Here is a 72,089-nt window from a genome sequence, read left to right as displayed (position 1 = left end):
ATGTGGCCAGGCTGTGTAAAAGTCTCACACATGTGGTATCGCTATACTCGGGAGGAGTAGCAGAATGTATTTTGGGGTGTCATTTTTGGTATGTACATGCTATGTGTTAGAAATATTGTATAAATTGACAACTTTGTGTAAAAAAAAAAAAAAAAAAGTGTTTTTTATTTTCTTTCGACATTTTCCAAAAAATTGGGAAAACAAATAACATGTTCAAAAGACTCATTATGCCTCATAGAATATATGCTGTGGTGTTTACTTTCCAAAATGGTGTCATTATTCGGTGTTTCCATTGTCCTGGTGCTCCAAGGCCTTCAAAAGTGTAAGAGGTAGTCAAGAAATTTAAATGTGTTTTTAATGTCCCTAGAACGCCTGACGGTGCTCCCTGCATGTTGGGACTCTGTATGTGGCTAGGCTGTGTAAAAGTCTCACATATGTGGTATCGCCATACTCAGAAGTAGCAGAATGTATTTTGGGGTGACATTTTTGGTATGCATATGCTGTGTGTGAGAAATACCTGTTAACCACTTGCTGACCGCTTAACGTAGATATACGTCGGCAGAATGGCACGGGCAGGCAGAATCACGTACCTGTACGTGATCTGCCTCCCGCGGGCGGGGGGTCCGATCGGACCCCCCCCCGGTGCCAGCGGCGGTCAGCATTTGACTGGGAACGTTGGGAGGCGAGGGGGAGACCATCCGATCGTGGCCCCCCCCCCTCGCGATCGCTCCCAGCCAATCGGAATCCTCCCCTGCCTGTATGTAGTTTCACACAGGCAGAGGATGTGATGTCATCTCTCCTCGGCTTGGCAGTTTCCGTTCCAGCGCCGAGGAGAGAAGACATGTAAGTGCACAAAACACTACACACACACAGTAGAACATGCCAGGCACATAAAACACCCCGATCCCCCCCCCGATCGCCCCCTGATCCCCCCCCAACCCCCCCCTGTCACAAACTGACACCAAGCAGTATTTTTATTTATTTATTTATTTTTTTTCTGATTACTGCATGGTGTCAGTTTCTGACAGTTACAGTGTTAGGGCAGTGAGTGGTAGCCCCCTTTAGGTCTAGGGTACCCCCCTAACCCCCCCAATAAAGTTTTAACCCCTTGATCACCCCCTGTCACCAGTGTCACTAAGCGATAATTTTTCTGATCGCTGTATTAGTGTCGCTGGTGACGCTAGTTAGGGAGGTAAAAATTTAGGTTCGCCGTCAGCGTTTTATAGCATCAGGGACCCCCATATACTATCTAATAAATGTTTTAACCCCTTGATTGCCCCCTAGTTAACCCTTTCACCACTGATCACCGTATAAGTGTTACGGGTGACGCTGGTTAGTTCGTTTATTTTTTATAGTGTCAGGGCAACCGCCGTTTATTACCGAATAAAGGTTTAGCCCCCTGATCGCCCGGTGGTGATATGCGTCGCCCAAGGCAGCGTCAGATTAGCGCCAGTACCGCTAACACCCACGCACGCAGCATACGCCTCCCTTAGTGGTATAGTATCTGTACGGATCAATATCTGATCCGATCAGATCTATACTAGTGTCCCCAGCAGTTTAGGGTTCCCAAAAACGCAGTGTTAGCGGGATCAGCCCAGATACCCGCTAGCACCTGCGTTTTTCCCCTCCGCCCGGCCCAGCCCAGCCCACCCAAGTGCAGTATCGATCGATCACTGTCACTTACAAAACACTAAACAAATAACTGCAGCGTTCGCAGAGTCAGGCCTGATCCCTGCGATCGCTAACAGTTTTCTTGGTAGCGTTTTGGTGAACTGGCAAGCACCAGCCCCAGGCAGCGTCAGGTTAGCGCCAGTACCGCTAACACCCACGCACCGTACACCTCCCTTAGTGGTATAGTATCTGAACGGATCGATATCTGATCCGATCAGATCTATACTAGCGTCCCCAGCAGTTTAGGGTTCCCACAAACGCAGTGTTAGCGGGATCAGCCCAGATACCTGCTAGCACCTGCGTTTTGCCCCTCCGCCTGGCCCAGCCCAGCCCACCCAAGTGCAGTATCGATCGATCACTGACACTTACAAAACACTAAACGCATAACTGCAGCGTTCGCAGAGTCAGGCCTGATCCCTGCGATCGCTAACAGTTTTTTTTGTAGCGTTTTGGTGAACTGGCAAGCACCAGCGGCCTAGTACACCCCGGTTGTAGTCAAACCCGCACTGCAGTAACACTTGGTGACGTGGCGAGTCCCATAAGTGCAGTTCAAGCTGGTGAGGTGGCAAGCACAAGTAGTGTCCCGCTGCCACCAAAAAGACAAACACGGGCCCGTCGTGCCCATAATGCCCTTCCTGCTGCATTCGCCAATCCTAATTGGGAACCCACCACTTCTGCAGCGCCCGTACTTCCCCCATTCACATCCCCAACCAAATGCAGTCGGCTGCATGAGAGGCATTTTTATGTCCTCCCGAGTACCCCTACCCAACGAACCCCCCCAAAAAAGATGTCGTGTCTGCAGCAAGCGCGGATATAGGCGTGACACCCGCTATTATTGTCTCTCCTGTCCTGACAATCCTGGTCTTTGCATTGGTGAATGTTTTGAACGCTACCATTCACTAGTTGAGTATTAGTGTAGGGTACAGCATTGCACAGACTAGGCACACTTTCACAGGGTCTCCCAAGATGCCATTGCATTTTGAGAGACCCGAACCTGGAACCGGTTACAGTTATAAAAGTTAGTTACAAAAAAAAGTGTAAAAAAAAAAAAAAAAAACACAAACAAAAATATAAAATAAAAAATAATAGTTGTCGTTTTATTGTTCTTTCTCTCTCTATTCTCTCTCTATTGTGCTGCTCTTTTTTACTGTATTCTATTCTGCAATGTTTTATTGTTATTATGTTTTATCATGTTTGCTTTTCAGGTATGCAATTTTTTATACTTTACCGTTTACTGTGCTTTATTGTTAACCATTTTTTTGTCTTCAGGTACGCCATTCACGACTTTGAGTGGTTATACCAGAATGATGCCTGCAGGTTTAGGTATCATCTTGGTATCATTCTTTTCAGCCAGCGGTCGGCTTTCATGTAAAAGCAATCCTAGCGGCTAATTAGCCTCTAGACTGCTTTTACAAGCAGTGGGAGGGAATGCCCCCCCCCCCTACGTCTTCCGTGTTTTTCTCTGGCTCTCCTGTCTCAACAGGGAACCTGAGAATGCAGCCGGTGATTCAGCCAGCTGACCATAGAGCTGATCAGAGACCAGAGTGGCTCCAATCATCTCTATGGCCTAAGAAACCGGAAGCTACGAGCATTTTATGACTTAGATTTCGCCGGATGTAAACAGCGCCATTGGGAAATTGGGAAAGCATTTTATCACACCGATCTTGGTGTGGTCAGATGCTTTGAGGGCAGAGGAGAAATCTAGGGTCTAATAGACCCCAATTTTTTCAAAAAAGAGTACCTGTCACTACCTATTGCTATGATAGGGGATATTTACATTCCCTGAGATAACAATAAAAATGATTTAAAAAAAAAAATGAAAGGAACAGTTTTAAAATAAGATAAAAAAAATAATAATAATAAAGAAAAAGAAAAAAAAAAAAAAAAGCACCCCTGTCCCCCCTGCTCTCGCGCTAAGGCGAACGCACGCGTCGGTCTGGCGTCAAATGTAAACAGCAATTGCACCATGCATGTGAGGTATCACCGCGAACGTCAGATCGAGGGCAGTAATTTTAGCAGTAGACCTCCTCTATAAATCTAAAGTGGTAACCTGTAAAGGCTTTTAAAGGCTTTTAAAAATGTATTTAGTTTGTCGCCACTGCACGTTTGTGCGCAATTTTAAAGCATGTCATGTTTGGTATCCATGTACTCGGCCTAAGATCATCTTTTTTATTTCATCAAACATTTGGGCAATATAGTGTGTTTTAGTGCATTAAAATTTAAAAAAGTGTGTTTTTTCCCCAAAAAATGCGTTTGAAAAATCGCTGCGCAAATACTGTGTGAAAAAAAAAAATGAAACACCCACCATTTTAATCTGTAGGGCATTTGCTTTAAAAAAATATATAATGTTTGGGGGTTCAAAGTAATTTTCTTGCAAAAAAAAATTACATAAAAAAATAATCAAAAAGTGTCAGAAAGGGCTTTGTCTTCAAGTGGTTAGAAGAGTGGGTGATGTGTGACATAAGCTTCTAAATGTTGTGCATAAAATGCCAGGATAGTTCAAAACCCCCCCAAATGACCCCATTTTGGAAAATAGACACCCCTAGCTATTTGCTGAGAGGCATGTCGAGTCCATGGAATATTTTATATTGTGACACAAGTTGCGGGAAAGAGACAATTTTTTATTTTTTTTATTTTTTTTTGCGCAAAGTTGTCACTAAATGATATATTGCTCAAACATGCCATGGGAATATGTGAAATTACACCCCAAAATGCATTCTGTTGCTTCTCCTGAGTACGGGGATACCACATGTGTGAGACTTTTTGGGAGCCTAGCCGCGTACGGGACCCCAAAAACCAAGCACCGCCTTCAGGCTTTCTAAGGCCGTAAATTTTTGATTTCACTCTTCACTGCCTATCACAGTTTCGGAGGCCATGGAATGCCCAGGTGGCAAAACCCCCCCCCAAATGACCCCATTTTGGAAAGTAGACACCCCAAGCTATTTGATGAGAGGTATAGTGAGTATTTTGCAGACCTCACTTTTTGTCACAAAGTTTTGAAAATTGAAAAAAGAAAAAAAAAAATGTTTTTTCTCGTCTTTCTTTATTTTCAAAAACAAATGAGAGCTGCAAAATACTCACCATGCCTCTCAGCAAATAGCTTGGGGTGTCTACTTTCCAAAATGGGGTCATTTGGGGGGGGTTTGTGCCACCTGGGCATTCCATGGCCTCCGAAACTGTGATAGGCAGTGAAGAGTGAAATCAAAAATTTACACCCTTAGAAATCCTGAAGGCGGTGATTGGTTTTCGGGGCCCCGTACGCGGCTAGGCTCCCAAAAAGTCCCACACATGTGGTATCCCCGTACTCAGGAGAAGTAGCTAAATGTATTTTGGGGTGCAATTCCACATATGCCCATGGCCTGTGTGAGCAATATATCATTTAGTGACAACTTTGTGCAAAAAAAAAAAAAAAAATTTATCACTTTCCCGCAACTTGTGTCAAAATATAAAACATTCCATGGACTCAACATGCCTCAAAGCAAATAGCTTGGGGTGTCTACTTTCCAAAATGGGGTCATTTGGGGGGGTTTTATGCCATCTGGGCATTTTATGGCCTTCAAAACTGTGATAGGTAGTGAGGAGTAAAATCAAAAATGTACGCCCTTAGAAATCCTGAAGGCAGTGATTGGTTTTCGGGGCCCCGTACGCGGCTAGGCTCCCAAAAAGTCCCACACCTGTGGTATCCCTATACTCAGGAGAAGCAGCTAAATGTATTTTGGGGTGCAATTCCACATATGCCCATGGCCTGTGTGAGCAATATATCATTTAGTGACAACTTTTTGTAATTTTTTTTTTTTTTGTCATTATTCAATCACTTGGGACAAAAAAAAAAAAATGAATATTCAATGGGCTCAACATGCCTCTCAGCAATTTCCTTGGGGTGTCTACTTTCCAAAATGGGGTCATTTGTGGGGGTTTTGTACTGCCCTGCCATTTTAGCACCTCAAGAAACGACATAGGCAGTCATAAATTAAAGGCTGTGTAAATTCCAGAAAATGTACCCTAGTTTGTAGGCGCTATAACTTTTGCGCAAACCAATAAATATACACTTATTGACATTTTTTTTACCAAAGACATGTGGCCGAATACATTTTGGCCTAAATGTATGACTAAAATTGAGTTTATTGGATTTTTTTTAGAACAAAAAGTAGAAAATATCATTTTTTTTCGTGTATAGCGCAAAAAATAAAAATGGCAGAGGTGATCAAATACCATCAAAAGAAAGCTCTATTTGTGGGAAGAAAAGGACGCAAATTTCGTTTGGGTACAGCATTGCATGACCGCGCAATTAGCAGTTAAAGCGACGCAGTGCCGAATTGTAAAAAGTGCTCTGGTCAGGAAGGGGGTAAAACCTTCCGGGGCTGAAGTGGTTAATATGACAATTTTGTGAAAAAAAATCTCAATTTTGCAAAGAATTGTGGGAATAAATTACAACTTCAAAAAACTCACCATGCCTCTTCCTAAATACCTTGTAATGTCTACTTTCCAAAAAGGGGTCATTTGGGTGGTATTTGTACTCTCCTGGCTTGTTTTTGTCTTAAGAAATGAGATAGGCCATCAGTACATCAAGTGTGATCAATTTTCAGTGATTGGCACCATAGCTTGTAGACTATATAACTTTCACAAAGACCAAAAAAAAATACACTGATTTGGGTGACTTTTTACCAAAGGTATGTAGCAGTATACATTTTGGCCAAAATGTTTGAAGAAAAATTACTAATTTGACAAATTTTATAACAGTAACAAAGAAAAATGCGTTTTTATTTTTACAAAATGTTTGGTCTTTTTTCATTTATAGCGGAAAAAAAAGTGATGATTAAATACCACCAAAAGAATGCTCTATTTGTGTGAAAAAGGACAACAATTTCATATGGGTAAGGTGTTGCATGGCTGGGTAATTGTGATTCAAATTGTGAGAGCACTGAAAGCTAAAAATTGGTCTGGTTAGGAAGGGTGTTTAAGTGTCCAGTGGGCAAGTGGTTGGGGGAAAATACATATTTAGGTTTAGTAACACTTTAAGCATGGTACTCTACAGAATTTCCCATGACCAGAAGAAAGCAGAGGACTCTCCCTGTGCATCATGTGGCTGAAGAGAAGCTGGAAAAGATATTTTAATAAATGTGGGAGAGGGGCCAAAGTGTGTGAAAGGTTGTGAGAACTGAGCAGTGAGCTTTGAACTAAACATAAAGTACAATTAAAAGTATATATTTTTTTTTCATTTTGGATTTAGAGAACGTGGATAAAAACACCTGTTAGTTCATAATGCTGTGTGTGTCCCTGTTAACCACTTAACCACTTCAATACCAGGCACTTAGACACCTTCCCGCCCAGGCCAGTTTTCAGCTTTCAGCGCTGTCGCAATTTGAATGACAATTAGGCGGTCATGCTGCACTGTACTCAAACAATTTTTTTATAATTTTGTTCCCACAAATAGAGCTTTATTTTGGTGGTATTTGATCACCTCTGCGGTTTTTATTTTTTGCGCATCAAATAAAAAAAGACCGAAAATTTTGAAAAGCAACAAGTTTTTCTTTGTTTCTGTTAAAAAATTTTGTAAATAAGTACGTTTTCTTCTTCAATGACAGGCACTGATATGGCTGCACCGACGAGCACTGATCGAACTCATGTTCGACTCGAACATTGGCTGTTCGCAAGTTCGCCGAACAGCGAACAATTTGGGGTGTTCGCGGCAAATTCGAATGCCGCGGAACACCCTTTAAAAGTCTATGGGAGAAATCAAAAGTGCTAAATTTAAAGGCTAATGTGCAAGTTATTGTCATAAAAAGTGTTTGGGGACCCAGGTCCTGCCCCAGGGGACATGGATCAATGCAAAAAAAAGTTTTAAAAACGGCCGTTTTTACAGGAGCAGTGATTTTAATAATGCTTAAAGTCAAACAATAAAAGTATAATATCCCTTTAAATTTCGTACCTGGGGGGTGTCTATAGTATGCCTGTAAAGGGGCGCATGTTTCCTGTGTTTAGAACAGTCTGACAGCAAAATGACATTTTGAAGGAAAAAACTCATTTAAAACTACCCGCGGCTATTGCATTGCCGACAATACACATAGAAGTTCATTGATAAAAATGGCATGGGAATTCCCCAAAGGGGAACCCCGAACCAAAAAAAAAAAAAAAAAAATGACGTGGGAGTCCCCCTAAATTCCATACCAGACCCTTCAGGTCTGGTATGGATTTTAAGGGGAACCCCGCGCCAAAAAAAAAAAAAAAAGGGCGTGGGGTCCCCCCAAAAATCCATACCAGACCCTTATCCGAGCACGCAACCTGGCAGGCTGCAGGAAAAGAGGGGGGGACGAGAGTGCGGCCCCCCCCCCTCCTGAACCGTACCAGGCCACATGCCCTCAACATTGGGAGGGTGCTTTGGGGTAGCCCCCCAAAACACCTTGTCCCCATGTTGATGAGGACAAGGGCCTCATCCCCACAACCCTGGCTGGTGGTTGTGGGGGTCTGCGGGCGGGGGGCTTATCGGAATCTGGAAGCCCCCTTTAACAAGGGGACCCCCAGATCCCGGCCCCCCCCCTGTGTGAAATGGTAAGGGGGTACAAAAGTACCCCTACCATTTCACTAAAAAACTGTCAAAAATGTAAAAAATGACAAGAGACAGTTTTTGACAATTCCTTTATTTAAATACTTCTTCTTTCTTCTATCTTCCTTCATCTTCTGGTTCTTCTGGCTCTTCTGGTTCTTCCTCCGGCGTTCTCGTCCAGCATCTCCTCCGCGGCGTCTTCTATCTTCTTCTCCTCGGGCCGCTCCGCACCCATGGCATGGGGGGAGGCTCCCGCTCTTCTTCTTCATCTTCTTCTCTTCTTCTTTTCTTCTCTTCTTCATTTTCTTCTCCGGGCCGCTCCTCACACCTGCTAGCATGGCGGGAGGCTCCCGCTGTGTGACGGCGCTCCTCGTCTGACAGTTCTTAAATAACGGGGGGCGGGGCCACCTGGTGACCCCGCCCCCCTCTGACGCACGGTGACTTGACGGGACTTCCCTGTGACGTCACGGGGAATGCCACAGGGAAGTCCCGTCATGTCCCGTGCGTCAGAGGGGGGCGGGGTCACCGGGTGGCCCCGCCCCCCGTTATTTAAGAACTGTCAGACGAGGAGCGCCGTCACACAGCGGGAGCCTCCCTTCATGCCAGCATGGATGCTGAGCGGCCCGGAGAAGAAAATGAAGAAGAGAAGAAGATGAAGAAGAAGAAGAGAAGAGCGGGAGCCTCCCCCCCACTCCATGGGTGCGGAGCGGCCCAAGGACAAGAGGATAGAAGACGCCGCGGAGGAGATGCTGGACGAGAACGCCGGAGGAAGAACCAGAAGAGCCAGAAGAACCAGAAGAACCAGAAGATGAAGGAAGATAGAAGAAAGAAGAAGTATTTAAATAAAGGAATTGTCAAAAACTGTCTCTTGTCATTTTTAACATTTTTGACAGTTTTTTTAGTGAAATGGTAGGGGTACATACCCCCTTACCATTTCACACGGGGGGGGGGCGGGATCTGGGGGTCCCCTTGTTAAAGGGGGCTTCCAGATTCCGATAAGCCCCCCGCCCGCAGACCCCCACAACCACCGGCCAGGGTTGTGGGGATGAGGCCCTTGTCCTCATCAACATGGGGACAAGGTGTTTTGGGGGGCTACCCCAAAGCACCCTCTCAATGTTGAGGGCATGTGGCCTGGTACGGTTCAGGAGGGGGGGGGCGCACTCTCGTCCCCCCCTCTTTTCCTGCGGCCTGCCAGGTTGCGTGCTCGGATAAGGGTCTGGTATGGATTTTTGGGGGGACCCCACGCCGTTTTTTTTTTTTGGCGCGGGGTTCCCCTTGAAATCCATACCAGACCTGAAGGGTCTGGTATGGAATTTAGGGGGAACCCCACGTCATTTTTTTTTTTTTTAAATTTTGGCTGGGGTTCCCCTTAATATCCATACCAGACCTGAAGGGCCTGGTATGGAATTTAGGGGGACTCCCACGTCATTTTTTTTTTTTTTATTTTGGTTCGGGGTTCCCCTTTGGGGAATTCCCATGCCGTTTTTATCAATGAACTTCTATGTGTATTGTCGGCAATGCAATAGCCGCGGGTAGTTTTAAATGAGTTTTTTCCTTCAAAATGTCATTTTGCTGTCAGACTGTTCTAAACACAGGAAACATGCGCCCCTTTACAGGCATACTATAGACACCCCCCAGGTACGAAATTTAAAGGGATATTACACTTTTATTGTTTGACTTTAAGCATTATTAAAATCACTGCTCCTGAAAAAACGTCCGTTTTTAAAACTTTTTTTTGCATTGATCCATGTCCCCTGGGGCAGGACCCAGGTCCCCAAACACTTTTTATGACAATAACTTGCATATTAGCCTTTAAAATTAGCACTTTTGATTATTCATGTTCGTGTCCCATAGACTTTAACGGTGTTCGTGTGTTCGAACAAACTTTTTTCCTGTTCGCTTGTTCTGGTGCGAACCGAACAGGGGGGTGTTCGGCTCATCCCTAGTGGCACTGATGGGCACTCATAGGCGGCACTGATGGGCACTCATAGGCGGCACTGATGGGTACTTATGGGTGGCACTGATGGGTACCTATGGGTGGCACTGATAGGTTGCACGGATGGGCACTGATGGGTACTGATAGGTGGGCACTGATGGGCACTGACAGGTGGCACAGATGGACACTGATGGGTGGCACTGATGCCCCTAAGGGTGGCATTGCTGGGCATCACTGCAATATAATGGTGACAATCAGTGCCCATTTGTGGGCACTGATTGGCACAGATTGGGCACTGACTGGGCACATGTGGATGGCCATGGGGTACATACCTGGCCATTCACATGTTGCCCCCTTCCCTGGTGGTCCTAGTGGTGATCCCTGGTGGTCCAGTGTGGTCATCTGAGGGGGGGCTGCGCTGATAAACAATCAGCGCAGACCCCTCCTGTCAGGAGAGCCGCCGATCGGCTCTCCTCTACTCGCGTCTCTCAGACGCGAGTGAGGAAAAGCCGATCAACGGCTCTTCCTACTGACATTGTGATCAGCCGTGATTGGACACGGCTGATCACGTGGTAAACAGCCTCCGCCGGAGGCTCTTTACCAAGATCGGTGGAACGGTGTGTCAGACTGACACACCGCTCTATCGATCGCTGCGATGCACGCCCCCGCGGGCGCGCGGTGGCATGTTATCCTGCTGGACGTTATATGACGCCCAGTCAGGATAACTGAACTATATAGCAGATTGACGGCTGGGTGGGAAGTGGTTAAGGACCAAGCCTCTTTCTGAGATTTGTTGTTTACAAGTTAAAAACATTTTTTTTTGCTAGAAAATTACTTAGAACCCCCAAACATTATACATTTCTTTCTAACACCCTAGAAAATAAAATGGCAGTCGTTGCAATACTTTCTGTCACACTGTATTTGCGCAGCGGTCTTATAAGCTCACTTTTTTTGGAAAAATACACTTTTTTGAATTAAAAAATAAGACAACAGTAAAGTTAGCCCAATTTTTTTATATTGTGAAAGATAATGGTACGCTGAGTAAATTGATACCCAACATGTCACGCTTCAAAATTGCGCCTGCTCGTGGAATGGCGACAAACTTTTACCTTTAAAAATCTCCATAGGTGACGTTTAAAAAATTTTACAGGTTGCATGTTTTAAGTTACAGAGGAGGTCTAGGGCTAGAATTATTGCTCTTGCTCTACCGATTGCGGCGATACCTCACATGTGTGGTTTGAAGACTGTTTTCATATGCGGGCACTACTCACGTATGCGTTTATATGCGCATTTATTTATTTTACCTTTTATTTTTACACTGTTTTTGAAAAAAAGAAAAACATTGTCACTTTTATTCCTATTACAAGGAATGTAAACATCCCTTGTAATAGAAAAAAGCATGACATGACATTTTAAATTTGAGATCTGGGGTCAAAAAGACCTCAGATCTCATATTTAGACTAAAATGCAATTAAACAAAAAAAATTTTAAAAAATGGCGCTTTCAGAGCTGTGGGCGGAAGTGATGTTTTGACGTCGATTCTGCCCAGCAATTGTATGGAGATGGGCTATCTTCCCCTCACTCGTCTCCATACCCAGCTAGTGACAGGAAGGGATCGCCTCCGCCGCTGCCGACGGCTCCATTAAGCGGCGGAGGGCACCGGATTGCAGTGGGAGGGGGGCCCCTCTCCCGCTGCCGATAAAAGTGATCTTGCAGCGAATCTGCCACAGAGACCACTTTTATCTTGTAGCAGACCGCCCGCTGAAGAAGGGGATACCGGGGTTATGGCAGCTAGCTGCTGCCATAACAATGATATCCTCCTTCAAACAGCCGACGTAAAACTGCAAAGGTCGGTCCGTAAGTGATTAATAAGGTTCAACCTCTCTATTTGTTCTGTTTACCATTATCAATGAAAGTGAAAGTAAAAAAAAAATCACAAATTTTAGAGAGGGGAAATCTTGGGAACACTAGTTCTGGTGACCTGGGAGTCCCTAATTTTCAGGAATTTCCTCTCACTTCCTGTTTGGCAATGGGACAGGAAGTGGAGGTAAATGTCCCCAATGGGACAAAGATGGCAAAAATAAACCTTACAGGGGTTATAACCCTTCTCTATCCAAAATGAAAAACATATGTTTTGCCTATAGTTCTACTTTAAAGTTTGGTTTTAATATTTCCCTATAAACATATGTTTTTTAGAATGTTTAACACATTTTTTTTTAATCTGTAGTATATCAATGTTTTTCATTTTGTTTTACTGATTTCCCACCCTTATGCTGGCCATACACTATACAGAAAATCGGCCGAACCCATTTTCGAAAAACGAACGTTCGACCGTGACCGCAAACGATCGTGCCATCATATAATGACCGATAAATTGTTCAGTGGACATGAATAAATAATTTTTTGTTCGTTTTTTTACATATACCTAGTGCAGACAGTTCGGACGGGAAACACATTAACCTTGCAATTTATCGTACGTTCGGCAGAAATTTTCCAAACTTCCCGTTCGTTTTTTTCCCACAAAAACGTCACAAACGATTATCGATTTGTGCCCATTAACTTGCCGAAAAACGAACGAAGTGTCTATACGAACGATTTTTCGGCCGATTTTTCGTATAGTGTATGGCCAGCATTACTCTGTGCTGTCCATACTTACAAATGTTTCAGCTGTATAAAAGTGGAGTCGTGGTTGGTAAATATACATAGAAAGGATCCATCAGTGAGAAAATGGTAGATATAGAACCATACTGGATGTCTTATCTTTTCTTGTTGGTTATATGCAGCCCTACGATAACATAATTAACAGTGATTTACTCCTTTAATATGCCACACATGTTCCTCAGCATACTTTTCGAGTGTCTGTCTCTCAGTAGTAATCATGTGTTTAGACAATCAATACAATTGCTCCCAAGTCTGATTAACATAGAAGAGTCTCGCTGTTTTAAGAAACATGAGTTAATCTTTCTTTTTGTCCAAGATGACCAAGAACTAAATTATAAAACAGACTTAACAGTGCTTATTCAAAATTGCCTAGAGCAATTAAAATGTTCTTTTTTTTTTTATAAAAGGCAATAATTATCTTAAGCTATGCGACTGTCAACTATCATTGAAGAATGGTGTTGCAAATTGCATGAATTATTTGATGCTGGGGTTTCTGCTTGTGTGAATGTATTGCTCCAGTAAATAATTCATTTTTTAATATTGTGTAGTGTGGTGATCCTGCACTATAAATTAATTCATACCCACTCCACACATTACAAATTTCCAGTATTACAGAGAACTATTATAAGCCAACCAATGAAATGTGAATTAGGTAGTCCCACTAGGCCTAAAGGATTGTCGGAAAGCGGCACTGTTCATTCCTGAGTCGGACAGTGATTAATATGAGCACCAAGGCATAGTGAACTAAATTCCTTGTAACTGCCTCAGATTATAGAGCTTTCATCGTGAAAATAAATCCTCAGAATATTTCTCTGATATGAAAGTGCAGGTCCAAAAAATTGAACTAAGAATATACAGAAAAGTGTTTTGTTCTATACTATTCATTTATATATGTTATCCTAAATAGAAAGTGTATAAATGTATAGTCGTTTTGTGTTATACTGTATATATATATATATTTTTTATTACTATATATGTGTTTGTGTATATGTGTATATAAATATATACAGTTGTGCTCATAAGTTTACATACCCTGGCCTGGCAGAATTTATGATTTCTTGGCCATTTTTCAGATAATATGAATAACACAACAACTTTTCTTTCACTCATGGTTAGTGTTTGGTTGAAGCCATTTATTATCAATCAACTGTGTTTACTCTTTTTAAATCATAATGGCAACAGAAACTACCCATCAAAAGTTTACATACCCTGGTGATTTTGGCCTGATAACATGCACACAAGTTGACACAAAGGGGTTTTAATGGCTATTAAACGCCTGACATCCGGCCGTAGCCGAATGACGGCTACAGCTCGGATGACAATTCCCGGGAGGCCGTCATATGATGGCCTCCCCTTTCCTCGCTCCCTGTGCGCGCTCACGAGCGCACAACGGGGAAATTCTGTGTTGGCCGTGTCCCTTGGACAAAGCCAATCACAGATCGCTGTAAATGGCCAATCACAGTGGCCATTTACAGCACGATCGCCATGGCCAATGAGCGATGATCTCAAATATAAGATCATCTCTCATCGCCGGCTCTCTCTCCTCACACAGAGACAGCGTGTGAGGAGAGAGAGAAACTGTCAGCTATCTGTGAGTTTTTACTGTGCCCACAGTGCCCATCAGTATAGTGCCCCATCAGTACAGTGCCCACCTGTGCCAATCGGTGCCCACCTGTCTGCCCAGCGGTGATCAGTGTCCATCTGCACAATCAGTGCCCACCTGTGCCACCTCATCAGTGCCCACCTGTGCCAATCAGTGCCCATCTGTGCTGCCTCAGTGCACATCTGTGCCACCTCATCAGTGCCCATCTGTGCCACTCCATCTGTGCCGCCCCATCTGTGCTGCCCCATCTGTGCGGCTCCATCTGTGCCACCACATCTGTGCGGTCCCATCAGTGCCCAGCTGTGCCACCTCATCAGTGCACAACTGTGCTACCTCATCAGTGCACATCTGTGCCATCTCAGTGCACATCTGTTCCACCTCATCAGTGCCCACCTGTGCCGCCTCATCAGTGCCCACCTGTGCCGCCTCATCAGTGCACATCTGCACATCTGTTCCACCTCATCAGTGCACATCTGTTCCACCTCATCAGTGCCCCTCTGTGCCACCTCAGTGCCGCCTCATCAGTGCCCATCAGTGTAGGCTTAGCAACTATGTCCAAAAGAAGCTTTTCCGCCGAGGAGGCGTACCAAATACTGTCCCAGGCCAACGAGAGCAACGGGGAGCTCTCTTTTTCGGATTCCCTTTCCGACTCCCATTCTGAGTCGGACATAAATTATGAGCCAGTCCTCAGTAGTGGAACACTGAGTGACTCAGAGGAGGAAGATATTCGGCCCGCCAAACGAAGTCGTTCTGGTGAGGAGGCAGTGGCATCTACCAGCACCGCAGTGCCATCCACCAACACGGCAGTCCCATCTACCAGCACCGCAGTGCCATCCACCAGCACGGCAGTCCCATCCACCAGCACTGCAGTGCCATCCACCAGCACCACAGTGCCTCGGCAAGAAAGGCCAAGGACCCATGCCAGCTTTCCCTATGCCCTGCAGAACCCTTTGTGGCTTCCTCCTAATTCAGGAGAAGCCAACATTCCCCCTTTCACTGCCCAGCCAGGAGTCCAGGTGAACACAGAGAATTTTTCCCCAATAGATTTTTTAAATTTAATTTTTACAGAGGACATGCTCTCAAATATTGTGGCCCAGTGCAACCTTTATGCCAGCAATTTATTTTGAATAATCCAACGTCCTACTATGCCCGTCCCTATGAGTTGAGAGACCTAACGGTGGAGGAGTTGAAGGTTTTTTTAGGGTTCACATTTAATATGGGACTCACAAAAAAAAAAAACACTTTGATGTCCTATTGGTCAACCTACCCCCTCCACCACATGCCAGTTTTCTCCAAGGTAATGTCCAAAAACAGATACCTCATGATATTGAGGTTTCTTCATTTCAATGACAATACCCAGTGCCCTCCCCGAAATGACCCAAACTATGACAGACTTTTCAAAATTCGGCCACTTTTAAATTATTTTTCTGCACTATTCCCCCTGCTGTTTACCCCGGACCAAAATATATGTGTGGATGAGTCCCTTGTTAAGTTTAGTGGCAGGCTTAAAATAAAACAATATATTCACAGTAAAAGGGCCCGCTATGGGGTGAAGGCAAATTATGTGACCGAGTCACAGGTTACATGTATGCCTTCAAAGTGTACAAAGGGAAGGACACCCAGCTGCAACCCCCTAATTGCCCAGACTACTTGGGATCAAGCGGGAAAATTGTTTGGGACCTCACATACCCTCTGCTGGACAAAGGCTACCACCTAGATGTAGACAACTTCTACACATCTCTGCCCCCGTTCCACAACCTTCATCGGAAGAAGACGCCTGCATGTGGTACCGTAAAAAAGAACCGGAAGGGCTTTCCTCAAAGTCTGGTCAATAAGAAATTGAGAAAAGGAGAAAGGGCAAGTCTACGAAACAACGAGATTTTGGCAGTGAAGTGGAGAGACAAAAGAGATGTGTACATGTTGTCTTCAATCCACGATGATACCTTCATGGAAATCCCCAGAAGAAATGGCCCCATACAGAAACCTAAATGCATCTATGATTACAATTTGTTTATGGGGGGAGTCGACTTGAATGACCAGATGCTGGAACCATACCTTGCTACAAGACGGACATACCATTGGTATAAGAAAGTCGCAATTTATTTTTTTCATTTGGCCATCTACAATTCATATGTCATTTATTGTAACTCCACCCAAAACCCCAAACGCTTCCTTGGCTACCAGGAGGAAGTTTTCACTGCCCTTATATTCCCGAACGGCCCCCCAGAAAATATCCGATCAGATGTTCTAAGTCGACTCTCCGAACGCCACTTTCCAGATAAAATCCCTCCCAAACCAACAGGCCAACGACGGCAAAAAAAATGTAAGGTGTGTACCAGAGCAGGATTCAGAAGAGACACATCTTTTTATTGTGCACAATGTCCTTCTGAACCAGGCCTCTGCGTAGGTGAATGTTTTCGCCGTTACCATACTTCACTAAATTACTAGTGACGTATGGTAAACGTGAGCCTCGGTTCCTGTAATTTACCCTCACACCCCCTATGCCACTGCCTCCTCTGTAACTGACCCTGGCTTGTTATTTGACCACGCTTCTGCCTAACGATTCTGCACATACCTCTGCCTGATCTGGAACTGACCCTGGACTGTTGCTCGAACATGCTTCTGCCTAACGATTCTGTACATACATCTGCCTGATCTGGAACTGACCTTGGACTGTTTGACCATGATATTTGCCTGCCTCTTGGAATGATCTTGTACCCTGATACTGGACTAGCGGGATTCAACACAGGGGTCTCACATATGTGAGGGGCTCCAGAATTGTTTTTCTGGATGAAGAAAACTATTTTTTTTGTTTTCTCAATCCTAGATTAGGGTCTGGAGACTCGGAGGCTTCAAAGAGATTTGGGTGGGAGAAGCCTCTACCCCTGTCCCTATTCTGTCCTGAACGAGGCCCTACTTCTGCCTGTAGGACTTACTGCCCTCATGCCTCTGCCTGTCGCACTGACCACACCACATGGACCTGCCTACTACCAGGACCAATATTTTTGGCACTGCGGACAATATCTCTGCCTGCACTGACCCTGGACTTTATATGGACAGTAACCCTGCCTGCTGCCTGGACAATTGTGTTCGCCGCTGCTGACCAAGTCCCTGCCTGCTGCCTGGACCAGTGCTATCCTCCTGTGTACAACTGCGCTACTACAACCACAGGTAATCTTTTGTTTACGCTTTGCTCAGCATAATGTATTTTGGGGTGTAATTCTTGGTATGTGCATGCTATGTGTCCCTGGAACACCTGACGGTGTTCCTTGCATGTTGGATCTCTGTATGTGGCCAGGCAGTGTAGAAGTCTCACACATGTGGTATCGCCATACTCAAGAGGAGTAGCAGAATGTATTTTGGGGTGTAATTTTTGCTATCCAAATGCTATGTGTTGGAAATATCTTATAAACTGACAACTTTGTGTAAAAAAAATGCGTTTTCATTTTTTTTCCACATTTTTCAAAAATTTCTGGAAAAAATAAACCATTCAAAAGACTAACCATGCCTCATAGATTATACGTTGGGGTATAAGCTTTCCAAAATTGGGTCATTTTGTGGGTGTTTCCATTGTCCCGATGCTTCAGGGCCTTCAAAAATGTAATAGGTGGTTGAGAAATGTGATGTGTAATTTATGCTCCTAGAACACCTGATGGTGCTCCATGCATGTTGGGCCTCTGTATGTGGCCAGGCAGTGAAAAAGTCACACACATGTGGTATCATAATACTCAGGAGGAGTAGCAGAATGTATTTTGGGGTGTCATTTGTGGTATACACATGCCATGTGAGAGAAATAAGCTATTACAATGACAATTTTGTGGGGAAAAAATAAAAAAATAAAAAAAATCTCAATGAATTGTGGGAAAAAATACAACTTCAAATAACTCACCATGCCTCTAACTAAATACATTGAAATGTCTACTTTCCAAAAAGGGGTTATTTGGGGGGCATTTGTACTTGCCTGGCTTGTTAGGGTCTCAGGAAATGAGATAGGCCACCAGTACATCAGATGTGATAATTTTTTTATGATTTGCACCATAGCTTGTAGACTCTAAAACTTTCACACAGACCAAATAATTTCCACAAATTTTTGGTTATTTTTACCAAAGATATGTAGCAGTATAAATTGTGGCCAACATTTATGAAGAAAAATTACTAATTTGCAAAATGTTATTACAGAAATTAAGAAAAAGTTGTTTTTTTTCAAAATTTTCGGTCTTTTTTCATTTATAGCGCAAAAAATAAAAAACCCAGAGGTGATCAAATACCACCAAAATAAAGCTCTATTTTTATAAAAAAAAGGACAAAAAAATAATTTGGGTACAGTGTTGCATGACTGAGTAATTGTCATTCAAAGTGTGAGAGCACTGAAAGCTGAAAATTGGTCTGGATAGGAGGGGGATTTAAGTGCCCAGTAAGCAAGTGGTTAAAGGTAACCATCCTCATCTGTGATCTGTTTGCTTGTAATTATTCTATGTGTGTGTGTATAAAAGGTCAAAGAGTTTCTGGACTCCTGACAGACCCTTGCATCATTCATCCAGTGCTGCACTGACGTTTCTGGATTCTGAGTCATGGGGAAAGCAAACGAATTGTCAAAGGATCTGCAGGAAAAGGTAGTTGAACTGTATAAAACAGGAAAGGGGTATACAAAGATATCCAAGGAATTCAGAATTCCAATCAGCAGTAGGGATGAGCTTCGTATTCGAGTCGAACCCATGTTCGACTCGAACATCGTGTGTTCGGCCGTTTGCCGAATTACGAATGATATGGGCCGTTCGTGCCAAATTCGAGTGGCGCGTCATTACCCATAATTCACTGCGGCATCGCAGTGCATTGCTGCCTGATGATTGGCCAAGCATGCACTATGACCCGCATGCTTGGCCAATCACAGCGCCGTCTGTACAGAGAGCCGTAATTGGCCAAAACTAGGGTGGCTTTGGCCAATTATGGCTCAGGGGGTTTAGTACACGCCCCACTCTATATAAGGCTGCCTGCACGGCGGCCCTGTGTAGTGTGTTCCGGCGTTGAGAGAGAGATAGATAGAGAGACAGTGTCATTTGATTTAAGTTAGAGTAGGCAGGCGAGTCAGTTAGCTGCACTTACAGTGTATTGTGTATATATATACATCCTAGGTGTTGTGTGTGTGTGTGTATATATATATATATATATATATATATATATATATATATATATATACACTGTATTCAGTTTAGCTAGATCCGTTCCTGTTATTCTCTTCCTACTAGTGACAGGCAGGCAGGTGTTTTTACAGTATTTACAGCTACCTGAAGAAAATTGCTGGTGTTCTTCTGATCCCATTAGTCCTATTAGCTACAGTATTTACAGTTAGTGTAGTGCGTCCTCTGCAAAGTGTGCATCTAAAGCTACCTGAAGAAAATTAGTGTTCTTCTGATCCTATTAGTACAGTACCGCAGGCAGCTGCAGTATTTACAAGTTAGTTTAGTGCGTCCTCTGCACAGTGTGCACCTAAAGCTACCTGAAGAAAATTAGTGGTGTTCTTCTGATTCTTTTAGTACAGTACCACAGGCAGCTGTAGTATTTACAAGTTAGTGTAGTGCATCCTCTGCACAGTGTGCACCTAAAGCTTACTTAAGAAAATTTGTGGTGTTCTTCTGATCCTATTAATCCTATTAATCCCACAGGCAGGCAGCTACAGTATTTACAGTGTAGTGCGTCTTCTGCACAGTGTGCACCTAAAGCTACCTGGAGACAATTGCTGTTGTTTTGCTCCTATTAATACCACAGGCAGGCAGCTACAGTATTTACAGTTAGTGCACTGTGTCCTCTGCACACTGTGCACCTGAAGAAAATTAGTGGTGTTCTTCTGATCCTATTAATACCACAGCCAGGCAGCTACAGTATTTACAGTTAGTGTAGTGCGTCCTCTGCACAGTGTGCACCTAAAGCTACCTGGAGACAATTGCTGTTGTTCTGCTCCTATTAATACCACAGGCAGGCAGCTACAGTATTTACAGTTAGTGCACTGTGTCCTCTGCACAGTGTACACCTAAAACCACCTGAAGAAAATTAGTGGTGTTCTTCTGATCCTATTAATACCACAGGCAGGCAGCTACAGTATTTACAGTTAGTGTAGTGCATCCTCTGCACAGTGTGCACCTAAAGCTACCTGGAGACAGGAGCAGAACAACAGCAATTATTAATACCACAGGCAGGCAGCTACAGTATTTACAGTTAGTGCACTGTGTCCTCTGCACAGTGTGCACCTAAAGCTACCTGAAGAAAATTAGTGGTATTCTTCTGATCCTATTAATACCACAGGCAGGCAGTTACAGTATTTACAGTTAGTGTACTGCGTCCTCTGCAAAATGTGCACCTAAAGCTACCTGAAGACAATTGCTGGTTATCTCATACTAATAATACTACAGGCAGGCAGTTGATTCTGCTAGCTGCAGTATCAGTATATATATACATTCCAGCTTTGTGCAGCTACATCTCACTGCAGGCCATTAGCATGTCTGGAAGGCCAACAAGGAGAGGCAGACAGTCACAAGCCAATAAAAGAGGGCAAGCAGGCTCTGTGTCTAGAGGCAACAGTGCTGGTCGTGGAGACGGTGCATCCTCATCAGCACGTGGCCATGGGACACGCTTGTCCTTTTTTTCAGCAGCTGGCCATGTTGAGCCACAACATGCAGAAGACTTGGTAGAGTGGATGACCAAGCCGTCCTCATCCTCCTCATCCTCTCTCACCCAGGCTCAGGGTACTTTGTCTGGCAAAGCAGCTGCCAACGCGGCCTCTTCCCTCACCTCAATGGCATCAGTCACTCCTTCCCTAGCCCCACCATGTCCTCCTGAGGAGTCCCTGAACTGTTTGACCACAGTGTTGGGTACATGCTCCAGGAGGATGCCCAGTGTTTTGAATGCTCCGATGATGGTACCCAGCTAGAAGAAGGCAGTAACGTGAGCCCAGAGAGAGGGGGTGCCCAAGAAGCACAGCAATCTGGCAGTCATGTTCCCCCAGCTGCAGCATACTGCCAGGTTTGCTCCAGTGATGAGGAGGGAGGGGATGATGAGGTCACTGACTCCACGTGGGTGCCTGATAGGAGAAAGGCGGAGGAAGAGGCACATCACCAATGAGGCAGGATGCCCTCCAGGGGCCAGCTTAAGGGCAGCACACCGACTGCATCACACCGCAGAGCTCCGCAGAGTTCCGCAGAGCTGCTGTCTCTGCATGTTATTCCAAAAGTTCTTTGGTGTGGGCCTTTTTTGAGACGAGTGCATCAGATCCCACCGCTGCTATTTGCAACATATGTCTCAAGCGTATCTCTCGTGGCCAAAACATCTCCCGCTTGGGCACCACATGCTTGACCAGACATATGTTGACCTGCCATGGAGTTCGTTGGCAAGCATACCTAAAAGACCCACACCAAAGAACAAAGAGGACCTCTCCTTGCTCCTCATCAGCTGGGATCTCCAACCCCACTATACCTTCAGTCCTCTCTGAGACCTGCACTGAGAGGAATGAAGGTGTACAATTAGGTGTGTCACAGCCAGGTACTTGGTGGAAATCTGCTATCAGTACACCGACGTCAGATTGTACCAGGCAAATTTCCCTGCCCCAGCTGCTGCACTGTCGAAAGAAGTTCGCTCCCAGACATCCACATGCCCAGCAGTTGAATGCTAGCTTGGCTAAATTGCTAGCACTTCATCTGCTGCCTTTTCAGTTGGTAGACTCTGTCCCCTTCCGTGAGTTTATGGAATGTGCTGTTCCTCAGTGGCAGGTTCCCAAATGCCACTTTTTCTCATGGAAGGCAATTCCGGCTCTCTACCGGCATGTGGAAAGCAATGTCTTGGCCTCGCTGGACAGGGCGGTCAGCGGTAAGGTGCATATTACCACTGACTCATGGTCCAGCAGGCATGGACAGGGACGTTACCTATCTTTCACTGCGCACTGGGTGACTCTTCTGGCAGCTGGGAAGGATACAGGACAGGGTGCAGTAGTGTTGGAGGTTGTTCCGCCACCACGCCTCCAAAATACTACTAGTGGTGATTCTGCCACACCTCTCTCCTCCACCCCCTCCTCTTGTTCTTCCTCCATGGCCTCTTCCTGTGCTGATTTGACATTGGAACCAGCGGTGCTCCATAAGCGGCTATGGAGGGGCTATGCAAGCACGCAGGCCAAAAGGCGGGCAGGCGGTGCTTGAGCTGGTGTGCTTGGGGGACAGGTGCCACACTGGGGCAGAGATTCTGTCAGCTCTGCAGGGGCAGGTTCAGAGGTGGTTGACGCCACGCCAGCTTAAGGCAGGTATGGTGGTTTGCGACAATGGCACCAACCTCCTCTCCGCCCTCCGACAGGGACAACTGACCCATGTGCCCTGTTTGGCTCATGTCCTTAACTTGGTGGTGCAGCGGTTCTTGGGCAGGTACCCAGGCTTACAGGATGTCCTGAGGCAGGCCAGGAAAGTCTGTGTGCATTTCCGCAGGTCATATAATGCCACTGCTCGACTGGCAGACCTCCAAAAGGAATTTAACCTGCCCAAGAACCACCTAATCTGTGACATTCCCACTAGGTGGAACTCAACGTTGGCCATGCTGCAGTGGCTGCACACGCAACAGAGTGCCATCAATGAGTACCTGTGCGAATATGGCACCAGGACAGGGTCAGGGGAGCTTGTTTTTTTTTCCCCATGCCAGTGGGCCATGATCAGAGATGCATGCACTGTCCTGTCACCATTTGAGGAGGCCACGAGGATGGTGAGCAGTGACAGTGCATGCATCAGTGACACTGTCCCCCTTGTCCACCTGTTGGAGCACATGCTGCGTGGAATAATGGACAGGGCACTTGAGGCAGAACAGAGGCAGGAAGAGGAGGACTTCCTTAGCTCTCAAGGCCCCCTTTATCCAGACAGTGTTCCTGCGTGCCCGCCGATCACACAGGAAGAGGACGAGGAGGAGGAGGAGGAAGAAGAGGATTGTGTCAGCATGTAGGTGGAGCCTGGCACTCAGCATCAGCAGCAGTCTTTAAGGGATCATTTACAGTTCCAAAAAACCCATGGACTTGTACGTGGCTGGGAGGAGGTGGCTGCAGATCATGTCGTCCTTAGTGACCCAGAGGACTCCGGACCGAATGCCTTAAGCAAACCTACGCTGCATGGCCTCCCTGATCCTGCAAAGCCTGCGGAAGGATCCTCGTATTCGTGGTATCAAGGAGAGGGATCAATACTGGCTGGCAACCCTCCTTGATCCACGTTACAAGGGTAAGGTTGCGGACCTTATCTTGCCGTTGCAGAGCAGAGGATGAAACATCTTCGGGAGGCCTTGCAGAAAGGTCTGTGCAATGCGTTCCCAGAGACTGGAAGGTTACAAACTCCTGTTCCTGGACAATGTGTTGCTGAGGCTTCAGTCAGTCAAAGAAGGAGCGGTGGAGAAGGTGGCCGTCTGACCGATGCGTTCAGACAATTTTTTCAGTCCGCAGTCCCAAGGTATGATCGGTTCCAGCAACCATCGCCAGCGTCTGTTTTACATGGTGCAGGAATACCTAGGGGCAAGATCTGACTTGGACACCTTTCCCACCGAAAATCCTCTGGGTTACTGGGTCTTGAGGATGGATCACTGGCCAGAGCTTGCACAGTATGCAATTGAGCTACTGGCCTGTCCTGCATCCAGCGTTCTTTCGGAACGCACATTCAGTGCTGCTGGAGGTTTTGTAACCGATCACTGGGTGCGCCTGTCCACCGACTCGGTCGATCGACTGACCTTCATAAAAATGAATCAGTCTTGGATCACCACCAGCTACCAAGCACCTGATGCTGATATAACCGAATAATTTTTTTGAAATGTCAGATCCCTTCAAGACTGCCTATGCTGTAACTATCCTGTTATGCTGAGTGACTATCCTCTTCCTCCTCAATGATCATGCTGATAGCTTGTAAGAATATTTTTGGTTCTGGGCGCCGCCACCAGTGGCTAAGGCCCAATTTTTCAGCCCCTGTTTAACAGGGGCGTCTAATTACAATTTTTGATGCAATATTTTGCAAGGAGGGTTTGTTGCTGCACTCAACTAGAGTATTTGTGAGGGGTTGCAGTGTTGTGGCACCAGCACCAGTGCCTAAGGCCCAATTTTTCAGCCCCTGTTTAACAGGGGCGTGTAATTACAATTTTTGATGCAAACCTTTACAGGAGGGCTCATTCTTGCGCTCCAACTAGAGTATCTGTGAGGGGTTGCAGTGTTGTGGCACCAGTGCCTAAGGCCCAATTTTTATGCCCCTGTTCAACAGGGACATGTAATTACAATTCTTGATCTAATATCTCACAGCAGGGCCCATTTCTGCGCCCACCAAGAGTAACTGTGAGGACTTACAGTGTTGTGGCACCAGCACCACCACCACCAAAGGCCCAATTTTTCTGCCCCTGTTCAACAGGTGCATGTAATTACAATTCTTGATCTAATATTTCACAGCAGGGCCCGTTCCAGCTCCCACCAAGAGTAACTGTGAGGACTTACAGTGTTGTGGCACCACCACCACCAAAGGCCCAATTTTTCTGCCCCTGTTCAACAGGTGCATGTAATTACAATTCTTGAGCTAATATTTCACAGCAGGGCCCTTTCCAGTGCCCACCAAGAGTAACTGTGAGGACTTACAGTGTTGTGGCACCACCACCACCAAAGGCCCAATTTTTCTGCCCCTGTTCAACAGGTGCATGTAATTACAATTCTTGAGCTAATATTTCACAGCAGGGCCCTTTCCAGTGCCCACCAAGAGTAACTGTGAGGACTTACAGTGTTGTGGCACCACCACCACCAAAGGCCCAATTTTTCTGCCCCTGTTCAACAGGTGCATGTAATTACAATTCTTGAGCTAATATTTCACAGCAGGGCCCTGTAAGGGCTTACAGTGTTGTGGCAACACCAACACCTAAGGCCACAATTTCTGCAGAGTATATAGGGCAGGCCCCTAATTTAAAACATCCAACTTACAAACGACTCCCACTTGCAAATGGAAGGAGACAACAGGAAGTGAGATGAAATCTACCCCTAGGAAGGGAAATTCTCTCCTGTAAGAGTTAATATGGGAAAAACATGTCTCCTTTCCACTGATGCTTTATCACCAATCCTTGTTTCACTAAAAACCCCAAATTGTCAAAAAACATTTGTCATTGGGACAGAAAGTGAGGTAAAATCTTCTGAAGAGGTGCACAGACAGCAAAACAAATGTCACAGAGGTGATAACCCTTCCCTATGTTTTCCAAAAAGCTTAAAAATAGATTTTTTGGCTGGAGCTACACTTTAAAAATGTACCAGTTCAAAATTACAAACAGATTCTACTTAACAACAAACCTACAGTCCCTGTCTTGTTTGCACCGCCTGTATACTGCTGTTCAGAGGGCCTGGGGCCCCACGCCTTTCCTTTTTTTAATTTGGGTGCGGGGTTCCCCTTAATATCCATACAAGACCCAAAAAGCCTGGTACTGGACTGGGGGGGGGTACCCATGCCGTTTGTCTCACTGATTTTCATCCATATTACCGGGACCGGACATTACATTAAAGCCGTAAGCAGTTTTAAATGACTTTTATTCCTTTAAAAATTTAATTTTGTGCAAGGACTGTTCTAAGCACGGGAAACATGCGCCACTTTACAGGCATACTATAGACAACCCCCAGGTACGATATTTAAAGGAATATTTCACTTTTTTTTTCACTTTAAGCATCATTAAAATCACTGCTCCCGAAAAAACGCCCGTTTTTAAAACTTTTTTTTGCATTGATACATGTCCCCTGGGGCAGGACCCGGGTCCCTAAACCCTTTTTAGGACAATACCATGCAAATTAGCCTTTAAAATTAGCACTTTTGATTTTGAACGTTCGAGTCCCATAGACTTCAATGGGGGGTGTAACGTTCGTGCAAATTTTCGGTCCGTTCGCAGGTTCTGGTGTTTGGCTCATCCCTAATCAGCAGTGTTCAAACTCTAATCAAGAAGTGGAAAATTAGGGGTTCTGTTGAAACCAAACCATGGACAGGTAGAACAACTTAAATTTTAGCCACAACTGCCAGTAAAATAGTTTGGGATGCAAAGAAAAACCCACAAATAACTTCAGGCGAAATACAGGACTCTCTGAAAACATGTAATGTGGCTGTTTCAAGATGCACAATAAGGAGGCACTTGAAGAAAGATGGGCTGCATGGTCGAGTTGCCAGAAGAAAGCCATTACTACGCACATGGCACAAAGTATCCCACTTACAATATGCTAAATAGGGATGAGCCGAACACCCCCCTGTTCGGTTCGCACCAGAACATGCGAACAGGCAAAAAATGTGTTCAAACACGTGACCGTCAAAGTCTATGGGACTCAGACATGAATAATCAAAAGTGCAAATTTTAAAGGCTTATATGCAAGTTATTGTCATAAAAAGTGTTTGGGGACCTGGGTCCTGCCCCAGGGGACATGTATCAATGCAAAAAAGTTTTAAAAATGTCAGTTTTTTCGGGAGCAGTGATTTTAATAATGCTTAAAGTGAAACAATAAAAGTGTAATATTCCTTTAAATTTCGTACCTGGGGGGTGTCTATAGTATGCAAGTAAAGTGGCGCATGTTTCCTGTGTTTAGAACAGTCTGACAGCAAAATGACATTTCTAAAGGAATAAAAGTTATTTAAAACTACTCGCGGCTATAATGAATTGTCGGTCCGGCAATACACATTAGAGTTCATTGATAAAAACAGCATGGGATTCCCCCACAGGGGAACCCCGAACCAAAATTAAGAAAAAAATAATGGTGTGGGGGTCCCCCTCAAAATCCATACCAGACCCTTATCCGAGCACGCAACCTGGCAGGCCGCAGGAAAAGAGGGGGGGACGAGAGAGTGCCCCCCCTCCTAAACCATACCAGGTCACATGCTCTCAACATTGGGAGGGACATGGGGACAAAGGGCCTCATCCCCACAACCCTTGCCCGGTGGTCGTGGGGGTCTGCGGGCAGGGGGCTTATCGGAATCTGGAAGACACCTTTAACAAGGGGACCCCCAGATCCCACCCCTCCTGTGTGAAATAGTAATGGGGTACAAAAGTACCCCTACCATTTCACAAAAAAGTGTCAAAAATGTTAAAAATGACAAGAGACAGTTTTTGACAATTCCTTTAAAGTCTTCTTCTTTCCATCTTCTTCGGGTCTTCCTTCTTCCTTTGGTTTCTTCCTCCGATCCTCTGCTTCTTGCTCCAGTGTTCTCGTCTGACACCTTCCTCCGCGGCGTCTTCTTCCCCACTTCGTTCTTGGGCCGCTCCGCATCCATGGGAGGCTCCGCTGTGTGACGCTTCTCTTCTTCTGACACTTCTTATATAACGGAGGGCGGGGCCACCCGGTGACCCCGCCCCCCTTTGAACCACAGGGACTTGATGGGGCCTTCCCTATGGCTTTCCCCATGATGTCAGAGGGGGCGGGGTCACCCGTTACATAACCTGAAGGGTCTGGTATGGAATTTAGGGGGACCCCCACGCCATTTTTTTTTAAATTTTGGTTCGGGGATCCCCTGTGGGGAAATCCCATGCTGTTTTTATCAATTAACTTTTATGTGTATTGTCAGACCGACAATTCATTAATAGCCGCGAGTAGTTTTAAATAACTTTTTTTCCTCTAAACACGGGAAACATGCGCCCCTTTACAGGCATACTGTAGACATCCCCCAGGTACGAAATTTAAAGGAATATTACACTTTTATTGTTTCACTTTAACCATTATCAAAATCACTGCTCCCGAAAAAACGTCCATTTTTAAAACTTCTTTTTGCATTGATACATGTCCCCTGGAGCAGGACCCAGGTCCCCAAACACTTTTTATGACAATACCATGCATATAAGACTTTAAAATTAGCACTTTTGATCCCTCCCATAGACTTTTAAAGGGTGTTCCGCGGCTTTCGAATTTGCTGCGAACACCCCAAATTGTTCGCTGTTCGGCGAACTGGCGAACTCATGTTTGACTCGAACTCGAAGCCCATCCCTAATGCTAAACAGCACAGAGATAAGCCTCAAATCTTCTGGCACAAAGTCATTTGGAGTGATGAGACCAAAATTGAGCTTTTTGGCCACAACCATAAATGCTATATTTGAAGAGGCGTCAACAAGGCCTATGATGAAAGGTACGGAGGTGGATTGCTGATATTTTGGAGATGTGTGAGCTATAAAGGCACAGGAAATTTGGTCAAAATTGTTGGCAAGATGAATGCAGTGTGTTATCAAAAAAGAGGAACATTTGCATTCATCAGCATTTGGAGGAACATTTGCATTCATCAGCCAGGAAGCAGCGCATGGGACGTACTTGGACATTCCAACATGACAATGATCAAAAACACAAGGTCAAGTCAACCTGTCATTGGCTACAGCAGAATAAAGTGAAGGTTCTGGAGTGGCCATCTCAGTCTCCTGACCTTAATATCATTGAGCCACTCTGGGGAGATCTCAAACGTGCAGTCCATGCAAGTCAGCCCAAGAAGTAACAGGAACTGGAGGCTTTTTGCCAACAGGAATGGGTAGCTTTACCATCTGGGAAGATAAAGAGCCTCATCCACAAATACCACAAAAGACTTCAAGCTGTTTTGATGTTAAAGGGGACAATACATGGTATTAAGAACTGGGGTATGTAAACCTTTGATCAGGGTCATTTGGGTAGTTTCTGTTGCCTGTAAGGTACCCATGGTAGGTAGTGTTCGAATTGGAGCTTGTATGCTGAGGGTTCAGACGAAAACGTAGTCAGGCAGTTCAAGTCGGCAACAGATCAGGCAAAAAATCGAAATCCAAAGTTTGGTCAGGCAGGCGGAGGTCATACACGAATTGGCGGTGAACTACCAGAGAGAGGAGGGCAATTTTAACCGATAGGAGTCTGGCCCAACTCGAGCAATAATTCTGTAAGAACTGATGGATCGAGGGCCCAATTTGGTAGAAGGTTGTTTCAGTCTCACGTATTAGTTTGGCTATCAACCACTGTCCCCCACCACATATGGAGGTATATGGTGTCTTCGTTTGTTGGAGAAAAGTGCATACTTGCCTGCTGACTTCAGTAGTAACAAGCACATCTTTTTCCAGTGTAGAAGAATATTTTTCACCCGCTGATCTGCTGCTGGTACACCAGAAGAAGGTTGAAGTAGGGGAAGAGTCTGAGAGTGATAGCCTAGGGCTGCGTAGAATGGTGCCGTATGAAGAGCACTGTGCCAACGAGAGTTAATGGCGAATTCAGCCAAAGGCAAATACTCAGACCAATTGGAGTGTAATGCATTGACATAATGTTGAGGATAGGTTTCCAGGGTCTGGTTCATGCGTTCGGTTTGACCATCTGTTTGAGAGTGATGTGAGGTAGAGAGTGAGAGCGTTAGTCCCAGTTTCTTACACTCTAGAATCGGGAAACAAACTGGGATCCGCGGTCTGAGATGACATTGGTATGCTATGATGTTTCACAATATGCGAAAGAAGGTAGACTGTGCTTCCGCTGTAGGTAATCCAGTGAGCAGTACAAAATTAGACATTTTGGAAAAGCGATCCACTATGACCCATATAGCAGTCATGCCCTTGGACTTGAGTAACTCTGTAAGGAAGTCCATAGTCAAATGGGTCCAAGGCTGGCGAGGTGCAGGAAGTGGTTTTAACAGTCCAGTAGGCAATGTGCGGGGTACTTTATTAGCAGCACAAGTTGGACAGGCAGCCACATAGTCAGTAACATCTTTTTTCATATGAGGCCACGGGACGTGACGCTGCAAGGTCTTAAGAGTGATGGTGACACCAGGATGACATGATAACACACCATCATCTGCCCAGAGGTGTACAGATTTTCAGAGGCTAGGGGCTATGAACAGGCAACCTGGTGGTATCTTCAAGCTTTGAGGAACATGATTCTGGGCTTCTTGTAGCTTTTGTGAAAGAGCCGTAGAGATGTGTGCGAGAATTTTGTGAGGTGGGATTATATACTGCTCGGGAGGTCGATCTTCTTCAGAAGTAAAAAACTGTCTGGAAAGAGCATTGGATTTCTTATTCTTATGCCCAGGGACATAAGAAAGAACAAAATTAAAATGGGAAAAAAAACAGAGCCCATCGAGCTTGATGCGAATTCAAACGTTTAGCAGTCTGAAGCTACAGCAGGTTTTTATGGTCAGTCAGGATAGAAAAAGGCTTGGGAGCCCCTTCCAGAAGATGTCGCCATTCAGACAATGCCAATTTTTATGGCCAGTAGTTCTCGATTCCCGACATCATAATTCATTTCTGCTGGAGAAAACTTTCTAGAGAAAAACGCCACTGGATGTATTCTACCGGACGTAGGCTGTCTCTGGGACAGCATGGCACCTGCTCCTACTTCGGAGGCATCAACCTCAATAATGTACTGGTAATCTGGGATTTGGATGTTGAAGAACTGGAGCCTTGCTGAACATGTCTTTTAATTGCTGGAAAGCTGATTCTGCCTTGCAATTTACTGCCCCCCTTACTGCTATGACTAAGAAAGGTACAATGCAAGCAAAACCTTTGATGAAGCGCCTGTAGTCATTTGAGAACACTAGAAAGCTTTGGAGCCCTGTTAAATTGGTCAGTTGGGGCCATTGCAAGACAGCAGAAACTTTTTGAGGGTCCATTTGGAAACCGGCAGCACTTATGATGTATCCAATGAAAGGTATACAGCTTTGATGAAAACTGCATTTCTCAATCTTAGCGTAAAGGTGGTTTTCTCTCAGTCATTTTAATACCTGCTTTACATATGCAATGTGCTCTAGATGAGTCTTGCAAAAGATTAAAATGTCATCCAAGTACTGTAGATTATCACAAAACTGTGTTATGTTTACATACTTCCCTGTCCACATGTATGTACATTTTATCATCTTATTTTGTATGTGTATTTACTGACCCAGCAACTTTCAAGTTTTATTGTTGCTCATTGATGTATAACATTTGTAATAAATCTTTGTATATTTATGTTCATCTGTGTTGTGTACATTGGCTATTATGCCTGGTAACTCACAATCATTGTTGTTACCGCTCCGTTACATAACATTTTGAAATGAATAAATTGATTTTGTCTCAGTGTTCGCTGTGGACATTGGCTAAACCTCTCTCACCTCATCTAAAGTCCCAGGGCTATTTTTCTTGTTTTTTTGTGCACTATTAGGGATGGAGGTGTCAGAGGGGTCACACCAGACCTTAATCTTCCTTTTTTTGATCACAAAACTGTTGCTGAAATCTTGAAAAATGTAATTCATGAAACTTTGACAGCAGGGGCGTTACAAAGCCCAAATGGCATACCCAGATACTCAAAATGTCCATTGCGGGTGTTGAATGCTGTCTTCCACTTGTCTCCCTCTCAATTCGAATCAGGTTATAAGCCCCTCGGAGGTCCAGCTTAGAGAAGACAGCTCCCTAAAGTACGTCAAACAGTTCTAAAATGAGAGGCAAAGGGTAGGAGTCTTTTACAGTGATTTGATTTAACCCTCGATAGTCTATGCGTGGTCAAAGACCCCCATCTTTTTTTTCAACAAAGAAAAAACCTGCCCCTACTGGAGAAGAAGAGGGCCGGATAAAACCTCTTTCCAAGTTGTCTTTTATGTATTCCTCCATAGATTTGTGTTCAGGCAATGATAGAGTATAGGTCCTACCTTTGAGTGTTGTAATATGTTGGCAGATTTATGTATAATGTCGTATTGGAGTGCCATGTTGACCAGAAATTCAGCTGAGTTGTCCAAGCCAATTGAATTTTAACATATCAAGGGGACAGCTGAAGACCCTTTGATGTGTTAATCTTATGCAAGTCTACCTAGGTGTGTGAGGTATGGCCTGTTAACCTAATTGAACATTTAAAAGGGTACATTATTTAAAGGACCATAGAAGAAATATTTATTGATGGTAATTAGACTTGAGGGGGTAACAATAAGATCAAAGAATATTTTGAGTTGACCTAGCAGAAACTCCCTCCTAGTGTACTAGTATTTTAGAGAGGACATTCAAGCTGGCATTCAGTCAGTCCTGTCTGTGTATGACTACGAAGGCACAGACCTAGGAAAAATGGGACTCTGAATTATATACTTTGTTGGATTTTTGTCATCTGTGGACTTTGGACTTTGTTCTGTGTTGGAAGTCAATAAAGTGCATCTCTCTGGAAGAATTGGGTTGCTGCAGAAGAGTACTTACATCATCATAATAACCACTAATTAATTATCATACCCACTCTACATTATATATCACTACATTGGTGCCGTTCAAGTGACCAGAAGAGCATTTTCGGACTTAGTAACAGAAGTCGGTGGTGACAACAATCCTGTGAGGTGGACAGAAGACTGATGAAGAACCAAGAGCTGTGCTGTGACTCTAATGTCTGGTTGTGACATAAGAGAGTCTGATCTACAAAATTAAACAAGTTGGGAACCCCATAATTATTCTCTGGAGACTGGAAACAACAACAAAAAAAAAAGGACTGTGTCGTGTACCAGAAGACCTGAACTGGAAGCTGAAGGAGTAATTAATGCGGTGAGTAAAATATTTCCTTTTTTTAAAATTATTAGTAATATAGTCAAAATGCTTACTCAGTGTGAAGCTAGTGTCTGTTCTGATAAAGTTAACAGATGGGTATTAAAATGTATTAAGCGCCATGGAGGTCCTTATGAAATTCCAGAAAAATGTAAGCAGACGTGGACTATGAGGAAGGAATTTTTAGAGAAAATTGTTATTGATAGCAAAATTTCAGAAAGTAAAAGGAAAGGTTGTATTGTGCAGGGCTTGTTATCTTGGTGTTTAACAATGGAAAGTTCTTTGAAGGGTAAGGTTGAGTAAATTACCAAGTTACAGAAGGCAGTTGATAATAGCAACAGTGTTTGTGAGAGGTTACAAAACCAATCAGACACTGAGATAAATTTAAAATTGCATGCAGTTACCATTGGGGGAGCTTTGCTTGAGAAATCTAAATGTTGTGATGAAAATGAGAGATTAAAATGAAGAATTATGGAATTAGAGAAGAGATCTTAAGAATGCAGATATGCTAGCTGGGGACAGGAGGCAGAGCCTAGCGGAGCAGACATGCATTGTTAGAGCTCCACACCGCTGAGGAGAGAAGAGAAGGACAAAGCGGAGCCTGCAGGCTCAAAAGGTATCCATTTGAACCTTTTTGCCCCAAGGAAACAAACTGTGAAAGATTGGGCAGGAAATATGGTACTGGGAGGAAGCCGTGGCAGAAATAAAAATCACCTCACAAAGAGCTCACAGGCACTCACTGCAACTAAAGCAGCTCCAGTCACCTCACAAGATACAGCATCAGGGCGCTCTCACAGACAGAAAATGTCACAGCAAGACTCTCCATTTGAGTCAGATACAGAACAAATCCTCTCACAAACTTCTCCACAAGCCTCCTCAGCATCCCCAGTAATATTATTACAATTTGAAAAGATGCTTCATAAGGCTTTAAAACAAACCTCAGACCAAATAACAAAAAGCCTAACCAAAGAAATAAGAGAGCTGGGAAACCGCACCGCAGCCTTAGAAATAAAAATTGATGAAATTGAAATTACAACCCAAGAAAATATAACAGAATTGGAACAATTAAAAGAAGAGAATTTAATACTTCAAACTAAGCTCGAAGATTACGAAAATAGAGCCAGACGTTCAAACTTGCGCATAAGGGGAATACCTGAAACTGTGACAGACCTGCAATCTACTATTACTGCTCTATTACAAGAACTAAAGCCAGATATCCCTATTGAACGTTTAGAACTGGACAGAGTACACAGAGCCCTCACAGCCAAAAAGAAAGATGGACCCCCACGTGATATAATCACAAAATTTCATTATTACAGAACGAAAGAACAAATACTAATTGCTGCAAGAGAAAAAAAGGAACTTAATTTTCAAGGACACAATTATCAAATTTTTGCTGACCTATTCCAACTTACTATTACTAAAAGACGATCCATGAAACCCCAACTAATGGAACTGCAACGCCACAACATTATGTATCAATGGGGCTTCCCCTTTTCAGTCAGATTTAACTACCAAGGTACAATTTACAGAAGCAGATCAGCAGATGAACTACAACAAACCCTTTTAAAATTAAATCTGACAGAACCCACAAGCAGCAACACCCCCACACGCAGAAGAATGGCATCATCTTCACCTTCAGGCAGCACCCAGAAAATTTCAGAACAAAATGGGAATCATCATTCTCACAAAAGAGGCCGTTATGCCACATCATCCATGGACCAAGAAGATTCAATGGACTGACATCCTAATTCCTGATATCTCTTCATTTATTATACTAAGAGATGGTTCTCTATAAAAAACCTGTATTTATAACTGAATGTAACTGCATTCTGATAGTCACACACTGTATGGGATCAAGTTACATTCCAGTTATATTTCTTATTACTTCTGATTCATATAGCCTTAGAATATATAAGTGAAATAAGGAAATTCTTGTTCAGTTATATATTTTCAGGTAATAACAATAGATTTATTACTTTTTAGGACAAATATGTTCAATAATCCAGAAGTAATGGAAGCTTTTTCTTTCTTTTCTTAAAACAAATATATTAGTACCTAACTAGTTCCTAGAACTATGTTTTTGTTTATTCTAATCTGAAGCAATACAACCTCAATTTTATGAGTTAACATATCTAAACAGTTACATATGAATAAAATATGTAATTGTTTACTCTAAAAGGGTTAAAATCCCAAAATAATTCAAATTATCTTCATCAATACCAAAGTTATTAACAGTACCTTTCTAACTGAATTATTTAGCCTAGGCCAAGACTAACCATATACAACCACCCTGGAATAAATAATTTCAACAAAAACTATATTCTGCACTCCAATTAATGAATCATCATTTTGATGTCTTTTGACATAGCACTTCTCTCCTGTAAGCGGAAGATCCGTGTACCCCCATTAGCCCTCCTCATTCTCCCAACCATATTATGTGGGAGTGTGACGAAGGCACTTATTCCCCTGAGAAAGATATTTATTCTCTTTCACGGGTAAATTGTGATTACTTGCAAAAAATAATTTATACAATGTATCATCTAATCTCATATGTTTTTTGTTTACTCTTTACTCCAGAATTCACTGGTTTCTTTTCTATCTTTTCATCTCTTCAGTCCACACAGGTTGATCTGCGCAGTCAGCTCTGCATAACAAAAAGTAAGTCAAAACTATTTGATCTGTTGCCATGGCACCACTGAATATACTTTCCCTGAATGTTCAGGGAATAAATGTCCCTCAAAAAAGGACCAAAGCCTTCCGTACTTTCCATAACAAGAAGGCCCACATAGTATGCCTCCAAGAAACACACTTCACCAAAGATTCTACTCCAAAATATATTTCTCCTTTTTATCAACAAATTTACACGGCTTCTGCCTGTACCAAACAAAGGGGTACTCTAATTGCATTTCACCGATCCACACCATTCACCTTATCATCAGAAATTAAAGACCCAGAAGGTAGATACCTGATACTCATGGGTTATATAATGGATACAGCAATCACGGTGATTTCCTACTACGCTCCTAACAAACAACCTACACCATTCCTCTCACATATATTACAAGTGATTAATACACACAAAATAGGAACAGTGATAATGTGTGGGGATTCGAACCAGGTCCTCCTCCCATTTCTAGATAAATCACCTTTTACACCATCCAAAATAACCTCTAGATTACCTTTTTCTCAACTTCTTTCCAAATACAATCTGGTAGATTCGTGGAGAGAAAGTAACCCAATGAAAAAGAAATTCACTTATTTCTCGCACCCTCATCAAACCTTCACCAGAATAGATCATATTTTTCTAACAATAGGAATGATACCAGAAATTATTGCATCAGATATAATTCCGATTCCGTGGTCTGACCATAATGCAGTATACACTACTATAGCCTCAGCCATACCAAAAGCGCATGACCCAACGTGGTACTTACCGGACATAATGCTCAAACACCCACTACATCAGATGGCCATTGAACAAACTTTAAAGGAATACATATCAATTAATAATACAACAGACATTTCCCCAATAACACTGTGGGAAGCTCATAAGCCCGTCTTGCGTGGTACAATACAAAGACAAAAGGCACTATTTAAACGGGAATGCAAAAATCTAGCAAAAAAACTAGAACTCAATTTTAATGCAGCCTACATATCATTCCAAGATAATCCATCTCAGAGTACAAAATCTCATCTGGAAAAATCTAGATTGGAATACGATCTATTTCTCACTGAGTCAGTTGATAAATCCCTCAAACGCTCCAAACACAATTTCTACATGAATACAAACAAACCAGGTACATATTTGGCTCGGGCATTAAATTCAACTAACAAATCTTTCAAACCAATACGTTTGAAATTATCAAAAAATGTTTATACTTATAATCCAGTTAAAATAGTCCATAAATTTCACTCACATCTCGCAACTTTATACAAGACAAACAATGAATTTAATCCTACAGAGGCTGAATCCTTCTTCTCAAAAATAACCTCACCTGAGTTGTCTCAGAATCAAAAAAGCAGTTTGGATGAGCCTATAACTATAGATGAAGTTGCTAACGCCATAAAAGACCTAAAACTTAACAAAAGACCAGGCCCAGACGGCTACTCGGCTTTATACTATAAAACATTCTCAGAAATACTCTCTCCCATTCTCACTGAAACTTTTAACAAACTTCTAGAAGGACATTCTTTTCGGCAAGAAACACTAATGGCAATTGTTTGTATGATCCCAAAACCCCTTTCTGATGATACTTCCTGTGTGAATTATCGGCCTATCTCTCTGTTAAACCTCGATATTAAATTATTAGCAAAAATAATAGCAAAACGCCTCAATAGCATTATAGGAAAATTAATACATAGAGATCAAGTAGGCTTCATGCCAAATAGACAGGCAGGCGATAATATACGCAGGGCAGTGTTATTGGCACATATTGCTAAAAAACGGAAAATCCCTTTATGTTTTCTATCTCTCGATATTAAGAGGGCATTTGACACAGTATCCTGGCAATATATGCAATATTCATTACAAAAATGGGGTTTTGGACCCCACTTTTTAACATGGATCAAAGCATTATATAATAAACCCAAAGCCTATATAAAATACGCTGGATACAAATCTGATGCCTTTAATATCGAAAGAGGTACCCGACAGGGTTGCCCATTATCTCCCTTATTATTTGCCCTTATACTCGAACCCATGGCCCAATACATCAGAACAAACCAAACTATAACTGGCATTGAAGTAGGAGGTATCACACACAAATTATGTATATTTGCAGACGATATATTACTTTTTCTATCATCACCACAGGTCTCTGGTCCTAACTTAATACCAGCTCTTGATGGATTTGCAGCCCTATCCGGCCTTATGATTAATCCTAAGAAATGCCTAGTGCTTAATATTTCGCTCACAAACATGGAATTGATCCCGGCTAGGGCTGCACTCCCATTCACAGAAAAATGGCAGAAAAATCAATCCCATATCTTGGAATTCATTTAACAGCATCTCATTCTGACTTATTCTCAACCAATTATCCTCCTGTATTAAGACAGATCGCAAATCTAATAAAACAATGGTCGCAACTTCCTTTATCCTGGATAGGGAAGATTAATGCAATCAAAATGACTATTCTACCCAAATTGCTTTATCTATTCAGAGTCCTCCCTATTCCAATTCCTTCCTATTTTTTGAGAATAGTACAAAAAAGAGCAACTTCATTTATATGGGGCTCTTCTAAACCACGTATACCTATACACACACTACATCTTCCCAAAAATAAAGGAGGCCTGGGATACCCTAATTTTACTAACTACTACAGAGCAGCACATTTGGCCAGTCTGTCCAAATACCATGCAAAACAGGAAATCCCATTATGGGTATTTATAGAGGCTTCAGAAAATGACCCTCTATTAATATCAAACTTGTTATGGCTTGATCCTAAAGACCGCTTTAAAATGTATAATCCCATAACTAAACACTTCTTATCTCTCTGGGATAAACTAAAAACCAAATATCAGTTACAATCTCCACACAATCCTCTCCTTTCTTTTATCAGAAATGCGGCCTTTTATCCGGCATGGATCTACCCAAATTCTTTTAAAGCTTGGACAACATCAGGCATTCAGACACTAAATGACTTCATAGCATCTAAATCATTCCTTTCATTCCCATCGCTTAGAGAAAAATATGATCTACCAAACTCTGAGATATTTAGATATCTCCAAATCAAAAATTTCTATACACCATTCCTAAAGGGGGATACACCATTATCCCAATTATCCATTTTTGAATCAATCTGTACAAAAGATCCATTTGCTAAAGGTACAATTTCATCACTTTATAATCAATTATATGAAGTAGTAAATCTTAATAGACCCTCTTACGTTCAGAGGTGGGAGGAGGACCTGGGACGAACTTTAGAAGACACGGACTGGTCTAACATATGGCTCACATCTAAGTCATCCTCACCCAACATCTTAGCACTGGAGACAAATTATAAAGTCCTAACTCGCTGGTACCTTGTACCCGCTAGAGTGGCAAAATATTCACCTAATACCTCAGCTCTTTGTTTTCGAGGATGCCCAGAAATAGGCACACATTTACACATATGGTGGACGTGCCCAGTAATCCAAACCTTCTGGAAGGAAGTCTTCGTGATTGTATCTAAAATATTTTAAAAAATAATACAACCAGATCCATATATAACTTTACTTAATCTAAAACCGGAATGGTTAACACTCTCTCAATTCAAACTTATGATCCAACTAACAACGGCTGCAAAACAAACAGTGGCCAAAGCATGGAAATCTCCTACGTTGGTACTAGCAGAAACAATTCACAGAATGAATAATACAATGTCCCATGCTAAGATGGTAGCCATCGATCAAAATCAAATTCCAAAATTTGAAAAACTTTGGCATCCTTGGATAAAACAACAATTCCTGTCAAATTTCAATGACTCTGTCCTGTTGCCATGGTAACAGATTAAATGACTTACAGAGATACCCATTCTAAGGCTTCAAAGAGAACTAAAAAGAATAATAAACTGACGAGCGGGACAACCTTGTGGACCATACCTCTGCCTTTCTACCCTTTTTCTTCTTTCTCTTTCCTTTTCTCCACCTTACGATTAAAGCTCATCATCAGAATTTATTTGACCTATATACACTCTACCTGTAAACAATATATATAGTAGGTATAAATCATTTAAATACCTACAAAAGTAACTAAGGAAATGATATATATATTTAATTTAGGTTTACGTGAACCCAATGTTTAATATTTGAAATTTCATAATATTTACCTATATAATCCCTACTGTAAAACAATGAGCTTACTTTATAGATCCTTGTAAACTTACTTTATGTATCTTTATAATATTGTATACTCAATAAACTTCTTTTGACAAGCAAGAATGCAGATATGCATCAAATCTTGGATTCAGCAATCTGCAGCAAAATACAGACACAAACTTTCTATCAAATGAAACAGAACCTCATATTAAATCTGATAATTCATTACCAGCTGCACCCACTGTGACCACCATAGTTTATAACAATAATAGTAATACAGGTGAAGTTCAGCTTGCAATGAAGCCTTTGAAACCAAAAGAATTAGATGCAATTCTTAAAGAAATAGGAATGGTTCCATACCATGATTTTTAAAATGGTTTTGTGACGTCAGAGATATGTACAATCTCAACCCATCTGACTTAGAAAGAGTTTTGCAACATTCTTTAGGAAGTAGTCTTTGGATGTGAATTAAACAGATCTGTATTCAGCCTCTTAGAACAATGGACATATTACTGGAATTATTATGTGTTTTGTATGGTGTACGTTCTGATGTTACTATTCATGGGAGGATCCAACAAATGCAAAATGAATCTGCCTATGAATTGTCACACAGGATAGCAACTATTATGGAATTATTGGTCGGTAATAATCTTGCATTTGAGCGTGGGGGCTTGATACATATGAGTATGTTTCTAGATGCGTTGCATGAAGATATCAAACAAAATATTTTATTAGTTACCCCAAATCCTCATGATTTAAAAGACATATTGTTGAGAGCAGACCATTTATGGAGAAAGTCAAATGAGCAGGCTGTCAAAATTGATTTAGCCACATTGTTTAGGACAAATACTGAACCTAAAGATCAAAAGATAATATCTTATGATAACACCCAGAGAGGAGACACCGGGTCAAACATATGTGATATTAATATGAAAAACAGAGCTGACCAAAATAATAATAAGAAAAGGTCCAAGAACTGGATACCATTTTCTCAGTTAAAACAGAAATATGACCACCTGAAGATTGAGTATGACAAGATGAGAGGGGAACGTGATAAATTATTAGAGCAGTTGAAGGGGGAATAAGATGTACATTCTCCAGATCTGTTTTTGAATGCAAATGACACTTCTCTAGCAGTGGAGGTGAATTAGCTTCAAACTGTAAATGTGTAAATAGTGCTTTGTTTTAACTTCAAACAACGTTTAAGGACCTTGCTAATGAGTTTTTGTCTTTCAGATATTTGTCCAGAGATGCTGGTTTGCATGTGAATAGCAGAAACACTAGAAGTATCTGACATTGCTGGCTAGTGGGGGAGAAACGCTGAATAGACAATATATCTCTATTCAAGGAATTATAAAGAATTCATGGACTCTCTCAATATTCATCAAGCAATGGACCCTTTTTTTTTTTGAACATTCAAAACTTCTTGAACTTTATCTTAAAAGCAAAGAGAAGCATTTAAACCTAAAACAATTTTCATAACATCTGTACATATTACATAATGCGTATTGATCAATATATTTGACATCTAAGGTGAGATGCTGCACAATGGCTTGGCGTAGCATAAATTATAGTATGTTGGGTGGTTTTCCTAAATTTATAAGAGGGGTGAGTGAAATTCATCACTCCAGTCATGATTTGAAACTTTGTTGAATCAGTTGTTTATAATATGCTAAAGGCTATGACATATATGAATGAAAAAGGCCTTTCTACCTTTCATGGTGAGGATACTGGCAAGAATTTCCACTGCCGCTTTGTCTGGATAGAAGATCTGATAAACACTGATATCAAGCTGATTCTTTCTGAACCATCATGTGGGGGTATATGTATATGTTGGTATACCATTCAGGTGTAATTATGGACTGAATGATCCAAGCAACTGCTCTATTGAAGGCAATGAGGGGTCGGCCTACAGCAAATTACAAAAGCAAATTGTGGCTGGCAATCAACAAATTCTGGTACTTGACAGGTACAGAACCAGTCATCATTGTTCAAATAGGAAATGGAAAGAAGCAGATGTGAATTGCAAGATGGACTCATGAATGTCAAGTGCAAGGAAATAGTTTGCAGCAGTTTTTACTGCCGTATCCAAACCTTTTGACTAGGGATGAGCCGAACACCCCCCTGTTCGGTTCGCACCAGAACATGCGAACAGGAAAAAAGTTTGTTTGAACACGCGAACACCGTTAAAGTCTATGGGACATGAACATGAATAATCAAAAGTGCTAATTTTAAAGGCTTATATGCAAGTTATTGTCATAAAAAGTGTTTGGGGACCTGGGTCCTGCCCCAGGGGACATGGATCAATGCAAAAAAAAGTTTTAAAAACTGACGTTTTTTCAGGAGCAGTGATTTTAATAATGCTTAAAGTCAAACAATAAAAGTGTAATATCCCTTTAAATTTCATAGCTGGGGGGTGTCTATAGTATGCCTGTAAAGGGGCGCATGTTTCCTGTGTTTAGAACAGTCTGACAGCAAAATGACATTTCGAAGAAAAAAAGCCATTTAAAACTACACGCGGCTATTGTATTGCCGGTCCGACAATACACATAGAAGTTCATTGATAAAAATGGCATGGGAATTCCCCACAGGGGAACCCCGAACCAAAATAAAAAAAAAAAATGACCTGGGGGTCCCCCTAAATTCCATACCAGACCCTTCAGGTCTGGTACAGATTTTAAGGGGAACCCCGCGCCAAAAAAAAAAAAAAAAAAAAAAACGGCGTGGGGTCCCCCCAAAGATCCATATCAGACCCTTATCCGAACACGCAACCTGGCAGGCCACAGGAAAAGAGGGGGGATGAGAGAGCGCCCCCCCTCCTGAACCGTACCAGACCACATGCCCTCAACATTGGGAGGGTGCTTTGAGGTAGCCCCCCAAAACACCTTGTCCCCATGTTGATGAGGACAAGGGCCTCATCCCCACAACCCTGGCCGGTGGTTGTGGGGGTCTGCGGGCGGGGGGCTTATCGGAATCTGGAAGCCCCCTTTAACAAGGGGACCCCCAGATCCCGCCCCCCCGTGTGAAATGGTAATGGTACCCCTACCATTTCACTAAAAAACTGTCAAAAATGTTAAAAATGACAAGAGACAGTTTTTGACAATTCCTTTATTTAAATGCTTCTTCTTTCTTCTATCTTCCTTCATCTTCTTCTTCTTCTTCTTCTGGTTCTTCTGGCTCTTCTGGTTCTTCCTCCGGCGTTCTTGTCCAGCATCTCCTCTGCGGCGTCTTCTATCTTCTTCTCCTCGGGCCGCTCCGCACCCATGGCATGGGGGGAGGCTCCCGCTCTTCTTTTCATCTTCTTCATCTTCTTCTTTTCTTCTCTTCTTCATTTTCTTCTCCGGGCCGCTCCGCATCCATGCTGGCATGGAGGGAGGCTCCCGCTGTGTGACGGCGTCTTCTCGTCTGACGGTTCTTAAATAAGGAGGGCGGGGCCACCCGGTGACCCCGCCTCCTCTGACGCACGGTGACTTGACGTGACTTCCCTGTGACGTCACGGGGAATGCCACAGGGAAGTCCCATCATGTCCCGTGCGTCAGAGGGGGGCGGAGTCACCGGGTGGCCCCACCCCCCGTTATTTAAGAACCGTCAGACGAGGAGACGCCGTCACACAGCGGGAGCCTCCCTCCATGCTAGCATGGATGCGGAGCGGCCCGGAGAAGAAGATGAAGAAGAGAAGAAAAGAAGAAGCTGAAGAAGAGAAGAAGATGAAGAGAAGAGCGGGAGCCTCCCCCCATGCCATGGGTGCGGAGCGGCCCGAGGAGAAGAAGATAGAAGATGCCGCGGAGGAGATGCTGGACGAGAACGCCGGAGGAAGAAACAGAAGAGCCAGAAGAACCAGAAGAAGAAGATGAAGGAAGATAGAAGAAAGAAGAAGCATTTAAATAAAGGAATTGTCAAAAACTGTCTCTTGTCATTTTTAACATTTTTGACAGTTTTTTTGTGAAATGGTAGGGGTACTTTTGTACCCCCTTACCTTTTCACACATATTGTCAATATATAAAAATAATTTAATAGACAAAATAACTACAAACATAACAATACCAAAGCCAAATAACTATGCCCCTTTGTGTAGTCAGATGTTACTATTCTACCTACACAAAGTGGAAACACTACATTTACATACTGCACAAAGATTATATATGTAAAATATTTTACAATAGGCTATTGAACCCTTAACCACTTGCCGACCGGGCCATTGCCGAAAGACGGCTACAGCGCGGTCGGCTTATTCTGGGTGGACGTCCGTGGAACGTCATTCCAGAATGTTGCTCCCCCGCGCCCCCTGGAGCACGGACCCGGGAACATCCATGACAGACGGGTTCCTCCCTCCCCTCTGTGTACCGATTGGTACAGTGCAAGGGGAGAGGGGGAGAGATTGCAGCAGCGCTGTGGACTGGATGTTTAGTGCCCACAGCGCTGCTCAATATCAATAATCTGCAATACTCTGCAACACTGCGCAATACTCTGCAACACTGTGCAATACTCTGCCAATACTCACCAATACTCTGCCCATAATTTGCCAATACCCCGTGACCCCACCCGGTTACGTAAGGCGTAAGGCGGATCGTGCAGATGGAGCGGAGAAGAAGTCGGAAGAAGATGCGGGACGAGAAGAGCGGAGGAAGGAGAAGAAGATGGAGAAGAAGAAGATAGAGAAGAAGATGGAGGAAGAAGAAGAACACCGAAGGAAGATCAGATGGGAACACCGAAGGAAGAAGATGTACCCCATTACCAATTCACACGGGGGGGCCGGGATCTGGGGGTCCCCTTGTTAAAGGGGGCTTCCAGATTCCGATAAGCCCCCCGCCCGCAGACCCCCACAACCACCGGCCAGGGTTGTGGGGATGAGGCCCTTGTCCTCATCAACATGGGGACAAGGTGTTTTGGGGGGCTACCCCAAAGCACCCTCCCAATGTTGAGGGCATGTGACCTGGTACGGTTCAGGAGGGGGGGGCGCTCTCTCGTCCCCCCTCTTTTCCTGCAGCCTGCCAGGTTGCGTGCTCGGATAAGGGTCTGGTATGGATTTTTGGGGGGACCCCACGCCGTTTTTTTTTTTTTTTTGGCACGGGGTTCCCCTGTGGGGAATTCCCATGCCGTTTTTATCAATGAACTTCTATGTGTATTGTCGGACCGGCAATGCAATAGCTGCGAGTAGTTTTAAATGGCTTTTTTCCTTCGAAATGTCATTTTGCTGTCAGACTGTTCTAAACACGGGAAACATGCGTCCCTTTACAGGCATACTATAGACACCCCCCAGCTATGAAATTTAAAGGGATATTACACTTTTATTGTTTGGGGCAGGACCCAGGTCCCCAAACACTTTTTATGACAATAACTTGCATATAAGCCTTTAAAATTAGCACTTTTGATTTCTCCCATAGACTTTTAAAGGGTGTTCCGCGGCATTCGAATTTGCCGCGAAAACCCCAAATTGTTCGCTGTTCGGCGAACTTGCGAACAGCCAATGTTCGAGTCGAACATGAGTTTGACTCGAACTCGAAGCTCATCCCTACTTTTGACCTTGAAAGTGAGTGCTGGTACATTGATGGTTCTTTTTACCATAAAGATTTAAGTAGAATGTTTGTGTAAAAGCATCTTTAAAAATGAAAAGCTTGAGCCTGGAGATGAGAGACCCCTGGACTTATGTGGATTGGAGCTCATAGTGCATACCAAGATTACTTTCGGTGAGATGGTGAGAGATGTGAGGAAGCCAGACCGAAGAATGGACCGTGACATCAGCTCATCTTTGCGCAATTTTCAAGATCTTGATGTGATATAATAAGGCCTAACAGCTATATAGGCCACTGATGTTTACCAAATCCTTTTCCAGTCATGGTCTAAAAGTTATATTATCTAATAACTGTTTCGTGGGGATATTTTAGAGGCTGGTAAAGAGAAATGTAACCAGGTTCAACTTCATATTTTACATGAGCCATTGTAAAGCATTCAGTAACTTAAATCATAATGATATTTTTTGTTGTTTGATTTATGGGTCAGTTCTAGTAGTTAGAACCGACCCAAGTGGGGGTTTGGGGCGGGTGTTATAAGCCTCTCATTGTGCCGTGTAGCCACGCCCTCTGTCGAAGTCAGGATATGACGAAACGCGTCAGGGCGTGGCTTACACGACGCCGGAAGTGAGGTTTGCGTTCCACCACAGCCCGATCTACAACCAGGAAGTGATCTGTTCCCCTGGGCACCGAGCCGGCTGATCCTTTGAATGGTGACACGCAGCCTTTTCTATTTTCATGCTTGATTGACTGTTTTATATGTACGTATATTGATTGAAGGGTTTTTAGAAGATTGTGGGTTTTGGCTCCAATAAACAGAATTACGCTATGTGCATACTTCTTTTCTTTTTGCCTATCTGTGTGGAGTTGTGACCCCCCCCTGAAAACCCCCCGGAGTGGGATTGAGAGAGAGGTGATGAGGAGATCTCTTTATTCTTGGAGGCTTGTTATTATTTGCAGATCTGGTGAGTCTGACCCCCTAGGGGGAGAGTGTCAACACAGGGTGATACTTCACTGACCGGTGGAAGGCGCACACTGGGATACGGCTGTATTGTCACTTATGGACTGTCCTCTGACCACTTCACGGACTCTCTACTTCTCTGTGTGATGTTTTTATGCGTAGTTGGCCGCATAATTTCCTATGTATTTTTGCTCAACAATAGCGCTGTTTTATAGTGTATGTTTACCTCTACAGTTTATGTATGCTATTATTGTCATTTTATGTAATATTTTAAACGGCTGCTGTCCTTTAAAAGACTCAGTTTAGATACTGTAAGTCTTTTTATACCTGTAATTTCCAGTCTGTAGTTCTAGCTCTGCTTAGAAGCATTAACTAAATCCATTTTGGCGCTGAGTGGTGTGCTGCAGGCCTGAGCAAACCCATCCCTACATTTTTTTGTTTTCTTTCTTGGCTGCCATGGACGCGTTGTTGTTCTTGAGTAGTAGGACTATTGATATTGGAAATGTGTTTGCAGTCAACGAGCAGACCGCTGCACAGACTAATATTAATGGTTTACTTACCTCTTTGGGAAATGCATTAGAAAAACAGGTCCGCACATGGTGGGACATCTGTGCGTTTGAACAGTACATTAAAGAAAAAATCATAGTTAGGAGTCTCAGGTGGGATATAGTTCCCCAAGATGGACTAGACGATCCAGAATCCATGAAAGAATGGTTCGATTTTTTTACGGGCATGGGATTTAAGTTGCAGGAGTTGGTCCTTGCACGTAAACGAAAGAAAATGTCTATTTTAGAGGGTAAAATCAATGACATTCGTTTGCAATTAGACCCATTAAAAGATTCACAACAATTAGTGGACTTTAATGCCCGTATTAAAAGGAAACTCGAAAAGGTTGATAAGGACACTCAGAAGAAGAAAGCCAAAAAATTCCAGAGAGATTTGGCTGACTTCAGATCCGGCTCTGTGTATCTTTGGCAACAAGTTAAGAATGATGAGAATGTTAATCCTAGGAGAGGGTCTGTGCTGACAGCACATCCCTCCAATAATTCATCAAATAACATACCGCCTGGAGTGGATGGAGGAAGGGAGAATCTACCTGGCCGTCCTCCCCACTCTACCCCAGTCAGGGGTGGTGCGGGACGAGGTGGATTAGATGATAGGAGAAGTATACCTACTAATCCCCAGTACCCTATGCCTTCTAACAGCCACTATCAAATCCCTGTTCACAACAGATACGAGCCCCTGAGGGATAATGGTGATAGAGTAAATTACCAATCTCCTCGTCCTTTTTTAGGGAGGGGAAGGGGTTGGCAGAAACGGGGTCGTGGTCACCCTCAACGCAGAGGGAGGCCCCCACCCCACCCGCAGATGAGACAGCCCTATGTAGAACCACAGTGGAGGGAGTACCCCCAATGGGAGAGAGATTATGCCGGGCATCCCAATCCATGGGGAGGAGAACAAGGGGCTGCAGGGCGGGACGAAGGGCCCAGAAAAAGAAGGAGAGAGCAGGATTAGGAGGTATCTTTAACCTCAGTAAGACAGTTTTAACACACAAGGAAACAAATATTTTACACTTAGGCTTAAAATGCGGCCTAAAAAGGCCGATTAATAAGTTCAATGTGTTCATTGATGTACACAAGTACATTAGAAAGTTAAATATCAAAAAATACTTTCTGAATAAAAACTCCCAACCTGTCAGTGTTACAGCTAAGGCTTCGGTGCCTACTGACAGTGGGTTAAGGAATAAGTCACTGTTTAACCCTTTGAATAGTGCGAATCAGAACATTGATGTATTTAAAGGACTAGTGTTACGGGATCTAGAGTGTATAGTGCCAAAAAAGAATGTAAACCCGCAGTATATATTGGATGGAATTGCTATGTTGGAGAAAAGGAAGGAAATTGTCGTTAGGCCTGCTGATAAAGGAGGAGGAGTAGTTATTTTAGACAAACAGTTTTATCATGGCCAACTTACTGAAATGCTCAATGATAGTAATACTTATGTGAAGTTGTCAAAAGATCCTACTGCACAGTACGAGAAAGATTTGAGAAACCTGGTTGAAAGTGGATATGCTTTGGGTGTGCTATCCAACCGTGAGAAAAAATATCTTGTACCGAGTAGTAGTAGAATCCCCACGATCTACACTCTACCGAAGATACATAAGGATCTTAATAACCCTCCAGGTAGGCCAATCGTGAATGGGATTGGTTCCATTACATCTCGTATGGGCCAATACCTTGATCATTTCCTACAGGATAGTGTTATATGCACCAAGGCATATCTTAAGGATACTAAAAGTCTCCTACAAATTCTCCAGCAGATTGACCTCACAGGGAAACAAGAAGTGTATCTAGTAACCGCGGATGTTGCTTCACTTTATTCGGTGATCCAACATGACGATGCCCTTCTAGCCCTTAATTGGGCCTTATCCCAGCGGGATGACTTACCACATAGTCATAAAGTTTTTATTAGGAATGCCTTAGATTTTTGTTTAGGCCATAATTTCTTTTGGTTTGACGGGCAGTTTTATTCTCAGTGCAGAGGTGTAGCTATGGGGGCAAAATTTGCCCCAAGTATAGCAAATCTGTTCATGAGTGAGTGGGAGGATAAAACTCTTTTTTCGTCCCCCCGTCATCAACTCCTATTATACAGGAGGTATATTGACGATTTATTCTTTATCTGGGATGGTACCAGTGACAGCCTCCAGGAATTTTTGAGAGAACTCAATTCTAATACGAATAACATTGTATTGACTAGTGAGGCCAGTCAGAGTGACATACATTTTTTGGATGTCACCATCTTCAGGAAAGAGAATTGTTTGGCAACGAAGGTTTATTTCAAACCCACTGACTCCAACAGCTACTTACCCATCACTAGCGGCCACCATCCGATGTGGCTTAAGAACATCCCTAAGGGACAACTAACGAGAATAAAAAGGAACTGTTCGGATGATACAGATTTTCTGACTCAAGCACAGGTTATAAAGAAAAAATTTATGGAGAAGGGGTATCAAGAGCTGATTCTTGATTCCATTATACATGAACTAGCCCTCCAACCAAGATCGACGCTGCTTGATGAATCTCCATCTCTAAGGGCTAGGGAGAGCCATGAATGGAGCTTTCTATCAGAATTCCATTCTCAGTATAAGGAGGTGGAAGATATTATCTCGGCCCACTGGCATGTTTTGCTGATGGACAGAGTTCTTCACTCTGCTTTGCCTGAGAGGCCCAGATTTATATATAGGAAGTCTCTTAGCTTTGCTGACAAAATAGTGCAGAAAGTTCTTGACCCTCCGTCTAGGATGCCCACTTTCTGGGATAGAAATGGCTTCTTTTGCTGTAGACGATGTCGAGCCTGCAGAGAGGTCAACAGGCCCCTCAGGGCTGTGGAAAATTTCAGGTCGACCTCCAATGGTAAAGAATTTGCTATTAACGAATTCATTACATGCAATACGTCGCATGTGGTCTATGCCCTCCAATGCCCGTGTGACTTGATGTATATCGGTCGCACAAAAAGACTTTTAAGAGTAAGAATTGCAGAACACATAGCCAACATCAAACTGGGCTTCAAAGATCATAGTGTGTCTCTGCATTTCAAGCTTGTGCATAACCAGGACCCGTCGGGTCTTAAGTTTTGGGGCATTGACCACCTTAAGCCGAAATGGAGGGGCTCCCACTTGGTCCGTGACCTCTCTAAAAGAGAGACTCAGTGGATATTTTTGGCTGACACTTTGGTGCCAAAGGGGTTAAACGTTGACCTAGACATCAATTGTTTTATCAGCGATTCATAGATGCAATTTTGATATTACTATGGTTTTGTATTATTTTAATATTAATGATTGCAATGTTGGTATATGAGTAATATTTATCTTTGGTATTCAGTTCTTTAATTACTTTACTAATCCTAATTGGTATTGATCTTAATTAGTATTAATTCGATTGTATTATTATCTCTATGGTCCTTAGTATGGCTTTTATATAAGTGTGTTATATGTCATTGTTTCCGGCTCATGGGTTTTATTTATATTTATTTATATAGATTTATAATGACGTTTGGTTTACATTAACCAATATTATCTGTATATCTTTTTACTCGCTTATGATTATATATTTTTTTTAATGTATACTGTTAAAAAGAAATATGCTTAAATATGTCGTTACAATTATGATCTGCAAATGGTCATTCTACTGCAATTATTATGCTGCATTGGCTCTTAGTATTGTGTTTAATTTGCTCTTAGTGCCTTGTGTAGTCTGCATATTTCTTATTTATTTATTTATTATTTGCATAATCTTGCCTGTTTTTAACTATGATAGTGGCACTTCGTATGTTAATCAGTACGTATGCCGGTTAGTGGTTTTTGTGCCGGTGTGTGCTGTGTGGACGTGTGTGATGAGCGATCACTCATCTCACGGATCCCAACACACTGTCACTGCCATTCATTACGTGCAGTGAGGTTACACACGCCCCCTCCCACTTTTCCTTATGCTTAATCACCGCTTGGCTACAGGTCTGGCGTCGTGCGCCTGACGTCCGACTTGCTGCTGCATGATTGGCGGTCAGGATTGGGGCGGGTGTTATAAGCCTCTCATTGTGCCGTGTAGCCACGCCCTCTGTCGAAGTCAGGATATGACGAAACGCGTCAGGGCGTGGCTTACACGACGCCGGAAGTGAGGTTTGCGTTCCACCACAGCCCGATCTACAACCAGGAAGTGATCTGTTCCCCTGGGCACCGAGCCGGCTGATCCTTTGAATGGTGACACGCAGCCTTTTCTATTTTCATGCTTGATTGACTGTTTTATATGTACGTATATTGATTGAAGGGTTTTTAGAAGATTGTGGGTTTTGGCTCCAATAAACAGAATTACGCTATGTGCATACTTCTTTTCTTTTTGCCTATCTGTGTGGAGTTGTGACCCCCCCCTGAAAACCCCCCGGAGTGGGATTGAGAGAGAGGTGATGAGGAGATCTCTTTATTCTTGGAGGCTTGTTATTATTTGCAGATCTGGTGAGTCTGACCCCCTAGGGGGAGAGTGTCAACACAGGGTGATACTTCACTGACCGGTGGAAGGCGCACACTGGGATACGGCTGTATTGTCACTTATGGACTGTCCTCTGACCACTTCACGGACTCTCTACTTCTCTGTGTGATGTTTTTATGCGTAGTTGGCCGCATAATTTCCTATGTATTTTTGCTCAACAATAGCGCTGTTTTATAGTGTATGTTTACCTCTACAGTTTATGTATGCTATTATTGTCATTATATGTTGTAATATGTTGGCCGATTTATGTATAATGTTGTATTGGAGTGCCATGTTGACCAGAAATTCAGTTGAGTTGTCCAAGCCAATTGAATTTTAACATATCAAGGGGACAGCTGAAGACCCTTTGATGTGTTAATCTTATGCAAGTCTACCTAGGTGTGTGAGGTATGGCCTGTTAACCTAACTGAATATTTAAAAGGGTACATTGTTTAAAGGACCATGGAAGAAATATTTATTGATGGTAATTAGACTTGAGGGGGTAACAATAAGATCAAAGAGTATTTTGAGTTGACCTAGCAGAAACTCCCTCCTAGTGTACTAGTATTTCAGAGAGGACATTCAAGCTGGCATTCAGTCAGTCCTGTCTGTGTATGACTATGAAGGCACAGACCTAGGAAAAATGGGACTCTGAATTATATACTTTGTTGGATTTTTGTCATCTGTGGACTTTGGACTTTGTTCTGTGTTGGAGGTCAATAAAGTGCATCTCTCTGGAAGAATTGGGTTGCTGCGGAAGAGTACTTACATCATCATAATAACCACTAATTAATTATCATACCCACTCTACATTATATATCACTACATTGAGAAGAGATGCTGCAGGAATCAAATTAATCGCACAGTTAAAAGAACAATGTGGAGGTAAAACCTCTGCCTTTTTCTTGTAAAATACATCTGCAAACCCATGGTATTCATGAGGCAAGGTAGGTGGAATGGCCATGGAAGCCAACAGACAACCAGAAAGTCTTTTGGGTTGAGACAAACAGTTTAGATAACAGAACATCCCCTAAGAGGTTAGTTCTCCATTTTCCCAATCAAAAGAAGGTTTGTGTTGTTGTAACCATGGGTAACCAAGGATAACAGGCAGAAGTGGAGAATCAATAAGAGACAGGACGATTTCCTCTTTATGGAGTATGCCTACCTAAAGGGTGATTGTCGTAGTCTAAAATTTTACAAGGCCATCTCCCAATGGTTTTCCATTCAGGGTGGTGATGCTCAGGGGTCTAGACTTAGGAACAAATGGGATGTTATTTTCTTTAGCAAAAGTGTAGTCCAGGAATATGCCAGTGGCTCCAGAATCCACAAAAGCCTCACAGGAGACAAGTATAGAGGCTAAATGGAAAATTGCAGGGACAGTAATCTTGGTCTTGGAGGATATACATGTAAGGTCTAACCCAGCTCCTCCAGCACTGGATAGACCCTGCCTTTTACTGGACGGGAAGGGCAGACAGATAACAAAATGTCATTTAAGTTCACAGTACAAGCATAGACCTAATGCACGCCTCCTTTGTTTCTCTAAATCTGTTAGGTGGAGACAGCTGACTTCCATGGGTTCCACAGGTGCCTGGGATTCAACTGAAATTTCAGGTTCTGGCTAAGGTATTGCTTGGAAGTTAGGGGCAAACGGTAAACTGACCTAGGAAGCTTGCGAGTTCTAAGTCTGTCTTGGCACCTTTCATGATACCGTACATCCAGACGAACACACAGCTCTATGAATTTTTTAAGGTCTTCTGGGGAATCCTTATAGACTAATTTGTCCTTGATGCAATCTGTAAGACCGTTTATGAAGGCTGCACGTAATGCCCTTGAGTCCCAATTAGTCTCAGCAGCCAGGGCACAGAACTCAATAGCATACTGTGCCACAGGCCTGGTACCCTGCTGTATGTCAAAAAGTGAGTACTCAGCTGCAGAAGTTCCATCTAGCTTGCCAAATACAGTCTGGATAGAAGCCAGAAATTTGTCAACGTCTTGCAGCACAGGATCATTGCGTTCCAGGTAAGGAGAGACCAAGGCCAGGGCCTTCCCCTTGCGGCAATGCAAACGGCAAACATTTAAAAAACCTCTGCAGTCCTCAGTATCACCACCAAATTTTTCAGGCAAGGGAAGTTTGGGTGGCACAGAAGAGGCAGATTGGATTGGAGCAAGAGTAGGAGCTGGAGCCTGGACCAGTACAGAGGGACCAGGCAACCAAGATTTAAGCATAACACAAAGTTCATCTAACATGATGTCCAGAGAAGAAAGATGCTGTTCATGAGCTCCAATCAGTTGTCCCTGACATGAACTCGCCTTAACAATCTCAGCAGGGTCCACTGCCTTCATGGCTCGTTTGTAATGTAAAGTACCTGTGGTAGGTAGTGTCCGAAGTGGAGCTTGTATGCTGAGGAATCAGACGAAAACGTAGTCAGTCAGGTCAAGTTGGCAACAGATCAGGCAAAGTGGTACAAAATCGAAATCCAAAGAATGGTCAGGCAGGCGGAGGTCATACAAGAGTTGGCAGTGAAGTACCAAATCAGCAGGCTAGAGAATGGTCACAAATTCAGGCAGAGGTTCAATAAACGGTAGTCAAAATCACAGAGCTATCAATGCACCCAGGGAGCAAGTCCAAACAAACGGGCACTGAGTAACAGGAAGTTCTGCTGTTTATGGGCTGCTAAATTGTACATTGTCTGCAGCTGGCAGCAGGTGGAGCTAGTGAGTCCAAGGCAATGCATCAAGCTGGGAGAACATTGCAACAACTTCAGAGCTCCTCCGTGGCACAACACAGGTAAGACTGCAGCTGTGGAACCAGAACATCCCGATTCAACGACACCCACGTACATGACTTTGTCACTATGATTTAAAAAGAGTAAACACAGTTGATTGATAATAAATGGCTTAAGCCAAACACTAACTACGAGTGAAAGAAATGTTTTTGTGTTATCATCCATATTTTATGAACAATGGCCAAGAAATCATAAATTCTGCCAGGGTATGTAAACTTATGAGCACCACTGTAAATATATATATATTTTTTTTTTTTTTTTTTTAACAAGAAATATTGCATATAAATATTTAATATTTTCACAGGTTGCCAGCAGGTAGCCCTCTCCGCTCCTTTTCACAAGTGTTCCTGTTTGCTTACCACCTCTTGTAAACAGCATGATGTTTATAGAACAAGCTGAAAATTACACATGTAAATGTCAGAGCGGAGATGTGTCTTTATTGGGTGTCTATACTCTTTAGAAAACTCATAGCGCTCTTAGCAGCCATTTTTTTTTAAACTTATGTACTTTTTTACTTTCTCCTCAAGGGTGCATAGCAGCAAATTTGGGGGATTTGGGAAGCAGACAGAATTTGTGCTGGGAGGGGGATTAGGGGAGGTGAGAGGATTTGGTCTGAGAGGGGGGATTCGGGAAGAATGAGGATTTATGTTCAGAGGGGGATTTTAGGGGGGACAATAATTTGTAGGGTGATTTTGTGGGGGGAGGATTTGTGCTCGGAGGAGGGATTTTGCTTGTCGCACAGCAACTAAAGTATATTTTATGGGTACAAGAAGGCTCAGGTTTTGTTTACTATGCCCATTTAAGCCCCTCCCACTGTTAACCCAAGTTGACCACACCCAATGTTGTCGCAGCAGGTGTAGCTATTGCTGTCATTGGGGTGCCCAAAGGTAACCCAGGTCTTTTACAATCCTAGCAATACATGCGATGATAATACATATATATTTTTTGGTGAATATAAAATCTTGTGTTGTGTTAAGTAAACAGATTCCAAACATGTCAAGCCTTAAAATTGCACTTTTATGTGAAATGGCAATGAAAACTATGGTACCCTAAATTGCCCAAAAGCAATGCATTATAAGTCCTGTAGGTTTTTAATTTAGAGTTAACCATGAATGATGGCCCTATAATTATTGTCCTCGCTCCAATGTTCATGGTGATTTCTGTGGCACAATTGCTATTTACATACACCTGCACACACTACACGCAATTGCATTTGCATGTGTGTGCAGTTTGGTGGGGTTGCTTTTTTTATTACCATTTAATTGTTTGTGCTTGCTTTTTTAAAAAACTTAACATATCTATCACAGTGGGGCTAACAAGCCCTTCACAGTGCAGTACATGTAATCAGCCAGTTCTATAGCTGCAAGGATTACTTATATTGAAAAACAAGTCACTAGCTGATAAAAATGTTATCAAGTTTTAATCACTTACAAACAGCCTATGAATGACAAGTTGGTAAACAGATATATTAGGTTGTACATATCTGTACACCTAGGCAGGGGCAAAATGTTCAGCCCACAACCATTATGAAACATGCCCTGTAAAAAAAAAAAAAAAAAAGAAAAAAACTGCAGTTGGCTTCTATTGTAGTGCATGTGGGCAAAGACAGAACTGCAGCCAGAAAAAAAAAGGAAATATACACTGTGATAAAACAGCCTACTATAACAGTAGTGTATATGGACAGGGACAGGCTGTGAAAAAAAAAACAACAGCTAACAGCATTAATAATAGGAAATAGAGATATGAGTTTAAGTGCTTTTGGAGAGCTTTAAAAGAAGCTGCGAAACACACATCCACAGCACATAAAGCCTCCCTGAAAATTCTTTATGATACATGGTTGTCTGCTACCCAGAGGGCATTCAGTAAGGATTTTAGATCTACTACATTATTGGTAGCTGGTTGCCATAGTGATGAATAGTTTGCTGTTCCTGCGAATGGGTTGGGTTCTCCTGGGATCGATACTCAACCCAAACCTCATCCCTAGTTAAACACTCCTAGTTGTTTGTCTGTTCAGGCTACTAAAGGGACAATATAACTGTATTGGAAAACTTATTGTTAAGCCTCCAAAATGTGGCATCATATTACAGTCTTTTTGTTATGGATTGTGAATCTGCTCCCACAAGGGGCAAAGTGGCTGACCAGCACTTAGTTGTTGCAGCTGGGTAGAAGGCGGCAAAAGCCACAGTGTAGGCACAGAGTTCAGCATGCCTGCTCAATTAGTGATGGTGAGAGCCCTGAAAAGGGCCAAGGTGCAGAGTCTAAGGTACCACCAGGTTGCAATCCTCTGACATACCTGAGCAGGCACCTACTAGGGTAGGTGTGCTGGAGGGAGACGTGGGTCGCTAATCCCCAGTCAGTAGGTAACACAGTCTAAGCGGGCAGGAGTGCAAAAACACACAGAAGCACTGGGAATTGGTGGAGGTGCACAGAGTTACAGAGGCTCACTGGTAGAAGGTTGCAAGCAATGGTGTGTGGGATCGCTAAAGCAGGATATGGACAAGGAGTGGATGGGTGTTCACAGCAAGTGACTGGCTGAAGCATTCAGGAAATCATACAGGTGCTGCAGAACAGGTACTGGCAGGACACAGAGAACATGCTGGAAGTACAATGCTGGGGCGCTGGATACATAAAGAATGTATCCTTGCTTAGAATGCATTCTAATGCTTAGAATGCATTCTAAGCATTAAGATAAAAAACCTTCGATATGCAGCAGCCCCCCTAATACTTACCTGAGCCCCATCTCTGTCCAGTGATTTCCACAAGTGTCTCCGCTGTCTGAGACTCTCCCTCCTGGTTGGCTGAGACACAGAAGTGGTGCCATTGGATCTAGCTGTTGTCAATTAAAACAAGTCAGCCAGTTAGGAGAGAGGGGGGCCAGGCCAAGCTGTGGCTCCATGTCTGAATGGACAGAGGGAGCTGTGACTCGGCTTGGGTGTCCCCATAGCAAGCTGCTAGCTGTGGGGGCCCTCGACAGGAGGAAGGGGCCAGGAGCACCAAAGAGAGACTCAAGAAGTGGAGGATCTGGGCTGCTCTGTGCAAAACCACTGCACAGGGCAGGTATGTATAACATGTTTGTTATTTTTATAGAAAAAAACAAAACTTTATAATCATTTTAACCCCAGCAATATCTCTTCAGCTACTGGATATACACGGGGGAGTCCCAGACCAATGGGGATTTAAGTGTGCTCCTAGTGTCCCCAGTGATTTCCCTTTAGCAGAAAGATTACCATAAGTAATCCATGGAACTCAGCGATCACAGACACTTCCCAATGCACATTCTAGGGAGGACGTACAGGGATGCCATCCTAGAACTGGAGAGCCACGCTGTAGCAGTGTATCAGCTTTAGCTCAGTAGGTAGGGGTTAAACTTCACTAACCCATCTAAAACTAAAACATAAAATTTTAGCTATGCATGCAGTTTAAAGGGAATATATAGTGGTTTCACACACTATTTGTTTGTTTTTTAATAAATGAAATGGCCACGACTAAGAAAAATACGATTTTTTTTTGTGGGGTAAATATGAAATATTTCATATTAATATTAGGTAGCATTCTATTCAGGCATGAGATGAAGTTCTAGTCTTACATATTTACTCACATGGTTTTGATCTATGTCTATTTATTTAATGTTTTGCAGTAACATTAGAAGGTGTAATTATTAAAAAAAAAAATGAAAATTGCATAGCCATTCATTTGGTAAATCTACATGTACATTTATTCTGTGCGAATGATGCAAAAATAAATATTCTTTTAGCATTTTCATCTTCTGAAAAATGTTCTTTTATTATGCATGGTACTAAAATACTGAATTATGGCCACTAGATGGAGCTGAGGAACATTGGAAGTACATACGTCTTTGTAACAATTCTAGAGAATGCTAGAGGGAATTAGCAAATAAGTGTAACCACTGTAACTATTATAGTATCTACATTGTTTCAAAGATGTATCTGTTTCCATTGTTCCCCAGCAACATCAAGTAGCCATAATGCAGTATTCTACTATTGTCCATAATAAAAATAACATTAGTTTTTAAACAATTTGCACACAACAAATGTAAATGCAAATTCGCTGACCAAATGGCTATGATTTTTTTTTTTTATAAATAGAACGCTATATGTCTGGGATTAGAGGCCAAATATTATTCAACTTATACTTTAAAATATAATAAAACCAATAGAATTATTATGTGGTATGAATGGCCGCGGCCCTTTATTACTGGTATGACAATATAAATAACCAATAATAATTACCAATACAGTTTACTTTGACGATATAACATTTATAACCATTCATAGATTATAAATACCAATGGTTCAGCTTTAAAAGCTCGAACCAACCAAACAATAACAGCACCACTATCCCTTATAACAAAGGAATGTACAAACAAAAATTAAAAAAGGGGGAAGGGAAGGACTGCGACAAAGGGAGGGAGGGGTGCCTTTTTCTTCTGCTGCAGCCTTTGTTCTGAGGAAAATTGATTGGTTTGGATGCTTTTATAACCTCTTCTTTGTTTTTATAGGTTCGTTGGATCACCTGATCAACTGTAGAAAATTCCAGAAGTTTAAAAGTCAGCTGACTGGTAAGTGACCAATAAATTAACTGAAATTTAAATTATGTATTTAAACTGTTATTTGTCTTGTCCCTAATCCCATAGGTAGTGGGCGCTATTGCGTTCCCCCTACCCTCATTCTATTTTCAGGTGTATCCACAAACAAGGTTTACCGGAAGTGACTCTTGTTTGTTTCCATATGTGTCTTTACAAGCAATAGTTTGTCTTTTATCATGACTATTAATAACTGTATAATTTTTATTTTTATAAATGTTATACCCAAGGAAGGATTATTTTTGGTACGAAGCTGTTTTATATACTCACATGTGGATTTTGTTTGATAAACTACATAAGGTGTTATAAGTCTTATAACCATACATACAAATTCCTAATAAAATTAATTTTCAAGCCTAATTTTTAATAGAATATTTGGGCACCAGGGAGAAGAAGTTTTCTTTTTGTTCTAGCTACTCCATGGAATAATACTAATAGGAATGACAATAAGTTCCTGTCAAAAATAACCTTCCTCAGTAGCAAAGACACATGGTTTATTTATGCATAAAAATGAATTGTTCGAAGCATATTATTTTTTAACTTTCAAGATCTTTTAGTAAATCATCAGTCATCTTACCAGAGTAAAATGCAACTACTTTAAAAATTCATGATGTATAATTTCAGCAGCTATTGTAAATAACACATTTTATAAATCTAAGTACTGTCCCATAAACTTACTTAAATTGTTCTAGCATTGAAAGCTTTAACAATCAATCATTTTTGACTACAAAAGTAGCTTAAAGATGGCCTTTCATCTAAACACCATGGCATACTAAACCTGTACAATAACAGACACTAACTATGTTGCAGTTCAGTTGTTTCTCGTATATTCAGATTTGGTAAAAACTATTTACTTAAGTGGGCATCTCCAAGGATGCAGAACAGGTCTCAAAAATAATAAAATAACATTAGCACTGTTACAGCAAATTCTTCAAATGAATATATCATGGAAGAAAATAGTATTGAGATGTCTTCCAAAGAAAAAGAGAACTGTATTGGTATGCCCATGTAACGATTCTGTACTTGGGGTGTTGCCTAGTTTCTCTGGAGACTTTTTAAGGGAAAGGTGCAAAACCAAGCATATGGCAAAAGGTGGTGGTGGGGGGGGGTTGGAGAGAAGGAAGGATAAAGAAAGGGTAGGTAAAGAGGGTAACAAATAGGTATAAGGGTCCAAAGTTCTAAGAATGTAAACTAATTTTAATAATACCAGTGCCATGAAAAGCTTCCTCCATGCTTTTAATGGTAGAAGTAAGGTTTTCTACAAAGGGACTGTCTTATATTTTAGAAAACCATTGTGCCAAGGTTGGGTAATCCTTTCTACGCCAGAGAGCAAGGATGCATGTCCTGGCTGTATTGATAAAGTGGAGGGCTACAGAGTGTTTGTATACTTTCCTCCAGAAATGGTTGTGATGGAGAGGGAATAAGGCTGGGTTGAAAAGGATGATGTAATTTGTAAATTTCTGGATAACTGACTTCACTGAGATCCAGTATGGTTGGTGTTTTGTGCAACTCTACAAAATGTGTAGTAAAGTCCCCTCCACATCATGACATCATCTGTATTTTTTAGAGACTGATGGATATATTGTGTGTAGAACCCTCTTTTCCAGCAGGTTAGTATTTTGTAACCTGCTCCCTGGTAAATATTGTTTATAGAGGATTTGCATAATAAATCAGTTTGTCTTCGGTCAGCAGGGAACATATTTCCTAGGTCTTCCCTTCTTTTCTGAAAAAAAAAAGGAATGCATGGGATTTGATCTTGGGGTTATTAGGAGTAGGTGGAAAGTATACAGAACATGCCTAACCAGCTCCTATTCTCCACAAAGTGTTTTATAAGTTGTCAGAAGATGAATGTTTGGAAAGGAGTGTAAGATGTGGTAAGGTTGATGAGTTCCCCAGAATCCTAGAGAGACATGAATAGTTAATTTGGCATGTTTCCCAGAGTGGGCCAGGAAGTTGGTAATGGGTATCAGCCAACATATAGTCGTCCTGTTTCAGACAGGCCTGGGGGAAATTGGGGTTGCTCAAATCGGGGAACAAATGTGAGGGTAATAGGGATGTGCTACTTTGTGACATATACAGTAGTTGCGTAATATCATTAGAGTAGCTCCAATCATAGGATGATCATATACTGAGGTATATGGATTTCCCATTCGCCACAGAAGGTGTTGGAGGGGTACTGGTGTCACAGCATGTCCCATGCTTACCCAAAACTTTTGTGATGAGTGTCTACACCAGTCTACAATCCTGGTAAGATGAGAAGCAGTGTAGTAAAGAGAGATGCCTGAGAGTCCCACTTCACCTTCAGCTTTAGAATCACAAGATCATTAGACGCAGGTGGACTGTTCTACGTATGCGGACAAATTGTGAGAAGAAAAAGGATGGGGGATATGCATATCAGGAAGGCTTGCAGTAAGTATAGGATCCTGGGTAATACAGTATATTAATTTTGAGAATAATACAGCATCCAAACCAAGAAAAGCTTGCTGAGGACCAACCGTGTATATAATAAATATAAATAACATATAAACTATAACAAAATCCAATCTCATACTCCACATTGAGGTGGAACAAGCCTCATTTTTATTGCAGAGGTGTTATTAAGGTGAACAGTGTGCGATTTCAAGAGAAGATCACTATTGTGTTCACTTTGAATAGGTCTTGATCACTTTTGTATATTATTTTAATTACACTGTTGTATGTATACTAGTATTGATTAGTGTTCATTTCAATATATTTATTGCGTTTTCAAAGTTGAATGACAATAGATTGAGCAGATACATGTCAGTACATAAGATGTGAGTTCTGCAGCAAACAGTGTCATTTTGTCATTCAAAAGTACCCAAACATAAAGGCAGGGAGAGTTAACTACCTTGTGCTCAACAATGGAACATTTAAAAAATAAAGGCACATATGCGGCCAACAGATGGTACCATAAAATGTAAAGGATGTACAGAGAAGTATGATACATGGGGGGGGGGGAGAAGAGAAACAGAAGGGGGAGGGGAAAAACGAGAGGAGAAAAGAAAGGGATGGGGAAGGAGGAAAAGGCACGACACAGGGAAAATTCACATGTTATCAGCGCTCAGTGAAGTAGGGGCCCCGCGTTAGATGGTGATATTTGGATGACTGATAAGTGTTCAATCACTATATATCTTTTCTTATTTTTTCAGTTATTCACTTATATTTTTACTCATACAGTATTTTTAGATGTGGAATATGAGATGGGACTTTGTTATATTTTTTGTTATTCATGACATAGAATGGATTTTAGCAGCTAGCGGCCATAACCCCGGTATCACCGTGTTCGGCCAGTGTAAACATCTCTTGTAATAGAAAAAAGCGACACATTTTTTTTTAAACAGTGTAAAAATAAATAAGAAAAAAAATAAGAAAAAAAAAAAAAAATGTAATCACCTCAATACAGGGCACTTAAACCCCCTTCCTGCCCAGACCAATTTTCAGCTTTCGGTGCTCTCACACTTTGAATGACCATTACTCAGTCATGCAACACTGTACCCAAATTAAATTTGTGTCCTTTTTTTCACACAAAGAGAGCTTTCTTTTGGTGGTATGTAATCAGTAATAGGTTTTTTATTTTTTGTGCTATAAATAAAAAAAGACTGTAAATTTTGTAAAAAATTGCCTTTTTCTTTGTTTTTGTCATAAAATTTAGCAAATTAGTAATTTTTCTTCATAAATTTTGGCCAAAATTTATACTGCTATATATCTTTGGTAAAAATAACCCAAATTAGTGTATATTATTTGGTCTTTGTGAAAGTTATAGAGTCTACAAACTATGGTGCCAATCACTGAAAATTGAAAACATCTGATCAGGCCTTCAGTACATCAGGTGAATCTCATTTCTTGAGGTACTAACAAGTCAGAAAAGTACAAATACCCCCAAATGACCTCTTTTTAGAAAGTAGACATTCCAAGGTATTAAGTAAGTAGCATGGTGAGTTTTTTTAAGTTGTATTTTTTTCCCACAATTCTTTGCAAAAGGAAGATTTTTTTTTTTTTCAAAATTTTCATATTAACTGGTTATTTCTCTCACAGAGCATATGCATACAACAAATTACACCTCAAAATACATTCTGCTACTCCTCCTGAGTATGGCGATACCACATGTGTGGGACTTTTACACAACCTGGCCACATACAAAAAGATGAAAACGCTTTTTTTTTTACACAAAGTTGTCCATTTATAAGATATTTCCAACACATAGCAAAAATGACACCCCAAATACATTCTGCTACTCCCCCTGAGTATGGGGATACCACATGTGTGAGACTTTTACACAGCTTGGTCACATACAGAGGCCCAACATCCAAGTAGCACCATCAGACGTTCTAGGAGCATACATTACATAGATAATTTCCTGGCAACCTATCGTTTTTGAAGGCCCTTCATATTTCTAACACATAGCATGTACATACCAAGAATTACAATCCAAAATAAATTCTATTGCGGAAAGGATAAAAAAAAAGTATTACCTGTGCTTTTAGTAGTGTCCACAGAAGAGAGCACTGGTCCAGGCAGCAGTCAGGGATGTGCTTAGCGACAGCAATAATAACTATCCAGGCAGCAGGCAGGAATATTGTCTCTAGTCGGCACAGCACAGTCCATAGGAATTGTCCAGGCAGAGACAGCCAGCACAGCCATAATATTGGTCCTGGTACACTGTTACCTGCAGACACTCATTGTACTGCTCTCCAGCCCTTCATAAACATACTGCCTCTTGCTACAGCGAATTATTTGCATAGTCCAGGTAGCAGGCAGAGGTGTGGTCCATTCATGCGGCAGGCAAAGGCATGATGGCAGTAAGTCAGCAGAAGGCTGAGGGCCGCAATCGGGTAAGACCTGTGCACAGGGGCACAGGGGTAGAGGCTTCGACCCACCCAAATCTCTATGAAGCCTCCGGACTCCAGACCCTAATCCGGAAATTACAAAACCGGGAGAAAACAAAAAAAATTGTTATCTCCATCCGGAAAAACTATTCTGGAGCCCCTCACATATGTGAGACCCCTGTGTACTATAGTAGCAGGGCAACAGATCAGTCCAAGCGGTAGGCAAAAGCATAGTCCATAAAACAGGCCAGGGTCAGTTAACGTGCAAGCAGTCCAAGCGGTAGGCAGAAGCATAGTCACAAAACAGGCCAGGGTCAGTTCACGAGCAAGCAGTCCAAACGGTGGGCAGAGGCATAGTCAAAACAGACCAGGGTCAGTTCATGTGGAAACAGTCCAAACAGTAGGCAGAGGCATAGTCAAAAGGCAAGCCAGGGTCAGTTCACATTGAAGGCAGTGGCATAGTTATTTGGGGAAGCATGGAAAATGATCAGCGAAAATGGGGAAAATATGGGCTAATAACTTAGGGATGTATGATACAGTTCGAAGCATTCACCAATGCAAAGGCCAGGTTGGGAGGGACACTGGGGACAATGGAAGCTGGTATCTTTTCGAAAACCTCTTCTGCTGCACACGCAACATCTTTTTTGCCGTCTTCGGCCTGCTTCCGATGGTGGAATGTTGTACGGGAAGTGGCGTTCATGAAGTCGGCTAACAGCATCAGAACAAAGTCCTTCTGGGAGGGGCCTTTGTTGATAGATGAGGGACGTGACTACTACTTCTATGAATTTTAGAAAGGGGGCGGGGCTTTCTGTGGATTTTGTGTAGATTATGTAGGAATTGTAAATGGCCAAATGGATTAGATATATTGCTACCTTCTTTTACCAGAATCGGGACCTCCTTATTGACAAATAGGGCTGAATCATTTGGTCATTGAAATCCACCCCCCCATGTAAAGATTATAGTCTTGGACACATGTCGGTTTTTCAATGGGACCTCGTCTTCGCTGAACTACAACTGTAGTGTCATCATGAATGGTGGACATCATGTGCACATTCCTGTTATCCTTCCACCTTAAGGCCAGCACTTCATTACATCTCAGTGTTGCTCTTTCCCCCCTTTGCAGCCTTTTGTTCACTATGGATTGTGGGAAGCCCTTCCTATTTTTTCTTGAGGTTCCGCAGGCCAAGGTTTTTTCAATATATAGGTGTCTGAAAAGAGGCAGGCTGGTATAAAAGTTGTCCAGGTATATATGATAGCCTTTTTTCAGAAGTGGGTAAGCCAGGTCCCATACGATTTTTCCAGTTGTGCCCATGTAGGCCGGGCACTCAGGGGGCTGGAGCTGGGAATCTCTTCCCTCATATATGCGGAACGCATATAGATATCCCGTGGCTCTCTCACACAGCTTGTAAAATTTGACTCCATATTTGGCCTTTTTGCTAGGAATATATTGTTTTATTCCTAGCCGGCCTGAAAATGGTACCAGGGACTCATCCACACATATATTCTTCTCGGGGACATAAAGTTCTGCAAATCGTTGGGAAAATAAATTTATCAGTGGGCGAATCTTGTATAGCTTATCGGAATTTGGATGATTGCGGGGAGGGCACTGGGTGTTGTCGTTAAAATGAAAGAATCTCATAATCATCTCATATCGGGACCTGGACATTGCGGCAGAATACATGGGCATATGGTGGATGGGGTGGGTGGACCAATAGGTATGTCCTTTTTTGTAAGCTCCATATTTAGGGTGAGGCCCAAAAACAATTTGAACTCCTCCAAATTCAAATCTCTCCACTCAAACGGACGGGCATAAGATGATTGGGGGTTGCTGGCAATATACTGCTGGGCATACAAATTTGTCTGGTCCACAATGAACTGCATCAAAGTGTCGGGCAAAAACAGGTGAAAAAAATTGATCTCTGTAAAATTTTGGGTGTTGGCCTGCACACCTGGCTGTGCTGTAAAAGGGGGAATATTTGGTGATCCCGAGTTGGAAGGCAGCCATGTTGGGTTGGCAAGACCATCTGGCATGTATGTAGCGGCCCTGGCTCTTGGGGGACGTGACACTCCAGTAGTTGGGGGAGTTGAATTTCCTGTGCTGGAACTCAGGTGTGATGTGGCAGCACTGGTACTGGGCATTTGTGCGCGGGGCCTATCTCTGGTAGCAGCACTGGTACTGGGCCTTTGTTCCTGGGGCCTATTGCTGGCGGCAGCACTGGTACTGGGCCTTTCATCCTGGGGCCTATTTCTGGCGGCTTCCTGGTTTCCAGAGTTCCAGAGAAGACCCATTCTTCTTCCGAATCATTGCTACTCTCGATCGGTTCAAATGCAGAGTTTGATTCGGAATCAGAATTGGACTCTGATGAGAACTCCCCGGTGCTCTCATCAGTCATAGAGAGGATCTGGAACGCATCCTCACTAATATAAACTCTTTTGGACATGGCTGTGTGGCGGGTAGCTGTGCGACGGGTGGCAGGTGACGGTCACTGATGGGCTGTGCGATGGGTGGCAGGTGACGTTCACTGAGAGGTGATGTTATGATGGACGATGGTCACAGATAGTTGACAGGCGACGGTCACTGATGGGTGACAGGTGCACCGCTGATGGTCACTGATGAGTGACAGGGCACAGTCACTGATGGGTGACGGGTGAGAGGGCACAGTCACTGATGGGTGACAGGCCACGGACGGTGACAGGTGATAGTCACAGATTGTTGACAGGTGAAGGTCACTGACAGGCGACGGTCACTGATGGGTGACGGGTGCACCGCTGATGGTCACTGATGGGTGAAGGGTGACAGGGCACGGTCACTGGTGGGTGACGGGTGACAGGGCAGGTCACTGATGGGTGACGGGTGATAGGGTAGGTCACTGATGGGTGACGGTTGCACCGCTGATGGTCACTGATGGCAGTCTCTATGTGACAGGTGCACTTTTTATGGGGTGACTGTTGGGTGACAGATGACAATTGGGGGGGCGATGGGACAGAAGTGGTGTTGGTGCAGACACTACAGTACATAGATCTGTAACTCACTACTCCTGGCTCTTCTCTCCTCACACTGGAAACGGTGTGTGAGGAGAGAAGGGCTAGTAACAGCTAGTGACAGCTCTTTGTTTACAGTTAGTGATCGGCTGTGAATGGATCACAGCCGATCACATGGTACACAGCCCTGGCCGATGGCTGTAAACTATTGTCGGTGACGAGCAGTGTTCCCGGGGAACACGCCGCCACCGACGTGCACGCGCAGCGCACTCACGATCGCGCTGTGCAATGCGGGGATGTACCATTAGTGATCGGCCGTGACTTCATCACGGCCGATCACGTGGTAAACAGCCATGCCCAGTGGCTGTTCACCCCTGTCGGTGACGAGCGGTGTCTCGGTGACACGCCGCCACTGACAGTACAGGGCTGCGCGCTCATGATCGCGCGCATGCCCTGTTTAAACGGGCTCACGTCATATGATGTCCGCCCAGAACAAGATGCTTACTGTCCCGCCGTCATATGACGGTGGGCGGTAGGCTAGTGGTTAAACACGCCCCGTCCCGCCAAGCTCGCGTGCAGAAGCGAACGCATACGTGTGTAGCACCTGCATATGAAAACGGTGTTCAAACCACACATGTGAGGTATCGCCTCGATTGGTAGAATGAGAGCAATAATTCTAGCCCTAGAACTCCTCTGTAATGCAAAACATGCAACCTGAAGAATTTTTTAAATGTCGCCTATGGAGATTTGTAAGGGTAAAAGCTTGTCGCCATTCCATGAGCGGGCGCAATTTTTAAGCGTGACATGTTGGGTATCAATTTACTCGGCGTAATGTTATCTTTCACAACATAAAAAAAATTGGGCTAACTTTACTGTTGTCTTATTTTTTAATTCAACAAAGTGTATTCTTTCAAAAAAAAGTGCGCTTGTAAGACTGCTGCGCAAATACGGTGTGACAGAAAGTATTGCAACGACCGCCATTTTATTCTCTAGGGTGTTAGAACCCCCAAACATTATATATTTTTTTCTAAGTAAATGTCTAGCAAATACAACTGTTTTTAACTTGTAAACAACACATCTAAAAAAGAGGCTTGGTCCTTAAGTGGTTAAGTTATTACATCTGATTGTGCAGATTGATTTTTTTTGTTAGCATCTACATAAGAGGTAACCTTATGCAACCTTTCAGTGTGTTGAGCCTAGATGGAATCCTTGAATGTTCACTGTAATCCTACACAGGAAAGGTTCTAATAGAGGTGGGAAAGAGTAGCCACGAGAGTTGGCATTACTGCGCTGTTGGTGAAGGAAATATTAAAGAAATGATAAATCTGTAATGCCATTTTGTTAAGAAAGCTTTTGCTTTCCCTAGGCACGGAGTTTAAAAGGCATCGCTCACCTGAACAAGTTTAGACCCTATTTCTTCTGAGCCTGTGCATTTGTGTGTCCATTTATGTTTAAAGTGGTTGTAAAGTCACATGCATTAATTACTTTGATTCTCTCTGTTTTAGATCCCTGTTCAGTACAGTGTGTGTGTTTTTCTGAAAATTACAATGCTAAATATCTTCTTTGCAGAGCCCTGCTGTCCTGTCATGTGACATCCCTCTGCTTCCCTTCCTGAGTAAGTGTGGGAGGGGCTGAGATTTGTCTTTGATAAATACAAGCTAGCAGAGGGAGGTCACATGTCTGCACAGCAGGGCTATGGGAAGAAGGTATTTAGCATTATATTTTAAGGAAAACACACACACTGTACTTAACAGGGACCTAAAACAGAGAGGATAAAAATAATTAATACATGTTTCTTTACTTAATAAACAAAGGGCAGTCAGCGCAAACTATACATAATATCGAATGCAAGCTGAACACTAAAGGATTCACCAACCTCAATAACAATCAATAAACAAATGCAAGTGCAGCGCAACGAAAATGTAAAAAAAATTATTTTTTTAAAGTCCGTATAATAAAACATATATTCAATTCCTCTTGTCACGAGCAGGCAAGTCCCTTTTCATAACGCATCAGATGTCATATGCTTAGCCATAAGAGTGCGCTTACCGGAAAAGGTGGACCCCTTCCGATCTGCCGATCTCATCTGCAAGGAACAGTCTTCAGTTGTCCTGGGTTATGTCAGTAACCTTCAGTGCAAGATGGAAAGCAGTTTCTTTTTTTTACAAGCACTAGGGCAGCTACAGGGAATACAATTACACAGATAGGAGGAGAGGAGATCGGTTTCATAGTTCACACACAGACTACGGAACTGACAGGGAGAAAGGGAGAGGGAGATGCAGAGACACGGGGGCGATAGCACGTAACTTAGAGGCATGTATACTGACCACGCTATCAGTGATTAGCAGCCATGATAAATGTGGTAGGTTACAGAGGGGAAGACAGGAACAGGCAGGATCAGCCAGGTATTGTAGAACATAGAAAGGGACAACTGACATGGAAAAAACACTGTGCTATATATCTCTTTTCTTTTTTTTTAGGGTTACAACCACTTTAAGTTCAGATATTTGCAAGGGTATTCTTCTGGGCATTTTTTTTTCCAAACCCGGAACCATGCTTATTATTATTATAATTAGCATGGATGAAGGGTTGTTCAGCCAATCATGGTAAGTTGTGTAATAATGTCTCTTGTGACTACTGGGTCCTGGAGAAGGCTTCCAGGAGGTCCTTAATTCGTAGGTTGTTGAGAGGGCCCCTATTCTTTCCACTCCCATCCACAGATGTAAGTTTTGGAGGTGCTGAATATAAGTAGCTTGTACACTTTACAATGAGATGCGATCCTTCATGGATGTAACAGATGATTCCAGTGTTGTCACTTTAGTGTCTAAGTTGTGAACTACTAGTTTCAGTTCAGTCAACTCTTTCATTAAGGTTCCTTCAGTCCAGGTCAGCACTGAGATCTGCTTTGATTGGTAGGACTCCAAACAGCTCTCTGAGGTTGGCTTTGTCCCTGCTAGCATGCTCTGGAGCGTCCATGGCCTTCTGTTCTGTGCAGAGATCTCTCCCTCAAAGCAAGGGATGGTGGCCAGGGGGCAGATGCTCTTTTTGGCGCTTTGGTCAGTGATGGTTTCCGATCCCTCCAGGTTAGGTAAACCTGGCTGAGTATCTGTGTACGCCATGACTGTTATGAAAACATAAACATAAATATATATAAATATTAACATTGAACACAAAATAAATAAAATATATTAAGGAAAACTACAGATTTATTTGAATGTAACATTTAAAGTACATTTTTTGTATAATACACAAGAAATAATGATTTACTAAAACTGGAATGTGCAAAATTTGGTGCAGCTCTGCATAAAAAAACAATCAGCATCCAGGTTTTATTGTCAAAGCTTAACTGGCAGAAGTTAGAAGCTGATTGGCTACCATGCACAGCTGCACCAGATTTTGAGTGCTCCAGTTTTAGTAAATCTCCCCCAATGCATATCATTTCATGGAGAGACACACAACAATACCAGCCCCTAAATCTAAGGTAGTATCTTTTGGAATTGTATTGTTAACTTCTTAAACCTTAGGTCATATGCTGTACATCAAACAATCTAATTTTGCCAGAACTTCCAACCTGGATAAAGGAAATGTGGGATTTTTCTCTGCTGAAAAAATGTAGTTGTGGTAGAAACTGTATAGGATGAATCAATGTGTGAACAGTTGTCAAGGCACTAGAAAGAACTAAGCTAGGAAAATATGACTGCTTTTCTTTTTTTTGCAGTGGTGTGGATTTGTATGGAACCATTTGGAACAAAGTAGAAAAATTTGACCAGTATAGAGAATAGTAAGACTTTTAAGGCACTACACAGCAACCAATATTCCTTAAAACCACATTATTTGTATTTTTAATTTTATATTAATGAAGGAATTGTAAAAAGTAGTAATGACCCCAAATACAATTAGTGCTCTATCATCCATTACAGGTAACTTAATAATAAGGATACATCAAGGCCAACGCCCAATACAGCGTTTGTCGTTTGTGCAGTTCCTTTTGACAGTTTGTGATGGCCAACTTAGTGCTCCTGATGAAGCAGATTTTGAAGTCCAGGAAAGGCCTTGAGCCCTAAGGGTCAATTACTCTAAGAACATCAAACGATACATAAGCATTCATATAATACATAATATAAACATATTGTAAACATATTATGTGGTGTAGGGTTATACCTCTTTTTTCTCCAAAGAGATGAAAATTTGGCTAATAGGACCTGAGCAGGGGCCACAGAGTGGGACCAAACAATCCCCCTAGAAAGCAGGCCCATCCCCCAATCTACAGCGGACACATGAGGCACACGGTGACTGGTATGGTAATGTAGCAGGGTCTATAAAAACAAAATAGTAGATGCTTATTTGGAAATAAGGGCTATAAATAGTAGGATTTGCTATATTATATATATATATATTTTCTACTTCACTGTTAATTAGTAATGTAGCCCCAATATATATAAATAGTGGGGCTCTAGTAGCGTCAAAAATAAAAACAATAAATATATTTTAAATAGTTCCCAAAGATAGTTAGATCAATGCTGCCCTGTGTACCTGTGTAATAGGGAGATTACATAAAATAGTCCAAATATAATACAAGTAATTCCAAAAAAAGATGCCTTAGAACATCAGGCTGTAGTGGACTACTGCAACAAATAGGGAAATACCAAAGTTCTGCCAAAAAAATATTGGGTCATAAAAGATCCAAAAAATATTACCTGAAGGTCAGAGGCAAAATACTCTAAACCTTATGAGATAGTGTAGAATATATGATTATTCTCTCAATATTCTGTAAACTTATATTGATGAAAAAAGTCCCTTCTAGTTCTTATGTAAAAACTCAAAAATGGATTTAACCCCTTGTCGACCAGCACATGACGATGTACGTCGGCGCAATGGCACGGCTGCGCAAATGGGCGTACCTGTACGTCCCCTTTAAATTGTGGGCTAGTGGAATCAATGTCTACTGGTGGCCCGCAATCGTGACACGGAGAGGCAGAACGGGGGGATGCCTATGTAAACAAGGCATTTCCCTGTTCTGCCTAGCAACATGACAGGGATCTACTGCTCCCTGTCATCAGGAGCAGTGATCTCTGTCAAGTTCTAGTGAGCCCATCCCCCCCTAGAGTTAGAACACAGTGAGGGAACACAGTTAACCCCTTGATCACCCCCTAGTGTTTAACCCCTTCCCTTCCAGTGTCATTTTCACAGTAATTAGTGCAATAAACAGTTTTTATAGCACTGATCACTGTATAAATGTCAGTGGTTCCAAAATAGTGTCAATACTGTCATATGTGTCTGCCGTAATGTCGCAGTCATAATAAAAAGGGCAGATCGCTGCCATTACTAATAAAAAAAATAAAAATGTCATAACTCTATCCCCTATTTTGTAGATGCTATAAATTTTGCGCAAACCAATCAATATATGCTTATTGAAATTTTTTAACAAAAAATATGTAGAAGAATACATATTGGCCTAATCTGAGGAAGAAATTAGTATTTTTATATATTTTTTGGGGATATTTATTATAGCAAAAAGTAAAAAAAATGCTTTTTTTGTTTATAGCGCAAAAAATAAAAAATGCAGAGGTGATCAAATACCACCAAAAGAAAGCTCTATTTGTGAGAAAAAAGGACATCAATTTTGTTTGGGTGCAATGTTGCACGACCGCGGAATTGTCAGTTAAAGCGTCACAGTGCCGTATCGCAAAAAGTACT

The sequence above is a fragment of the Aquarana catesbeiana genome, linkage group LG03 (genome assembly GCF_042186555.1).
Source record: "Aquarana catesbeiana isolate 2022-GZ linkage group LG03, ASM4218655v1, whole genome shotgun sequence".
NCBI lineage: Eukaryota > Metazoa > Chordata > Amphibia > Anura > Ranidae > Aquarana > Aquarana catesbeiana.
Note: the sequence above shows the minus strand (reverse complement) of the source record.